Genomic DNA, 72,089 nt, shown 5'->3' with positions numbered 1-72,089 from the left:
GCATCAACGGATAAAGCCTCAACGGATAAGGCATCAACGGATGAAAGCTTCAACGGATGCTTAGTTCATTAGCAGTTGATAGTGACAATTCACAAGCTGACAGAGGCACATGGGTTGACAGAGACACACTGGAATGTGGAAGCCTCTAGGAGGAATCAAGAAAATGCAGCATTTCCATTCTGATGCAAACAAGGAAGTATTCAAAGATTTACATTTTATCCTAGATTGCATTGGATAGAGAAATGAAGAAGAAACATGTGAAGAATATTTTCAATTGTATTTTACAGTTTGTCTTCACTTGTAAACTTGGTGATATATAAACCAAGTAGCAGCTAGTAATTAGATATGAATTTTCCTTGAGCTGTTTAGAAATATCAAAAGAGAAAATCATCTAGTTTGTACTAGGAAGCAGCTGTGATTTAATTCTTTGAATCACAGATTTTCTGAAATAACACATCTCTGGTGGAACAACAAATCCACCAGAAAAGTTTTTAAGTTCTTTATGTTCATTACATTTGTGTTTGAATATATATCTGTCTGCATCAGCTTCAAGCAATTCACACACATTTGATCACTCAAACACTTAGCCTTAGAAACTGCTCAAAACTTGAAAAAGTTTTGAGATTTACATTCAACCCCCCTTCTGTAAATCTCATTGTTAGTCCACTGGGAATAACAATAGGTATCAGAGCAAGCTCTTAACATACAAAGAGTTTAAAGATCTATTCTGCTAACATCATGAGTGCACAGAAGAATCCTCCTGCTAACATCATGAGTAGGAAGGATATTGGTGTAAAGATCCCAGTCCTGGAAAAAGATAATTATCATCACTGGAAAGTGAAGATGCATTTACATCTTCTTTCTCAAGATGAAAGCTACATCAACTGTATTGAAAATGGTCCTCACATCTCTCACAAAGTAGCCACAGCTGCTACTGCAACAGTTGCTATTGGACAGTCCATTCCCAAGCCAAAAGCAGAATGGACTATTGAAGACTTGGAAGAAATCCGCAAGGATAAGAGAGCTATGAACATTTTGTTTAATGGCTTAGATCAAGATATGTTTGACAATGTCATCAATAGCCAAACTGCAAAGGAAGTTTGGGATACTGTACAAATCATCTGTGAAGGTACTGAGCAGGTTAGAGAGAACAAGATGCAGCTTCTTATTCAATAGTATGAATATTTTCACTTTGAAGAAGGTGAATCATTAAATGATACCTTCAACAGGTTTCAGAAACTGTTGAATGGATTGAAGCTGTATGGTAGAGTGTACCAAGTCAAGGATTCCAACTTAAAATTTCTTAGGTCTCTGCCAAAGGAATGGAAGCCCATGACTGTCTCTTTGAGAAATTCTCAAGATTATAAGAACTTCACACTTGAAAGACTATATGGAATTCTAAAGACTTATGAACTTGAAATGGAGCAGGATGAGCTGTTGGAAAAGGGAAAGAGAAAAGGAGGAACAGTTGCTCTTGTAGCTGACAGTGAGAAGATGGAAGCCAGGAATGAGGAGAAGACAATGCCAAGTCTCAAAATTGGCACAATCAAATCAAAATCAAGCAAGGGTAAAGAGCAAGTTGCTGAGGATGAAGACAATTCCAGTCAGGATGAATTTGATGATATTGAAGAACATTTGGCCTTTCTGTCCAGGAGGTTTGCAAAAATGAAGTTCAGGAAAAACACAAAGTTCACTAAGCCAAACAAAAACATGGTGGACAAATCAAAGTTCAAATGTTACAACTGTGGCATTAGTGGACACTTTGCAAGTGAGTGTAGGAAGCCAAATTCTGAGAAAAAGAAATTTGAGCAAGTTGATTACAAAAAGAAGTATTTTGATTTGCTCAAACAAAAGGAAAGAGCATTTCTCACTCAAGATGATTGGGCAGCAGATGGGGTAAATGAAGATGATGATGTGGAATATGTCAATCTAGCCCTGATGGCTAATTCTGATGAAAATGAAACTAGTTCATCAAGCAACCAGGTAATTACTACTGATCTCTCTCAGCTTTCTAAACATGAATGCAATGAAGCCATAAATGATATGACCAATAAATTATATCATTTACGTGTTTCCCTTAAATCACTAGCAAAAGAAAACACTAGGATCAAGGAGAATAATGTGTTTTTAAGTGATAGGAATGCTGTGTTAGAGGATCAGGTAATTGAGCTTGAAAAGATAAAACTTAAATGCTTGACTGTTGAGAGTGAACTAGCAGAAGCTGTTAAGAAAGTAGAAATTCTTTCTATACAGTTAGAAAGTGAGCAAGAGGTAATCAAGGCCTGGAAAACATCTAGGGATGTTAGTGTTCAGATTGCAAAGGTTCAGGGAATTGAATCATTCTGTGAGGATGCCTGGAAGAAAAACAAAAAGGAGTTAGAATTAATTGATGGATTGTCAACGGATGTGGAATCAACGGATGATGAAAGTTATCCGTTGAAGGAAGAAAAGGAGCATCCGTTGAAGGCTCATCAATTAAAACAGGCAAGTTCTTTTAAAAATAAAAGTCTCAATAAAAAGAATGATTCAACTCTCAAGAACTTTGTCAAAGAAGGAGCTAGCACATCCAGAGATGTCAGTAAGGTGAATATAGGACATATGACTTTATATCAGCTAAAAGATAGGCTTAAGTTGGTTGAGGATAAGAAGGAAACTAAAAGAAAATCTAAAAGAAATGGGAAGGTAGGGATTAATAAACATAACAATTACACACCTGATAGGTATGCTCCTAGAAAAAGCTGTGTGCATTGTAAAAGTGTTAATCACCTATCTGATAATTGCAAATCTGTTAAAAATGCTCCCATGCCTTCAAATCCCTCCATGCCTAACATGTCTATGTCACTTCTGCATGCTATGCCTGTTATGTCTCACCAGAATCCCCATGCACATTTTGCAAACATGCCATATATTAACAATCCTTATTTTACTACATTTAGTATGCCTCAAATGCCATACAATATGCCTATGTGGAATAACATGTTTACACAACCTATGCCTTATCCGATTCAATCAAATGTGTTAAATAATTCTGTGACTAACCCTACACTTCAACCAACCACATCTGAGACCAAGGTTGACCCAAAGTTACCTAAGTCAAAAGATGCAGGAGGAATGAAGTCTAGGAAAAAGACTAACAAGGCTGGACCCAAGGAAACTTGGGTACGAAAATCAACTTGATTGATTTTGTTGTGTGCAGGGACAAAGAAGGAATCTATGGTACTTGGACAGTGGTTGTTCAAGACACATGACAGGAGATTTCACCCTGCTCACAGAGTTTAAGGAGAGAGCTGGCCCTAGCATAACCTTTGGAGATGACAGCAAAGGATTCACTATGAGATATGGCTTGATTTCAAAAGAAAATGTCATCATTGATGAAGTTGCATTGGTTGATGGTCTCAAACACAATTTATTGAGCATCAGTCAACTATGTGACAGAGGGAATACTGTTTCCTTCAATTCTGAAGCCTGTATTGTCACAAGTAAAAAGGACAATAAAGTGGTTCTAACTGGAGTTAGAAAAGGGAATGTGTACTTAGCTGATTTCAACTCTACAAATGCAGAATCCATTACTTGTCTTCTTAGCAAAGCAAGTCCAGTTGAAAGTTGGCTATGGCACAAGAAGCTGTCCCATTTGAATTTCAAGACAATGAATGATCTAGTCAAAAAGGACTTAGTTAGAGGAATGCCTCTAGTGGAATTCACAAGGGATGGACTGTGTGATGCTTGTCAGAAAGGAAAGCAAAAGAAAGTATCATTCAGTAAGAAGCTTGAATCTGCAATTGATGAACCACTACAACTTCTACACATGGATCTTTTTGGACCAGTCAATGTATTGTCAATTTCAAGGAAAAGATACTGCCTAGTGATTGTACATGATTTCTCAAAGTTTTCATGGGTTTATTTTCTTGGATCAAAGGATGAAGCTAGTGAAATCATCATCAATCATATCAAGCAAGTCAACAATCATCCTGATTTCAAAGTAAGGAATATTAGGAGTGACAATGGAACTGAGTTCAAGAATTCAACCATGAAGTTGTTCTGTGAAGAAAATGGGATCATGCATGAGTTCTCAGCTCCAAGAACTCCACAACAAAATGGTGTGGTGGAAAGGAAGAACAGATCACTAATTGAAGCTGCAAGGACAATGCTTGAAGAGTCAAAACTCCCAACTTATTTTTGGGCTGAGGCTGTTAACTGTGCATGTTACACTCAGAATATTTCTCTAATCAATCAGGCAAAATGCATGACTCCCTATCAATTATTCAAGAGAAGAAAACCAACTTTAAACTTTCTACATGTCTTTGGTTGCAAATGCTACATCTTAAGGAATTAATCTGATCACAAAGGTAAGTTTGATGCAAAGGCTGATGAAGGAATATTTGTTGGTTATTCTGCTGGAAAATCATATAGGGTCTACAATCTAAGAACCAACATTGTCATGGAATCTGTACATGTTGTGTTTGATGATAAAAAGATTGATGGACTAACAGATGAGGGACATCATGAAGGACTCAAATTTGACAACATTGAGATATACTGTGATGATAGTGAAGATGAGAATGATAAAGAAGGCATTTCAAGAAGAATTCAGAATCTGCCTTTGGATAATGCACAGAATGCTGCATCCATTGAAAGTCATAATTTAGCTTCCGTTGAAAGAAGCAATGCAGCATCTGTCAAAAGACAAAGTGCATCATCCGTTGAAGTTCATAATGAAGCATCTGTTGATCACTGTCTGTCAACGGATAATCAATTCACTTCATCAGTTGATAGAGCTCCCAATTCCTTTCAAAGGATCAGCAAATCAGGGGGAGTTTCAACAAATCAACATTCTATCTCACATCATGACAATACTGAGGCAACCTCATCTAGGGCTAATCTACCACCTCAAAGGAAATGGACCAAGAATCACCCTTTTGAACTGATCATTGGTGATGCTACATCAAAAGTACAAACTAGAAGGGCTACTCAAGATGAATGTCTGTATAGTAGCTTTCTATCACAGGAGGAACCTAAGAGAGTGGAAGAAGCTCTATTGGATCCAGATTGGATTTTAGCAATGCAAGAGGAGCTAAACCAATTTGAGAGGAACAAAGTATGGAAGCTGGTACCCAAGCCAAAGAACAAGAGTTCTATTGACACAAAATGGGTATTCAGAAACAAGATGGATGAAAATGGCATTGTCATAAGGAATAAAGCCAGATTGGTTGCTAAAGGCTATTCTCAACAAGAGGGAATAGATTTTGATGAAACATTTGCTCCAGTTGCCAGACTTGAAGCCATCAGAATCTTTCTAGCCTATGCAGCTAATGCCAATTTCAAAGTCTATCAAATGGATGTCAAGAGTGCATTTGTAAATGGGGAATTGGAGGAAGAAGTTTATGTAAGCCAACCTCCAGGTTTTGAAGATCCAAATTTTCCAGACTATGTGTATTATCTGTTGAAAGCACTCTATGGACTAAAGCAAGCACCTAGAGCCTGGTATGAGACTTTGTCAAAGTTCCTTCTAGATAATCACTTCACAAGAGGTACTGTTGACAAAACTCTCTTCTTTAGAAATGTTAATGGCTCTAAGATACTTGTACAAATTTATGTAGATGATATTATATTTGGATCTACAGATGATAAGCTTTGTAAAAAGTTTGCTAAATTAATGCAAAGTAAATATGAAATGAGCATGATGGGAGAGCTAACTTACTTTCTTGGTTTACAAGTTAAACAAGTTAGTGGTGGAATTTTCATTAGTCAAACTAAATATATTTATGATCTTTTAAAGAAGTTTGACTTAATAGATTGTTCACCTGCAAAAACTCCCATGGCCACTGCCACGAAGCTTGAATTAAACAAGGCTGAAAAGTCTGTGGATATTACAAGTTATAGAGGCATGGTTGGCTCACTTTTATATTTAACTGCTAGTAGACCTGATATAATGTTTTCTACATGTCTCTGTGCTAGATTTCAAGCTGACCCTAAAGAATCTCACTTAGTGGCTATTAAAAGAATTTTCAGATATCTCAAGGGGACTCCAAATCTAGGAATCTGGTACCCTAGAGAGTCTGGTTTTGATCTAATTGGCTACTCAGATGCAGATTATGCAGGTTGCAAAATAGACAGGAAAAGCACAACAGGCACTTGTCAATTTCTAGGGAACAAGCTTGTATCATGGTTCAGCAAGAAGCAGAATTCTGTTTCCACATCAACAGCTGAAGCTGAGTACATTGCTGCTGGTAGTTGCTGTGCACAGATACTATGGATGAGGAATCAACTATTTGACTATGGTCTGACTGTTGACAAAATTCCAATATTCTGTGACAACACAAGTGTCATTGCCATTACTGAAAATCCAGTGCAGCACTCAAGAACCAAGCACATTGATATCAAGCACCACTTCATTAGGGAACATGTGATGAAAGGTACAGTGGAACTTCATTTTGTTCCAAGTGAAAAGCAGATTGCAGACATATTTACCAAGCCACTTGATGAATCAACATTCACAAGATTAGTAAGTGAGTTAGGTATGCTTAATTATTCATAATCTATGTCATCTATATAATCTGTCTTGAAGCCTGAAATGAAATTTGCTGCAAGAACAAAGTTGGCTTTAATTAAGACTTATCCTATCAACGGATATTCTCTATCCATTGAAAGCCAAAATTGTTCTATCAACGGATGTTCATTATTCGTTGAAAGACAAATACATTTCTGGTAATTTTATCCTTCAACGGATAAAATGGTGTTGTTCATCAACGGATAACTATTTCCCTTATCCGTTGAAGTGTCACGTCAGTTACTATAAGTGAGTCTCAGCCGTTGATTCTTTTACTCAACCGTTGATACAGATATACAGTGTTGTATGTAATTGTATTTAAGGTAGTTTTCAGAATTTCTACAGTTTTATTTATTCTTGAACGGCTGTAACTTACTTAAAATTATCATTCAATCATTTTATTTACGTTTTAATTCAAGAAAGTATAAAAGCCCAATTGAACTCTTATTCTCACTTTACGCTTTTTTGCAATTCTTATTCTCTTTCTCTCTAAATTCTCAAGTTTTTCTTTGCAACCTCTACTCACAACAATGGCAGCAGTAGTCAAACTTATGTCTCAAACAGGATTTGTTTATGAAAAGAATAATTTCATAGCCTTGGTTGAAAAGAATGAAGCCCATTCTAATTATCACAAGATGATGGACTTCATCAAAAACTGCAAACTAAGCTATGCAATGCTGGAAGCCCCAACCATCTACTGTGAGGTGATTGAGGAGATTTGGACAACTGCAGAGTTCAACTCCACAGATATGACTATTGCCTTCTCTCTCAAAGGTAAGGACTATTGCATTAATTGTGATGATATACAATCTTTCTTTAAGTTGCCTGAGAATAATGCCATTACACCACACACTAATAAAGATGTCTCTGCTATGCTAGATTCCATAGGCTATGCTTTTGATTCTGCTAGTTTAGGTAGTATTAGAAGGACAGGCCTTAAATAAGAATGGAGTTTTCTTGGAGATGCCTTTATTAAGGTTTTCTCTGGGAAGATTAGCAATTTTGATGCTATCACTTCATCTCTTGTTAATATGCTCTATATGCTAGTTTCTGATAGGTACTTTAATTTTAGCAACTGTGTTATGCTAGAATTAGGTTCCAGATTAGGTAACAAAGCTAATAGACCACATAACATCTACTATGCTAGATTCTTTATGTTATTGGCTAACCATGTTGCTGAAGGTTTGGTTATATCCAATGAGAATAATAAACTCAAATGCTGGGCACAAGAGAAAAGGGTCCTTGCAGACCTTTTGAGAATGAACCTCAACAGCCAGGTGCCATTGGTATACTTGCCAATCATGAATGCACCACAGGTAAGTGAGGTAAATACTTCTATAACTCCTACTATTTCCAACCCCAATGTTTCTTTGCCTTCTAGTGTGGCTATAGAACCTGTGTCTTTGTCCAAACAGGCTCCTACCAAAGCCACCAAATCTAAAGTGTCCAAAGTCAAGTCAAAGAAACCTACCTCTGTTGTTTCTCAAAAGACAACAGTTGTAACAACTACCATAAACCCTGAAGGGAGTGAACAGGTTATGAGTGGTGAGGGGAGGGGTGAACATCAAAAAGCCCCCCAGGATAAGGTGGGAGAGGTGAGTGGTACCCAAACCAGCCAAGCCACAGTCTCTCAAAAGACTGTGGTGGTTCAAAAGGAGTCCAGCACATCCCTAGTTGCATCCTCCCAAAAGGATGTAACTATTGAACATAGTCCCCAACCAGGGACACAGAACAAAAGAGGGAGGGACACTGAAGCCACACATTCACCATTTAAAGCCTTTTCAAGGAAGAAGAATTCCAAAACCCTAGTTTCCACACAAGGGACACACACAACACAAATACATACACCAGTATCTGTGCCTTCTCAAATTCAGCTTGATGTGATTCCAGCAAATGTGGAATCACAGCCCCATTCTCTCAATATAGAAAACACCATTCATCAAACTCTCCAACACCATCTCTGGATGTGGATATGATATTCACATCAATTCCTGATTCTCCCTTATTAAAACTCAGGGAGGAGCCCCACTCAAAACCTGGTGATCATCATCTTTTAGATGATTTGTTGGATCATCAGCCAATTATTTCAGATGTAGTTGCAGAATCTGTGTCACCTCACTTAAAATCAATCCAAACAGATTCAACAATTATGTCACTTTCTATATCTACATCTTTTCCTTCTTCAACGGATATCTCTCATCCGTTGACAAGTGGTTGTTCTTCAACGGATAAGCTTAACAGCAGTTATCCGTTGATGCCATCAGTTTCCACTTCAACGGATATTCCCTATCTGTTGATGGTCTCTACACACTTAACAGAAACAATTCCAACTGTAGAGGACATGGCAACTGTACAATCACTTTTAGGTTTGAGGGAAGGGAGTGATCTTTTGAGTGAGAGGCTGGGTTGCTCCCAGGCAAAAGGAGAGGTTGAGAGTCACCAAATGCATGCTATTTCTTCCAGCATGGCAAAAGTGAGTGAGAGGAGTGCCACCTTAGAAGGTGAAGGTGAGGGTGTGAGGGTGTGTGTGAGCCAGGGGGAGCCTCTGATGCAAGAACAGAGAGAAATTGAGAGAAAGGCAGGTACAGAAGCTATAAGGGTGGATCCAACCATTGCTAGTGAGTTAATGAAAGTGGATGATGCAGCCAAGGGAAGACAATTTCAGCAACATTACAAAGCTGTCATTGATAACATTTCCTTAGATGCTGACACTTTTACTCACCCTGTTTCAGCCTATCAATTATTGGCTGCACAGGACAATGTGGAGGCAGAACAGACATTACACATTGTACACACTTCAGAATCTCTTCTCAGAGACAAAGCTGCTGTCAACAGGCTGCCTTCTCAAGCTGGTGAGCCATCTGAAGAATTTGGAGTAAATTCTAATGATGATGACTCTAATTCTTTGACTGAGAGCATGAACTTAGGGGGAGTAGCAGGCCCAAGTTCTGTTCCTGATCTTCCTGCATGGGCATGGGCAAAACCATCAACACCAGGAGAGTTTGGTGTCACTTTGGTCAGACAAGTCATGATAATTCAGCAGGCCCTTCAGGAGACTCAGGATGCTGGTACCAAGGCAATTCTTCAAGCTCATCTGGAATCTCTGCATCTCTTGCAGTTGCAGCATTACCAGCAAAATCTAAGTGTGGATGAGCTCAAGCTGAACATTGCTGACCTGAAATCCTACAATGCTGAGAAATTGGATTCAGTTATACCCTATAGTACTATGCAAGATTTGTTGGGGAGACTGAAGAAATCATCTGATGCTGACAAGAGGCTGGCCAGACTGGAAGATAGGGTTCAAATCATTGAAGACTCTATGGTCACCATTCTTCAGAATCAACAAACTCAAACAAATCTACTCATGCAGCTGGCACAAGCACAAGGCTTGACCCCTACCCTTGATGATAACAAAAAGGGGGAGAATAAAGGGGAAGGGGAAGGAGAGCCATCTACAACAGTTCAGATTTCTCAAGTGCTAGTTCCTGTCATCACAACTTCTCCAACTATTCAAGTCAAAGGAAAGCTAGATGGAATTGATCTAATCCAGATAGCAGCAGCTGAATTGCAAGTCAAAGAGCAAAGGAAGAAGATTGATGAAAAGATGCAACTAATATTTGGTTCTACAACTTCTCAATCACAATCTGTGAAGCATAGCACAAAAGTGGAATCAATTATTATGGAACTCAAGCCAGTAGGGAGGCATAAGGATGGAGAAACTTCTTCCAAAGATCTTTAACCTATGGTTCTCAAGCCCAACAACAGATCCAATAAGGACTCTATAAAGAATCCTCTAAAAGAGGTGGATTTTCCTCTTCCAAAAGCTGATGAGGACAAGCTTTTAGGTAGAAGTATTGCATATCTCAAAGAGACCATGGATGAGGCTGTAAGGAGAAACATGGCTATTATCTTCAGAGAGGGAAAAAGCATATGTGTGATGCAAGGACATCCCAAATTCTCAATAGCCAAGAGGGAAGAAACTAAAAGGTTGAAGGAAGAAGCCAAACAGCTAAAGGCTGACAAAAGAGCACAAGCAAAGCTTGAAAAATAGCTAAAGTCAAGTCAGGCTGAAGAATAGAAAGAAATTGAAGACAAAGGTGAAGATGAAGCTATGGGGGACATGGTTGATACTGAGATGGAGGAAAGAAGTAAGGAAAAATGGCAGAAAGGGAAAAGAAAGAAGGTCAATGCAAAGAGAAAGAAGGTAGATAAGACTGAAGAAACCCAATCAATATCCAAACCACTACCCTCTATTCCTGAACCAATTGTACCTGACCCCTTCATGAACATTCATGGTGAAACAATCATTTCCAAGGAGGAACCAATTGATTGGGACACCATCAAATTGCCCACCTTCCTAACCTCTTCTCCACCATCAAAGAAGCAGAAAAGAAGAATCAAATCAACACCCTCTAAAGCCTCAATCAAATTCACACAGAAGCCTAAGCCTAAACCCCAAACCTCTAAAGATGATTATGTTCACATCTGTGACATAAAAGAATTTTCAGACATTGAACTCTATCTGGATGAGCTGGAGGAAGTAAGGGGAATAGCTGCCTACAGACAGCTACCAGAAAGACTAGTGTTCAAATACAAAGGAGCTGGGGAAAGAACATGGCCTCTTCACATAATTCTGAATGAAGGCTACTCTACCTTGATTAGAGTCTACTCAGCCATACAAAAGGATTTTGGCTTTACCAGGACTGCCAAGAATGAGATTCTCAACAAGATTGCCAACATAAGGAAAACTTGGAGGGAGCCCAATGCTTTGCCTAGAACTTTACTCATTCAAGAAAGAGGAATTACAATTCACAAATCACCTCATTGGTTGATGGAGTTCAGAGACAACAAAGGAGTCAGAAGATTTTTCAGAATTGAAGATCAGCTAAAGATTGCCAGTAATGAAACTCTCAAGGATATGCAATCTAAGTTAGATATCAATGAAGAAGATGAAGCTGAATTCTACAGACAACTTCAACTTCAAATAGAGGAGAATGACAGGAGGCTAGGAAAGAAAACCAGGGATCAAAGGAAAAGAAAGTAATTTGCTCAGGCTAAAGGAGCACCCTTGGAAACAATGTAATTCTTCAATTCCATCTCAGCATATACATTTTTGTAGCACTTTTGAATTTCTGCTTTGTTACAGTTTATATATTTGTTAAGTGTTTTGTTATCATAAAGCTAAACCCAAATTTATGCCTACAGTTCTAGTAGACATAAATAGGGGGAGATTGTTAGGAATATGTGTATTAGTTTGATGATAAGTTAAGCAAAACACTTAAGTAGAAATCTAGTGTTTGTAGTCTCAACGGATAAGACCATCTTGGCTATCCGTTGAAGGAGTAGCTTTACTTAGCAATAAGTTTAGTATTGTAGCACATTTCACTCTCTGGTTTCAAGCTGTAATTCTTAGATGTTGTTAGGAAATAATCAGTCATGTTGACTACTAATGGATGTACAAATAGGAGGGCTAATTGTAAATATTTCATGCCTTGTAATTTTGTGTAAGTGAAGAAGTGTCAACGGATATTGAAGACCTTCAACGGATAAGAAACAAAGCTTCAACGGATGTCACTAATGCTTCAACGGATAATATCCATCAACGGATAAGTGCTTCAACGGATAAAGACTTCAACTGATAATGCATCAACGGATAAAGCTTCAACGGATAAAGCCTCAACGGATAAGGCATCAACGGATGAAAGCTTCAACGGATGCTTAGTTCATTAGCAGTTGATAGTGACAATTCACAAGCTGACAGAGGCACATGGGTTGACAGAGACACATTGGAATGTGGAAGCCTCTAGGAGGAATCAAGAAAATGCAGCATTTCCATTCTGATGCAAACAAGGAAGTATTCAAAGATTTACAGTTTATCCTAGATTGCATTGGTTAGAGAAATGAAGAAGAAACATGTGAAGAATCTTTTCAATTGTATTTTACAGTTTGTCTTCACTTGTAAACTTGGTGATATATAAACCAAGTAGCAGCTAGTAATTAGATATGAATTTTCCTTGAGCTGTTTAGAAATATCAAAAGAGAAAATCATCTAGTTTGTACTAGGAAGCAGCTGTAATTTAATTCTTTGAATCACAGATTTTCTGAAATAACACATCTCTGGTGGAACAACAAACCCACCAGAAAAGTTTTTAAGTTCTTTGTGTTCATTACATTTGTGTTTGAATATATATCTGTCTGCATCAGCTTCAAGCAATTCACACACATTTGATCACTCAAACACTTAGCCTTAGAAACTGCTCAAAACTTGAAAAAGTTTTGAGATTTACATTCAACCCCCCTTCTGTAAATCTCATTGTTAGTCCACTGAGAATAACAGAAGCTGATCTCAATAAAAAGGTTGAGGCCATGTAATCTAGATTATCTGATGTAGAGAAGTCAATGGCCAAGATACTTGCTAATCAAGAAACTCAGACTGCTCTGCTCCAACAGTTGGTGGCTGCTCAACTCCCTTCCACTCTCCAACTTGATGCTAACAAAAAGGGGGAGAAAGGCTCATCTAGTGAGGGGGAGAAACAGCTCAACATCCAAGTCAACAAAGTAATTGTGACAACAATTGCTTTCACAAAGCCACTAGCCATGGACAGCATTGACATCATAAATCTGGCAGCAGCAAAACTGGAATCAAATGACAAACTGCTAAATATTGATGTAGCAGCAGCTGAGAAGGAACTAAAAGAAAAATGGAGGAAAATAGATGCATAAATTCAACAGAAATTTGGACCAATTCAGAAACCAGACAAAGTCTTTAATCATCACTCTCAAGTCAAACAGATTTCTATGAATGAAATGAGTTTAAATTATCTGGAAAAAGGTAAAACATCTTGCATCAAATCTCCAAAATCAAATCTGGTCATGAAGCCCAAAAGAAACTACTCAAGGTTTTCAGACAAAAATCCTATGGATATTGTGTATGAGACACATAGGCCAGATGAGAAGAAGCTATTGGCTAGGTCAATTGCATTTTTCAAAGATCCAACTGATTCGGCACTTAAAAGAAGAATTGCCAAAATCTACAAAAATGGTAAAGAAATTTGTGTGGTGGCTGGACACCCTCTGTTTGTAGAAGCTAAGAAGGAAGAAAAAGAAAGAATCAGGCAAGAGAAGAAGCAAGCTACCTAAGATGCTAAAAAGCTCAAACAAAAAAAGGAGCAAACTGCAATCTTAGCCAAACTTCAAGCTAAGAAGACTACAACTGAGATTTCTGCACAACCATCTGTCGTTGCTGAACCTCAAGATCAGAAAATGTAACAGGAACCCGAACAGATAAAGAAACCAAGGTACAAGCAAAGAATCAAGAGAAAATTGGACTTCAGTGATGAGGAAATGGAAGACTATATTCCCAAAAAGTCTGCAACTTCAACTCAGACATCAAAACCCTTAGTGGTATTTGAAGAATTCAAGGTGGTGGATCCAACTAGGAATATTCATGGTGAGCCCATAATTCCAAAGGATGAGCCAGTAGATTAGGATAATCTGCCAATTCCTGAGCTGAATTTTCCTATCTTCAACAAGCCAAAGAAGACAAAGACTAGAGCAATCAAGAAAGTGAAGCATGTGGCTCTTATATCCAAGACCCTAACTAAATCTCAATCTACAGTCAACAAGGGAGATCTGTTATACATTTTTGATATCAAGGAGTTCTCTGATATAAACCTCTACTTAGATGAATTGGAAGAAGTAAGAGGGATTGATGCTCATAAACATCTCCCTGAAAGGCTGGTATTCAAATACAAGGGAGGAAAATAGATTATATGGCCACTTCACAGGATTCTTCAAGAAAGCCAATCTGTTCTGATCAAAGTCTTTTCATCCTTCAAGAAGAACTTTGGGTTCAATTTAACTGCAAGGAAACTGGTTTTAAAGAGGATAGAAGAGCTAAGGAGTAATAAAGCCAAAGATGCACTTCCAAAAACTCTAACAATTCCCTTCACAGGAAAGAGAGTGCATTTGAGGCCTTATTGGCTGATGGAATTCAGGGATGATAAGGGAGTTAGAAGATTTTTCAGATTGGAGGACTAGTTGAGTATTTCTAGCAATGAGACTCTACTGAAAATGCAAGAAATATTGGATTTATCTGAAGCTGATGAACTTGAATTCCACAGACAACTCCAAAATCAGATAGAAGAGAACAACAGGAGGCTTGGGAAGAAATCCAGACAATCAAGGAAATAGATTTATCTGCTCAGACTAGAGGAACACCTTGATAATGATTGTGAACAACTCCTTCTACACTTTGCTTTGTTCAATTTTTAATAAGTATTGTAGCACTTATAAGTTTTATCTACTACCTTTCAATTTGTATCTTTAGGATATTTTGTTATCATCAAGTTTCTCTTAATTTATGGCTACAATTCCAGTAGACATAAATTGGGGGAGATTGTTAGGAATATGTTGTGAAATTGATGATAAATTAAACAAAACACCTTAGTAGATTTAACTTAGTGAATTTTGTAGCACTCGATGGATAATCAAATATAGTCCTGATGGATAATTTATTATAGTCCCGACGGATGACAATTTGACATCCACCGGGTTAGTAGCTTATGAAATAATAAGTATTGTAGCACATTTATGCAAACAACTTTGCGTAGATTCTGTAGGAGTATTTGAGTCATGTTAACTACTAGTGGATATACAGAATAGGTTGATTATTTGTAAATATGAGATGTCTTGTAATTCTGCATAAGTGAAATGGAGTCGAGTGACAAATAGCTACCCGACGGATGATCAACAAAGCTACCCGACGGATGATCAACAAAGCTACCCGACGGATGACAAACATGTACCACACGGATGATCAAATTCAAATATCTGTTGACAGTGATAACACAATCACATGCGTTGGGTGTTTGCAAAAGGAATGTGGCAGCCTGTTAAGCAGAAATTTGAAAACAAGGAAGCATTACCATTTCCATGCAATTATGAAAATATTCAAAGATGATGGAATAGAGTAGTGAAGTAGCATGAAGTTAGACTAGATATGTTTATTTTATTATCTTGTCTTATTGTCATGTAAACTTGGTGATATATAAACCAAGTGTAGCTAGTAGAACATTCAACTAAGCAAACACATTTCAAAGAGAGATATAAAAAGTTGTACTTGTCAAGAATCTCTCTGTAGTTTGTTTATTCTATTTGTAAAGCAGTTGTGGAAAGTTTTAAAAGCTTATGTTTTTAGTACTTTGTGTTTTGATTTATATAATTCTTTCATTTCACACTCTGCAAATCAAACACTTATATATATGCAGTTAGAACAATTTTAAAATCTGAAAAAGTAGCCAGAATTACATTCAACCCCCCATTCTGTAATTCTTCTTGTATTGTTAGGGAATAACAAAATTCAATATTCATAATAAAACAATATAATAAGTCAGTAAATATTTTAATTAAACAAGTAGTAAAATTCCTCGCCCAGGCGTTTCGCGTACATTTGCCCAAATCGTCCGTCGACCCGACCCGATCCGAGTCATGGCGTGGCGGCGGTGTTCGTGTGTGTGTTTGTGTGTGAGGCACACAATAACACCATGCACACCCATATGTATTAGCAGTTGTATATTACTCTTGCACATGGTACTATATAAAGCACTTCACCCTTCTTTACTTTATCAATATGGGACAAAACCACAAACCCATTTCAAGCTACTACACCTCAATTTCTATATGAATTAAACTAAGAAAATGATTTAGATCAAAATATGAAAGTTTAAGTCTTCATTATAAGGAACAACCTCTAACAATTAGTTTTAGGAAATTACATCAAGAACATGTATAAAACACGCCTCAAACTTTCCATTTTCTAACATGTCCCAACTCACGATCAATATTAAAATTTGATAACTTCTCTATTGGGATAATTAATAAATTTTTTCAAAAATTTGCACCATTAAATATTAGATCCGATTTTCGCATAAAATGATATCATTGATCATATATAAAATGTTTATATAATTTACGCATATATAAAATATTTTTTGATAAACCTTACAAATAAATGTTGATAATAATTTATTATATTTTTTGTGTCTAACAAATTTTAGACTGTTCATGATCATATATATTGTCTTTTATTAGTCATTGTGATCCCTGTATTTTAAAAAATATTCATAGAAAGAAATAAAATTATTGAATTTATAAATAATTTGTGATGTAAAACTGTTAGCGTACATGATTTAAGTGTATACTCATTATTATAGAAAAAACTGTGTACATTGTATATATTGTAATGTATAAATATATTTTAATTATTTTAAAATAGAAAAATAAATATAAATCTATTATATGTGATAATCTCTCTAAAATATGATAATTTTTCTTGTTTCCAAGAATATCACTTTAGAAGGGTTTTACTGTATTAAGTAGTATAGTTGATGTGCCCGAGGATGATCTCGGGAGAGTTGCATGAGGTTAAAAAAAATAAGTGTAGCATCAGGGTATTTTTATAAATACAGGGGGTTGTGTTTGTATTTCCAAATTTGCCATTAATTTTTTTATATGAAGAAGGGACTTAACCTCAGATTTCCCTGAGAACATTCTCAGACCCAGTTTTCTCTAGCTCTAATTAGTAATGACTGGTTTATGTATATTTGAACATCGATTAGATAATGTACTTAATAATAAGTAGTATATCTCAAATAAATTAATGATTAAATTATGTTTTTAGAAGAGTAAAACTTTTCTTGATCTTTTGAACAATTAAAATTAAAATCCAATAATGTTAAATTTCAAGACGCAAAATATTACTATTAGATATTACCCAATACTTTCCTTCTAATTCTAATTCTCAAGTGGGGGCAAAGGAATGAGGAGGTCGATGAGATCCAAAATTACATTTTTGAAAAGACGAATCAATGTTTTTCAGATAAATGTTCTTCGAATGCTGCAAAGTCAATCGACTATAACAAACAAAATGCAGCAATAGAGGCAGGAGTAGTGCAGATGGAACAGTCGCCTTCAGTTAAATATCATTCATCATTGTCATTCATCATAAGCTATGTATTTCGATCGATACTTATTTTATTATATATTAATCAAATTTTCTACACTATTCTAATTCCAGAATAGTTCAATTTTTTATATATCAAACTGCTTAGTATGATTATACAAGTTTTCCTACGCTATTCTAATTTCATAATAGTTAAATATTTTATAAATCAAGATGATTGCTTCTGATTATGTAAGTTTCCATACACTATTCTAATTTCAGAATAGTGAAATGTTTATATTGATTATGCAAGTACTCTTCTACTATTCTATATTCAGCATAGTTAAGTGTTTTTACTTATCCAAATATTGGATTTATAAATATTTAATACTTTAAGAAAAATGATTTCGTTTTAAAATGATTTCTGCCCAAGTGAACTAAATTATTAAGAATGTCGATTGATTCAGAAGCTTTCATAAATTGGTTTTAAGATTGGATGGTTACTGGTTACAGCGTAAGTGGCCGATATACCGGTCCCGCATGAGCTATTATATGAAAGTGTAATATATTGCAATGCAAATATATGCCTTTTGGGATGTTCTATAATTACGGTATGGCTGCGGGATACCAGTGCTATTTTGGGACTGATCATTAGGAATAGTATAATGTATAATTTCTTTTAATCTAAATTGTTATTGATAATCTAAATTGCCATATCATTTTTAATAATCATATAATAAATGATTTATCACGTATTTTCGTTTTGGATAAAATGTGAGATTCAGTTATGATTCAGTTTATGATTGATGTTGATATTTAATTTGTTGTTAATATCAAAAGTGGTATTGTTATATATGATTGATGTCGACTTTACTTTAGTATGAGATGTTGTGAACATCAAATTTAGTATTAATATCTAATTTGACGTTGCCATCAAAATGAGTATTAATATCAAGAGTGCGGTTTAGAATAAATTTATGATTCAATTTTTAATTCTTGTTTCATATCGAATTGGTTGTGATATGCATGTTAGTATACGTCGCAAAGTAATTTGGAAAAGATAATTTTTTTTCGTCAACTAATTTCCAATATGAATAGTTGACCAGATTCTTATTGAGATTTAAAATGTGTTTAAAGCCTCAGTTCTTCAATTCCTAAAGAGTTTTAATGAAAAAGTGTTGCAAATTATCAAAACCACTTTAAGGTTATTAAAGTGAAGTTTTAGATTTTATTTAAGAAACTTGCAAATGTTTTGAGGTTTTATAATTATGTTTTTAATATACTTGCTAAGCATTTTTTCGCTCATACTTGCTAATTTTAAATTTTACTCTTTAGTGAAAGATAAACTGGTGAGGTTTAGCTGCGTAATTCAAAAAGATGGTTGGTCCCAGATTTGTATAACTAGAGTAAGTTTTATCATATAAAGTTGTTATATATATATATATTAGTTATGTTATCGTATAGTTGGTCTAATATACTTTTTTTTGAAGTTAGGATTGAGTATTGAATTTTAGAATTGTTGAAAAGATGTTATAAAAGAAAGTGAATTTTTTTTTTGGAAATTTGAAGTTCTTATTTTTTTAGAACCGTAACCTAAAATGATCTTAGTATAGTTTGAGGTCAAACATGCTTTATATCATTGCTTGTACTTGTTTATTAATTAAATAAGTTATATTTTATTGAGATTTTATAGTGATGACCAAATCCTTGACTCAGACTAGAGGGCGTTACGATTTTTCTTTGCGCGTGAATAGTTGTTTTAAAAAAGAAAAATGATAGAGTTATCAAAATGATTCCCAAAATTTGTTCTCAGATGATTAGTTGATATTATTTTATTGATTATTTCATAAAAAATGTCATAACCCCTTCTGCATAAATATAAGTGCACAAATAAAAATATGTCACATATTATTTAAGAAAAATTTTAAAATTATTTTCGGGTACCTAACATCCCTCTTTACAAAGAGCTAGTGGCATCCCTTTATTTTATTACATCAACACAACACAACAAAACACAAAACCCTTCACTCACGCGTAACACATTTTTCCAGAATAACATTTTCTCCAAATTAAATAATAATATCGATAAATAAAATAAATATACTCCCCCAACTAACTACACACCTCCAAAATTTTGGCATATATATAACACATACACACACCCAAACCAACATTTGTATCTCACACACATTCTTGTATCTCTGCAACTAATTCTCCGATTTTCTTCCATATCTACCGCTCCTAAATTAAAATAAATTATAAAGATCACATCTTTAAGTATTTTATTCGCAACCCACCAGTGATTTCATTTCATATATCTTATTGTAATTAATAATATTGATATTCGAATTGGGTATTTCGAAATAATTGAAAAGGATGAGGATGAGAGATGAGATAGTAGATTATCAAGGTGTGGAGGAAGAACAAGGAGATGAAACGGTGTCGTTTTATCCACCTAAGAAAGGGGGTGTGGTTGTTGTTGTTGGGTATGCTCTTACTTCTAAGAAGATTAAGAGCTTTCTTCAACCCAAGTTTCAGGATTTAGCTAGGTACCCCCCCTTTCCCTTTTATTTAGACACATGTATATGTATGTGTGTATGTTTGTGTGTATGTTTGTGTGGATTTGATTTTTTTTAATATTTTTTGGTGGAATTTGTGTCTGTTTTGTTACTGTGTTTAGATCTTTTATTTGAGAGAGGGAGAGAGGAGAGAGATAGGGAGAGAGATAGAGAGGGAGATAGAGAGAGAGAGAGAGAGAGAGAGAGATAGGGAGAGAGATAGAGGGAGAGAGAGAGAGAGATTAAGCTTATACTTGTATTTATGCCTAGCTGGAGCTGGAAATTTTGTTGTATGTATGGGGATTAGAAGCTTTTAATTGAATTTTCTTGAAAAAAAATCGAAGCTTGTTATTGAATTCTCCTGAAGAAAAGAAGACGCTTGTTATTGAGTAGTATTATAAATATTTAAAATTTAATTTTAAGGTTGTAAAAAGTACTATAATGGATCTTTGGAATACAGTGTGTGTTTTGTAAATTGTCTACAACTTGACATTTGCTAACTGTATGTGTGCCTAGCTGGATCTGTGTATGTCTTTGCTGTGGTTTAGTTTTTTAGAATCTTGGTTATTGAATATTCTACAGCTTATGTACTTCATTTTTATGTTTTGTGAACTATTGGTCATACAGCGGTACAGTGGCAATAGTTTATTTTGTTGGTGTTTAATTACTACGTATTATTGAAGATGTCATCTTTATGCAAAGTGGAAACTTTTGATGTTATATGACGTCTTGGACGTGCTTCTGACACATGGGTCAATTGTGTCTACTGTGATTCTTTGCTTTGGAATGAACAATTTTAAACTAATTTATGGAATTTGAACGTTTACTTTCTGAATCTCATTGTGTTCTACTGTTCTTTTGCATTTCAGTTATGATTTTTTTTTTGTATTCCTGTGATTGAATAGCTGTCTGAGCTTAGGTCATTTCTTTTGGCAAAAAAAGAAGAAGCTTAGGCCGTTTTTAATTTTTCTTTAAACAATCCAATTTTTCAGATAAGGTTTGCTTAGAGTTTAGATGCTAAATAAGTGTCTGTTTCTTGTTTTCAGGAAAAAGGGTATAGTATTTGTTGCAATCGACCAAAGCAGGCCTTTGTCTGAACAAGGTCCTTTCGATATTGTTCTGCATAAGGTTGGTCATTGGTGTATACTGCTACTAATACAATTAGTGCCTTCACTGTTGTGATTTTGCACTAATCCATTTTACCATTATATATTGTCCTATTCATCCTATCTTCTGTTTGCAATGGGTACTTTTACTTTTTACTTACAGTTACGCCTAACATTGTAATCTCACCATGTTTTGCTGCAGCTATCAGGAAAGGAATGGCGGAAAGTACTTGAGGTTGGTTCTTAAATTTCCATTCTCTTGTTCTTTATTATATTAGTTAAGACCATTAATATCGATTATTACGTGATTGCATATTATAGTGCAATTGTGATGTAATTAATTATTTTGTGATGGAAGATATAAAAAAGATGACTGGACATAGAGTGTCCTGTTGCCTAAGACTTATACTATGTGAAATAACTTGCAGAATTCTTGCTCTTTCGTGTCATGAATCATTGCCTGATAATTGAGGTCCTCAAGGTTTGAGCAAGTCATCTTTCCTCAACTGTGGTCAGTATAGCTGAAATCTACAGGTTTTCTGTAGCCTTTCCCACCCAAAATAAACTTCTGAATTTTGTAGGGTGGATGTAATTTCTGGGTCTGATTGCTGATCCCTGTTATCATGATAAGTTGAGACATAAGACTGATTCATGTCTGTTTTTTCTGTGACTTGGTAATTTCATTTTAAAGTCTTAAACTTTGCAGCTTGTTCTTCATATTCTGATTATATTTCTTTGATCAATTCTGTCAGAATGACTTGTAAGAATTTCTATAATTTTCTGAAAGCTTAAAGAATAGTATGCTGTTGGGAGCAGTCCCAATTTTTCAATTCATGTTTTTAATACCCGTTATTTTTCATCGTTGTATCAGTGAGAAAGCACTTGTATGCGGCATGCATGAAATGCGAGTACATAAGCATTAGCATAATTGCACAGGGGCAAACGGTGGTTTGGAAAAAAAACCTTTATTTGTTTAGCGCTTAATTTGGATATTTGGATATCTTAATGGTTTTTAATTTATATTTTTAGAGTTCAGGTATTATGACAGAAATAAATCTGAATTTTCATTTTGTCTGCACACGTTGTCTTGGTCAATTTTTTTTTCAGTGGCTGGCAAAGCTTATCTGTTCTTTTTCTGAAATTTCATTTAATTGTTTTTCTGGTTCTGTTCAGCGGGTGGTAATTTCCATTTTTTCATAGACATAGTCCTTTTGTTGGTCACTGGCTGCTTTTTTTGGCAGGCTCCAAGCATTTGTGCTATGACTTGATTTGTAAAGAAGAAAACAAAGATTACTAGAATACGTAGAAAATAACAATTCTTTTTGTAACAAGCTTGTTCATTGAGTCCTGTTAGAACTTCGGTACAGTTTTTTAGCCTCGTATCCCATGTTTAGTTTATCTGTGAATCAATATTCATTACTCCTTTAATTGAGATTCTGGCTACTCTGAACAGCTGAAAATAAATATTTGTGCTCACTAATCTTGTCACGTTATTAACACTGCTTAGTGTTTAGACGCTTCTTTCTTACCGTATATATATACTTGTTATTTTGAAGGATTATCGACAAATGCACCCAGAAGTCACAGTCCTTGATCCTCCGGATGCCATACAACATGTGTACAATAGGCAATCTATGCTTCAGGATGTTGCCAATCTTGACTTGTCTGACACTTATGGTAATTCTTCTGTGGTTCAACTAGCTCTGTGAATTTTACTTAGTAGCTTCAAGCTTAAGTGCTTAAGTGCTTAACTGCTATCTGGAGGTCCTGCTTAGATATGGTCAGAATATTTCATTTTCATAATTTAAATGTTTATGATATTACTATATTTGCTCATAGAAAGAGGATGATGCATGATAGTGCAGGCACAGTTGGCGTTCCAAGACAATTGGTAATTAAGAAAGACCCATCATCCATTCCTGATGCAGTTAGTAAAGCTGGGCTCAAGTTGCCACTCGGTATGTTTGTGTTTTTCTACGTGTTAGCATAGCATTTTTCTGTAGTGTTTTTTCTTTCTATTTACCTTTTTTTTAGTAATTCTATCAGATGAGCAAAAGACGATTAGGTGGTCCTCGTGTTCTTTTTCTTGTTTATCTTGGATGGGATGTACATTAGTCCCCTTCACGTTGCCTATAAGTACCCTTCTTAGACAGTTTAGCTTGGATAAGAGTATGCTTAAGGACACTTTCTTGTGTCAAACTTGCAGTAAAATTAACACACATATTTTTTGAGGGCGACCCATGTGCTACTTTTCAAGATGTAGGAGACAAACAAACACTCGCAGTTCATGTTGCCAGGTCTCTTGATAGTTTTCCTTGATGCTCCATAGTTGAAATTAAATATTCTACGTTAATGTCTTTGTGGTCAACTATCACGTAAGGGGAAAGCCAATGGTGTTGTATATTTTGTTCTATACCTATATTATAGAACAAAAACTAAGTTTTATCACTCCAACGGGGTTCTATATCTTGTGCTAAAATAGCACAATGCTATAATTTGTGCTAAATATAGAACAAAAGATAGGTGGAACTATAGTTGACACGTCATCCCACCTCATCAGAAAGTAAAAATTAGCTAAAAAAATTAATGTTGTATTCAAAATAGTGGGGTACTTGGGGAGTTGGTGAAATTTGGAACAAAATATAGAACCAACCATTGGAGCCATAATACTTTTGTAGCACCAAAAACTACGCTTTGGTGCTAAATTATAGCAATAGGTACACTTACTTTTACACCACCATTGAACATGCTCTAACAATTAAAAATTTTGTTGCATGTCTCAGTTGCAAAGCCTCTGGTTGCGAAATCACATGAGTTATCATTGGCTTATGATTGCTACTCACTCGAGATGCTAGAACCTCCCCTTGTTCTTCAGGAATTTGTGAATCACGGTATGGTAGTATGCTACTGTGTGCAGCTGTAGACTGTAGTTATTGATGTGCATAATGCTTTGGCTGTACTGCAAAGGCTAAATGTAAAACCTCTTGTGCTTGTAGGTGGTGTCCTCTTTAAGGTTTATGTTGTTGGGGATGCAATCAAGGTTGTCAGACGCTTCTCTTTGCCTGATGTAAGCAAACGTGAGTTGTCAAAAAGTGCTGGTGTATATCGATTTCCAAGGGTGTCTTGTGCTGCCGCATCTGCTGATGATGCAGATCTGGAGCCTTGTGTGGCTGGTAAGGCGATCCTCTCTGTAACTCATTTGTTCAGTCTCCCACCGAAATACAATCACTGTTGCAGTGGTATATTTTTGTGATTCTGTAATTCATCTTTGCTAACTAGAACCGGTCTTGATTATAGTAACCCCTATAAGCTGCAGTTTACCCATTATATATGAACGTGATTGTCCTTGAGCCAAATACATTGTTAGTGTTGCATATGAGGTCTTGAGATCTGTACATGGTAATAGATTTAGTATTGTCTGGGCATTCTTCTTAATTATTCTATATATACAACAATATGCAGAGCTTCCTCCGCGGCCTCTCCTTGAGAAACTTTCGCGGGAACTTCGTCGGCGCCTGGTAGTCATTTATCTCTCCTGCTTGTTTCAAGAAACATATTTTCTGACAATTGTTCTTTAAGCTTGTTTCAAATTCAAGGAACATGTTTCTTCCCTTAACTTTAATCACGATTTCAAAATTTTGTCATTCAATGTTTTTTTTATTATTATTTTTTTATTTTTCAGGGTCTTCATCTATTTAACATGGACATTATCAGGGAACATGGAACATTGGATCGTTATTATGTCATTGACATAAATTACTTTCCTGGTAAGCAACACATATTTTAAATAATCACTTTGTTACTGTCAGGGACGAAGGGAGCCAGACGGGGCATGGGTGGTCGGTGATCCCACTACTTGGACATAAGAGAGTATACATATGTTAATTAGCTAGTTTAATAAGAAAAAACACTATCAACAGATATGGACCAAGGCAAAAGTAATTGTTCCCTTCTATCATTTAATCCAAATAAGTGTTCTTAACTTCTTATAACACTTGATGCAAATGAGTGACAGTTGGTTGTAAACTTGACCCTAAAATGCAAATGAGTGTTCTTATAATATTGTTTATGTATCTTACACAGGATACGGGAAAATGCCTGGATATGAGCAAATATTCACAAACTTTCTTCTCAGCCTGGTGCAAAGCAACAAGTACGAGAAACATTGTTAGTGCATGCTGATAGTTCTGTGGTAGGCACGCTAATATCTGAAAGTACAAGTCCATGCAAAAGTAGAAAAGAGAAACGCACTGGACTTTTAGCAACGAGTTTCTTGTTGCTTTAGTTCAGGGTAATGTTTGAAATTGATGGACAATTGAAAGTTTAGCAGGCAGATGCAAGTTGGCCTAGCGTTCTGTTTCTTTTCTGGTGTTAGGATCACAATTCCTTTGTTTTGATTACTAATCTTCAACTTTGTTTTCGTTTTGGTTTAGTTTCAAGTTTTTAATTTGTGGCTGTTCTGGGCAATGTCTCAGGCTCTTGTAAATGAATATTTGTTTATAAGGTTTAGGTGTCACCGAACAAGTTATAACTTGGTACGTCGAGTGTGTGCCACCTTGTATATCCTGGGTAGTTGTGAACCTTGTAAAATCTTGGCTAATTTATAATGCAACCCTTTTCTCGATGTCCTTGTAGCTTTTAGTTTCCAGTGGATGGTGTTTCCTTGTTCAAATATAAACGTTGTTTTTTGCTCAGTTATAGCGTGTACTCCTCATCCTGCAAACAGCGTATTGGCTTAGACTATCTGCAACCCAACATTAAATTTGCATTTTTATGCCATTTTTGTGTAAAAATTCTCTGCAACCCAATTCTAAAAGTTGCACCATTTTGGTATCACACCAAAATATCACCAAATTTGGTGGCACTAAATTTTTAGAGTTTTTGTATATTTTATATTGCCCTTTGACTCCGTTACTAAAACAAATTTGTTTCATTTGTATCCTAACATTTTATTACTTTTAATTTTATTTTTGTAGTTTAGTAATAAAATAATTTATATAAATACGTGGAAAATTTAGTGTTGGGTTGGAGTTGAATTTGAAGATAGTGTAGTTTTTACACTAATTTGATGTAAAAATTATACCAAAATAGTGTAATGAGTTGGATATGCTCTTAATTGTCGTGTTGGGTTGGAGTTGAATTTGAAGCTAGTGTAGTTTTTACACCATTTTACATTACGTCAAAGTAGTGTAATGGGTTGGAGATGCTTTTAGTTGTTATGATGCTTTCTATTGATATTCCCTTCGTGTGGGGCCGTGAGACTTACACTGTTCCAGAAATTTTTTTTGAAAGAAAAGAAAAGAAATGTAAAGAATATATAAATTTCTTTGGCTTGTTCCTGAACAATTTTTATGAAAGAAAGCTGCAGATTTGGAAGAAATTTTCTTTATTTTTGTTTCCAAAATCTTCTTCCCATTTTTGAAAATATTAGGAGAAAAAGGAAAATTAGTTATTTTTTATTTTTTTTTTACCTTATATTCGGGAATATAGCCTTGGAGTTTGAGCTGCTCGTAGTTTGTTGTATAAGCAGGATTTAAGACGTTTCCAGTTTTCCAGTTAGAACAGCTAGAGTTGCTATTGATTTGATTTTCATGAAATTTAGGCATCTAGACCTTGTCCGGCGCCTAGCATTAAAAGCTTTTCGAGTCCTTTAAAAAAAAAAACTTTTAAGACTTGCATGTCAAGTGAAATATTTTATGTTATAAATTATAATATGGGATACGCATTGTCATTTTTACTTTTCCGTCGAAGTGAAATATTTTGTTTCATCAACACAGCAAAAAATATAAAAAATAAAGCTAAGATAGGAGCAATTGAGAACGTATTCTCAGAAACACAATAACACAAATTAAACCCAGCTGGGGGGGGGGGAGAAACAAAGTTCCATGTTATTTCATAAAAAGAAAAAAGAAACAAGCATCAAGAGCTGGAAACAAAAATTTTCTTTCTTTATCTCTAGTAAAACCAATTCGAATCAGGGGGGCTCATTAAGGCTGCGATATCAAATTCATTTTGGTCCGAGTCCTTGATCGGTCCTGCCCTTGCTGCTTCAACTTGGTGTGTGTGGTTATCGTGCACGATTGCTCCTTCCTCTACCGCATTTTGTGAATGGTGATGGTGAACAGCTACTTGAGCTTGCGCTCTAGCCAATTCCTTGTTTGCATTATTTATTTCTTCATGCAACTGCGTTATGATTCCTACGCAACCATACACTGGATTCTCTATTCTACATTGTGCCTCATAATACAATGTTTCCGCAGCTTCTCCTCTTAAATGAACCGGCAGTTACTGCATCAACCCAAAATGTGTCCATTAACTTCAAGTATAACATTAACCAAAAAAAATAAAAAAAAAATCGTTTTGTGGTGCACAATACTTGTGTAAAATGATCGTATCATTGAGATCGAGACTCTCAACGATAACAAATAGACACATAATCATTGTGCTATGCAATATTGCCCGTAAAATCAAGACCATTACGATAGATTAACGATAAGATACCTGAAGCATCTTAGCAATGTTGCTAGCACCAAAGATTCTATGAACAGAAGAAAATATATGAGGATCATTTGGAGGAAAATAAGGAGAAAAATACAATCTTTGGGACATCTCCTCCTTAGATACTTGCAAGCTGCACAACGACCCGTATTCATATTGATTAGAGATTTTATTGAATATATTTAATAGATTACTAAGATCTACTAGCAAAGATTTCTTCTGTACCAGAATGAGGAAGAAGATTATGAGAATCTTGATTATATATACTAATTGATCACTACTAAAAATTTTAAGAACAACGGTTAGATCTTCCTTGTTTGAATTGCGTAAATAATTATGGCAAGTTACCAGTACTACTAGTGGATTTGCAATTGGGAGACTGATTGATAGTAGTAATTTACATAATCTTAAGATTGATTTGTCTCCAGGTTTATATCTGTATGTTTCCAAGTTTGTTGCTATAGCATCTGATCCATGCTTTCGTTAAAGCATTTTAGGCCCTTCCAAAACAAATTAAATTTCAAACATAATATATCTTATGAGTCAGTAATTTTTTTCATTATTTAAATCAACAGCTTCTTCTACTCCTTCCGATCATTATATAAATCATTTTAGTTTTTTTTTAAATACCAAACACACTCACACATTCTCATTATCTTTCAAATTTTGAGCCCTCTGGAGAGGTAATACAACACTTGTATGTAGGGGAGAGTATAGGCCGGTTCGGCTCGGATTCGATTTCGGTTTAAAAAATACCGGTTCGGTTGTAATCGGTTCGGTTCCGATTACAAAACCGATTAAATATGAAATTAAATAATATTTAATTATAATTTAACACAAATAATTTGAAGAGCGTATTTTATGTTTTAACAAAGAAATCGAGTTAGTTTTTTACAAAATAAGACATAAATAAAAAATCCTTCGACTGGCCTACGTAGATTACAAAATGTCTTCTGCATTATAAAGAGATCAAGGCAGCAAGCAAGTATTAAGATAACAAAATCAGCAAAGTAACAGGGCAACAAAAGATTAACAAAATCAAGATAATGCTGCAAGACAATTTCAACAATTAAGGAAATATATGTCTAACATGATGACACCAAAAAAGTGATTTAAAAAAAAGAAAAATTTTAAAATGGACAATTAATTTGAGTAAAAATTTATGCAATAGATTATTATATGTGTGTATTTTTACTTATTAGTTTAGCTTGCTGATCATATGTCAAAGTTAGCCGATGAGTTTAGGTGTCAAAATGCCATGAACACACCTAATGTTAACTAGCGTGACAAGTTTGTGTATTATTTCAATTCTGCCTAATATACCCTACTTGATCAAACCTGCTTCCCTTATACTAGAAACAAGAGATACTATGACAATAATTTTTAAAAGAATAATGTCACGGGTTAACTGTGTATTTAACTTTTAAAAGAATATTATATATATTATATATATAAAATATAATATTTATTTATTAATATTAGTATCAGGTTCGGTTTGGTTTTTATCGGTTTAGTTAGAAGATATAACTGAAACCAAGTCATTTAAATCGGTTCGGTTTTTTATTTTTCGGTTCCGGATCGATTTTTTTCGGTTCAGTTTTCTCCAGTTTTCTTCGATTTCGGTTTTAAATTATTTTTTTGCTCAGCCCTACTTGTATGCACTTGAGGTGATGACCACACATTATAGTAATTATTATTTTGAATTTCTTTCTGAATAAAAAATAAATATTACTTCCTTCGTCCCGACCAATTCTTCACGTTTGGTTTCGGTACGGAGATTAAGAAATATGTATAAAGTAGTGAAAAAAAATGAAAAGTAGGTGAAATGGTGAGACCGTTGATTTTTAATGTATAAAAGAGAGATAGTATAATAAAAATAGTTTTAGAAAAAGGGAAATGTGAAAATAGTGGGATCTATTAACTATTTTGATTAGTTTTAAAATATAAAAAAAATTGGATGAGACATTTCAACAGAAAAACGGTAAAGAAATGGTGGGGTAGAAGAAGTAATACTTTTTTTTCAAAAATATAAAAATTTGTTATGCATTCAAAGCATTTCAAATGTAAGTGTAAAAAAAGGTTAAACGCCTTGCATAATGGATTAGAGTACTTAACCCTGTATTTAAATTAGCAAAGAAAAAGTTAATAAAATTTATTGTTAAGATATACTCTATGATGGTATGAGAATTAGGAGTGAGCTCGCTAGCTCAGAGAGGGAAGATGGAAATATCGAGGAAGGGGAGAGTGATAGATGAGGAAAGAAACTTGTAAAATACGGCAGCAGGGGGGAGAGTAGGTGTGTTATACTGACCACCACCTTGCCTGCAGTTAGATTTATCATACGTCATGCCCCTGGTAGTCTACTCAAATCTCATTTCCCCTACCTTTGTCGAGCAACCTTAAGGGCAAATCAAGGGTGATTCAAATTTGGGGCAGATTATCTCAAATTCCATTTCAATAGTGATCTAAATGGTGATCTAAGTGATCCAAATTTGGATCATTACTGTTCACTGAAATATAAAATAATGGTTTTGTTATCTGTAGTTCATGAGATTTTAGTTTGATTTTTGATTATTTAATTATATAATTAATAATATAATATAATTAATAGTTAACAAAATTTATTTTTAAAATAATGAGAAAATATAATTTTATTAAAATTTAAAAATAAAAAATAAAGAGGCACATATTTCACTTAGAGATTCATTAATTGAGCATTTGTGCGATGAATATACTAATTCGAAAAATTAGTGTGTGTCAATGATATTTTGTATGTTAAATATTGCAATAAATGTGTTTTTCGTGAATTAAGTGCTCAATTTTAATATTTTTATGTGTATTAATTTTTTTTGATTTAATTAATTTATGAAATGTTATATGATTTGTTAATAATGATTAAATGATAAATTTAAGATAAAATTGCTTAATATGATATTTATATATTATTATATGTAAAAAGTAATTTGGATTAAATATTTGGAACATACTGTTGGAGTTGGTCATAAATTTGGATCAGTATTTGGGTGAGTTAAAACTGTTGGAGATGACCTAAGGCCTTGTTTGGATCGAGTTAAGGAGGGAGAGGTTGGATTGGGTTAAGTTGGGTTAAGTTGGGTTAGGCTAGTTTAGGTTAAATTCTTATCTCATTTGGATGTAGGTGTGTAGTGAGTAGGGGAGATAGTTGGACACATGTAAGGTTTTCAATATTCTCATGGCTCTTTTAAGTAACCGTCTTTCTAATGTGTGCCCAGCACACATTAGTTACTAACTCCAATAAAAATGAACTATTTTTATTGGTGGAATTAATGTGAATGCAGGGGGCCATTAACATTTATTATTCAACCACCAATAAAAAGAGCCCATTTTTATTGAATACAAAGAACAAAATGGACAATTGGCATGTTTGGTTTGAGTTTGGAGTTAAGTTGGTTTTTTCATGTATAAATTATAAAATATATATTGAAAAACTAGTCAATATTTTTAAATTTATCTAAAAAATTTAACTAAATTTTAAAATATTTTTAAAAAATCAAAAAAAATCAAAAAGAAGAATATTAAAAAACTTTAATAAAGAGAGAGTGAGAAAGAGAGAGGATGAATAAAAAAAAGTAAGTTGTTGGGGTGTTGAACAAATTTAATTTTTGTATTGCAAATAAACCCTTTCAATTTTGGATGAACCCTCATAAAACATATGCTTTGACAATTTTTTCCAAACATGGTTCTCTAACCGGCCCAACCTACTCACTTCAACCCCATCCAAATACGCGTAATAAATGTAATAAAGTTCAAGATCTTTAATCTAAATTGTTAATTGTTGCGAAATGATTTTTGTTTAAACTACAGTATACTCTACTATACTGGGACAAGCAAAAGGAACGATTATGTTTAAGCTTCCGTTTAGTATTATTATTACAGATAGTTATAAAGTTTTTTGCTAAAAAACTGTCAGAAAGGTATTTGATAAATTCTAAAAGATATTATCGGAAAAACGCTTTTGATCTTAAAATTACTGTTAGCAAAAACATGTGCCCGTGCTTTGTAAGAAGTACCTATCAATTAAGGGCGGATTATTAGTTTCCTTAATGGTTAAATATTTCGGAAATCAAAAATATTTGATTGAACTATTAATTTATGATTTATCGATAATTTATTGAAAATCGGTCAAATCAAACATATATTTTTGAATTTCTTTTAAAAAATTTGTTTACAAATTTTAAAAAATACTATACCGATTTCTATAATCACGATTTCATTGCATCCCTCTCCCTGCCACTGTAGGGTCACGGCTCATGTCTCTGCCCATCATGATAATGGTAGCTTGACTAAATTTTACCAGGTCGTACATGTATACTCCTGCTAAATTCAATTATACTCCTACTTCCTTCCTATTCGGTTGTTAAAAAAAAATGATAAAATAGTGTAAAAAAGTTAAAAAAAAATGAGTAAAATAGTGAGACCATTAATATTATATATATAAAATATAGTTTAGAGAAATAGTGAATATAGTTAATTTGTGGGAGGGACAATGAAGTACTAATTATGGTACATGTCACGAGACTCCCTGAATATAAAATAATGTTTTTTTTTGACAAAAATAATTATTTTTTGACAAAAATAATGTTTTGTGTCAAAAGAAATGTCATTTATCAATTAAATATAATAAAATTTAATAAATAATTATTATACTAACATACTGTGAATTTGAATATAAAATTAAAATTAGTTGATAGTAACAACCAATTAGCATCATAATACTCATTTAAATTAGTAACTTTTTAGATATTAAAATATATGTAAATATTTTAAAATTATATTTGTTATTTTTGGATATTCCTAATATTAAAATAATTATTAAAAAATAAAAAAAATTAGTAAAAAAGCATGCCAAATCATGAAAAAACATGTCTAGCTAGCTTATTCTTATAATAAAGATATTAGTATAAAAAAGGTGTGAAGCCTCCTTTCTGTTGTGTCCCCCCTCCATTGCTGTTTTTCTCAACACATTAATTTTTTATTTTTTTAAAAGACCAACACTTTGCAAATGACAGTTGAAACTCGAGAAAGGATATACGTGAAAGTTTGAGTTACGAGATATCAACAGCTGATTTTTTTGTCCCTCCAAACTCCATTCAAGAACACCAGAAAATAAAAAATGTGGAACAAATAGTACAATATGATCTATGGGTTATAGAAAGAATTCCCACATTGACATTTCCAACACATGGGCTTGTAGTCTGATAAATCATCACCTCTGGAATAAGCAGCATACAATTTATGGCTTCTTTTTACTAATGGTGCAATTGGAACCTGAACTGCCTTGCAATGCCCACAGTTTCTACATTTTCTTTCACATCTTGGTGGCCTTGATCCTATCATTTTTCTTGTCACCAGTACCTCATTCTCTCTAATCTGTATATTAAACATACATGAGTACATATATATTTGTTACCAAACAAAAATCATCTGTAATCAAAACAAGAAACAGAAGTAGAAGTTTGTAGTACCTGAGACAAGTCAATGCGGTTATGAATCACTCTACCTGAAATATTGCATCCAAATCAGAACACACAACTTAAAGTTAAAGAAAACACAAGTTGGAACACAAAATCTAAGTACAAAACACTAACCTTGAGCCATGAAATTGAGAAGGGCCAAGCTTGAAACTGATAGAAAGATAAAGAATTTCATTAAATTTCCATTTCTGTGGCAACTGAGAATACAAACCATTTTTTTGAAGAGAATACTAGAAAGAGTAGCTACAAAAGGTTGAACTTTGAAAAGTAATGATTTGGACTAAAACAACAAAAAGTAGATGTACATAAAGGGGTTTAAAAACTTGACAATATTGTTCTCAGGTTCATATATGAGAAATGTTGGAATTTAATGAGAATTGAAATTGAGAAGGGAAATTATAAGTAGTAAGAAAAAGTGTGCACTGAAAAGGGAATGACTTGTGCCTTGTTTCAAGAGCTAGCCTTAAAAGAATCCCAATTTGTAATATCCAAAGAGTGATCTTCAAGTCTTCAACCAATATCTTTAGACTGTTGTACAATAGTAACAACTCTAATAAAGGACTCAAGTAGTAAACCAAACAATACTCCAAGCAAAACAACACAAATAGTACAAAAACACACACACTACCACTACCCAGTGTGTGTGATTTTATAGCTTACTCCCTCCGTCCCATTGGGATATATTTTACAATTTCGAGACTTCTATAAAATATAATTTCATAATATTTTTTTAAATTTCTTTTTGAATAAAAGTTTAAACATAAAACTTTAATTCAAAAAAAAAAATTTAAAAATATATTATGAAAATATACTTTAAACGAGTATTGAAAAGCGTAACAAAAAGTGATGTATAGAATTTAATGGGATAGAGGGAGTACAATTTTTTTTAAAAAAAGAACCGGTTATGTTGTAGTAAAATATATGTACGATTATTTATGAATGGTCAAATCAAACATTCAAGTTAAATAAAGGAATAAGGTTTCTGCCTACTTATAGGTATACAGAAAAACATGTAACTCAAGGCATCCAATATAAAAAATTGAATGAGGCATAAATTTGTACAACTTTTACTAAATTTCCCAAGAGCAAAAATGTAGTCTCATAAAAAAAGAGTGCAGTTAAATTTTTGTTTCGGAAATTAAGAGTTAGACTTTGGTTGTGAAATTAATTAAAAAAAAATGGTGAAACAGACATTGGTCAAAGTAATGTAAAGATGGGGTAATCTGTTGAGCATGTTGTTGGAATCAGTAATTAAAGTTGTGATCATAATGATGCAATCAATGAATAGATCTACATGAGAGGTGGCTGGCTGTGTGCGTGTGCACAAATAGTGCTCCCCTGGGTAAAGCTAAAGCACAAGGAAAAAGATGCCAAAATTCCAGTAATGTAGCAACAAAGGTGACAAATAATGGATTGACAAGTGAATCACATGAGAGTGGGCTTATCGCTTTCCATCAAATTGAAATCTTTTTGTGACAAATAAACAACATTTTGTTTTTTATTCGAGGGAGGGCTGTAAACCAAGCCAACCAATCACAAACGATTCGATGTCTGGCTCGAACAAATTAAGTCCGAGCTCTGCATGGTTCATATACAAGCCGAGTTTAAACGAGGTTTCAAGATAAAATTATTGCATATTTACCTAATGCGCATTGTTCAAAAGTCCAAATCAATAGCAACATTTACCCGCGAAACCTAGTATATAGAATTTTTCATGCATTTATCAGTGTGTGCATGTTCTAAAATTAGATTGGATGTAGGCCTTCTTCCTCTTTACTTCTCATTTCTCAATAAAGGAATAATGGACCACCAAGATGTTATTCGCTGGCCTGTCTAAATATAATCATATGTCTCAATCAAACCTACACCAAATTGGTCCCACTTTCCATCTTTTGGTGTATAACAGAGGATCTAAAATGAAAACTAACTTGCTACCTGCCTTGAGATTGTTCTGAGAGCAATGAATCCTCTTGGCAAACTGCACGTTTCATGTATTGTAACTGTCAACGTACTTATAAACATAACCATAGTGATCACTTCAAAATTCACCTGTTATTGACATACAATTTCTTGTAAACTTATCAGATGGTGTCCAAATGTGAATTTTGAACAACAAAAATGGTCCTCACACCTCTATATTTTTAACAACCATGCAACATGGTGAAAATTAGCATACATATGAATTTTTGAGCAGTAGTGGAAATCTGCACAATCAAAATTTTCAGCTCTTACAACATAAAATTGTCGAGCATGTGTTGTATTACATCCGCTCCATCGGAATTAATAAATGGTGTTTTAACCTGCACATAATAATAAGGACACTCTCAGATCCTCAGACCGGTAGAAATAGCACATCTGTACAGTGTTTGAAATGCAAGGTGTTATCGTACACTGTAATTAGTGTATCACCTCAATTTAAATATGCAACCTCGTGTCTAATGTATAAATCAGCGATCGAAATTGGCTAAATTTACAAATTCTGATAAAGTGATACAAATTTAACAAAAATACTTGCCTGGATTGTACTGTGCGCCATAAGTCGTTGCCTACTTCCTTTGAAACTAACATCCACCCTTTCCCAGCTTAGTTTAGTCAGACCTCTAATCATTGTCTCTAAATTTGTAATAGCACGCACGAAAGTAGACAGTTAGTCAGGAAAATTTATATCAATAAAAGTAAATTTTATGTAGCACTCCAAGGCTTGAACCAAAGAAAATAGATGAGCTTATGACTCTCAACTCATCTGGATTAGGGTAAAGATTATTCATTGTGGCTGACTAAGTACATTGACAGGTATGAAACATTAGCTGGCAGCATAAAAAAATTAGCTGCTGAGATTGAACCATAAAGCTAACTCTCTTTTTCTAATACCAATTAGCGGAAGATCTTGAACATAATATAGTATAACAAAAGTATTTCCGATTACTGAAGGGTTTAATAGGATCCAACGTCTTTTCTCTCGCATGTATCTATATCACTTTTATAATTATATGCTAGTTCGACCAAAAAGTAATATCTAAAGCTAGCAACTTGTAGAAAATGTGTTTCTTATCTATTCATGGTTTACTATCTAAAGCTAGCAACTTGTAGAAAATGTGTTTCTTATCTATTCATGGTTTACTATCTAAAGCTAGCAACTTCTAGAAAATGTGTTTCTTATCTATTCATGGTTTACTAACGTGTACCCCTTGCACCGTGCACAGTGCTAATCACGTTTTTAGTGTCCCTCAATATGTTCTGTATTCCCTATAAATAATTTTTTACCATACTTTCATATAGAATTTGGAGCAGGGAACCTGTTACTCTTTTCCTTCCCTAAATTGAATAAAATATTTTTGAATAAAACTCTAACAGATGTCATTTAAGATTACTTACTGGCTACTGCATGATGGAAGCTGTTCACAAAAACAGCTTACAATCATGATTCAAGATAGAAGCTGTTCACAAAAACAGCTTACAATCATGATTCATGAGTGCCAATAATAAGAAGAATTATGTATGTAACCTTGAGGTTCTTAAGGGCTAATACTATAGTAATCAGTTCATAAAAGGAAAGTATCAGACCTTCCATGTCATCAGTCATGTCATCATCGTGCTCGGCTTTGTAAAAATAGTCAGTTCTAGCTGGCTCCTCATTTATAACATGAGGATATTGATTATTTCTTGGAAATTTCTGATTCTGAAGCCAAAAATAAGTGAGATGATTTGGAGAACCAGCCCAATTTGATTTTAGTATACTTTTAATTTTAAACTGTTCAATTCTTACCTTCGGAAGTTCAGTACGACGCCTAAGAGATGATGTACTCCATCCTACAATATCTACAAACAATTTTAAGTGAAAAAAAAGTGTACCAAAAATAGTATATATCGTTAGTTTGCTTGCTGTAAACATTATATCAAACATACAAAAACAACTAATAAGCATAGTGAATGTTAAATTATGGTATCGAATTTGAAAGAACTTCACATTATTGTATTTCATACTCATCTTAAGCTACCAATTCTTTAGGACTAAGACTTGACTAGATCATATATCCAGGATCTCTACAATGTTAATGTATTGCCATTAAATATCTATCTGTCAGGCTGCAGCTATTAGACTTCGCATTTTATGTTGAATATGTGCACTGTTTGACCATGAAAAGAAAGTAATTCAGAATTAACAAAATAATGATAATTCCTGCAAACGGAATATGCCCACTTAAAAAGCTAGAGCAGATAAATGTGCACATCCTGCTTAAGATACCGGTGTGGAATGTTGATGTTCCGTTGCCATTTATAATTCATTTTTAGGACTTCTCCATGGTATATCACGTTGTCCCCATGTCCATACTGCCACTTACTTTTAGCATGTGAAGATGAGTTCAAATATTTTCAACTTTGATCCTAGTAATGTATGCTAAGAGTAATTTAGTCAGAAGTCAAATGATGCATAAAAGGATACGGTCAAAACGTGCATTTGCATAGGTCACCCGCCGCTTGAAGGACTGCAAAGCAGATCTGGACAGACAAGAAAAAAGATAACGTGCAGCTTAAAAACATTGTCAGAACAAAAATCTTGCGGAAGAATTATATCATTATTATTTCACAAGTGCTCACATAAATTTAAGTTCTTCACAGTCATCCACCATCCGAAGCAGAAGGGGAGGTTTCCCATCATCTGTATCAGTTAGAAACAGGTGCTTCCCGGTTCTTCCGAGAAGCCAAGATATATTTGTTGCTGCTTTCTCAATGGCAAGAATTCCACAAAACAAAGGTATCTGCATTTGTATTAATAGTAGAACTAAAAATTTATGACTGGCCATATAGTTTTGTAAAACTGGAAAGCACGCAGCAGCTTATAATAGTGAAGTTTATAATTCTGCCTCAACAACAGTCTTATGTCCTACATATAGATGCAAGGAGCAAGGACCACAAAGTTATGCGCTCTAGCAATCTATTAAAAGTTATTGCTAGAATGTTGGTAAAGGAAACTAGTGCACAGGTATTCAGATAAGAGACATACTAGCCAATGGGATAGATGCATACTCTGATTTAACAAATGAAACTTTGCTCTCTATTAAGATGTCACAAGATATGTGTAGATATATAAGTAGTTTGGTCGAAAAATACACACATACAACTACAGAAAAGAACTTTGGTAGAATATAAGACTATCCATAAATACTTGTATATGTACAAGTAGTACAAGTTGGTTCTCATAGCACACAACATAGACATTGTTTACTCCACTAGCATGACTCCAAGACTATTTTTTGAACAAATAGACTAAACCAGTTTCAATTTGTATGTGTGATTAATAAGCTCAGACCTTTTACTGATTAGTTGATCAACATTGACCAGTGTGTTGGCCGTCAGTATCACACAGCAGTCGTGACATCTTTTATTTTCTGCATTTCACAATTTCTAGTTTAAGGCTTTCACTTCAATATTTGTATAAAACAATCATATAAATCAGATTGGGAGTAATGTTTCCGCAAAATCGCTCAATAGATTCTTAGGAACAAATCTTACCTAGCTTATATCAACCATATAAAGATTATTGGATTACTAGATGTGTTTTTGGTCTCACTCATCATATCTAAAAGTACTCTCTACTAAATAAATAAGTTAGCAACAAAAACATCCGTACTGCTTCCTAGAGTTCATTTAGAAAGGTTTCAGGGCATAGAACAAAAAGGTAAGCCTAAAGAGCACAAAATAATCACCTGTCGATGCCCTCTACAGCCGAGGTGTGGAGTTGCGGATGTTATGAAGTTTATGGGCTCCAATCCAGCCATTGTTCCTTTGACCATCTCTTCCCTGTATGGAGAGTCTCCTTTTACTTCACATGTTTCCTCTGTAAACTCTTCTGTATAAAGCTTAGCTATAGCATATCTGGATACTAGGCCACCAAGTGAGTGACTTATGAAAGATATTTTCTGAAGACCTGGATGGCGTTTCACAACAGATAAGACCTGAACGTAACAGTATCAGTATTGTAGTTTTGTGATTTGGAGAAGTGATTGAAATAAATGATTGGTTATACAAAAAAACTAAATGAGAGCAACACAGTTATCACACAAGGTGAAAATTTCATACTTCAATATAGATGTCATTATATACCTCTTCAGCTAATCTGCTTCCCATCACATCAACACCATCAAAGGTCAACATTGAATGATTAGATTCACTGCCTGCATAGAGAATTTTTAAAAGTAAAAAAATGTTTTTAACTTGATCTAGTGTGCTTGAAACATTAAAGCTTACGGTTACAAAAGGATACGAGCTGTATGTTAAATTTAAGAGTAAGTCTAACAATGTCCTAACATATGCCTTATAAATATAATAAATAATGGTGTTCTAGTACTTTAGGACATTAATTTGATATATCAATTCCAACAATTTGCCTTATACTTATGCCTTATTATTAAAATAATAATATATTTGAATTAAAATTGGAGGGAAGAGCAAAGATGAGAGGATAGAGATGTGTAAAAAAAGAGGGAAACAAATTTTTTATTTGAAGAAACGAAATAGGGCATGTATTGTGATGCCCTAAAGATAAGGCACTTGAAAGATGTCCTAGCATTTTAAGACATGTTTAGGACACTGTTGGAGCTCTGATTAGTATCAATTACCCTAAATTTTGATTTAAGACATGTTTTAAGGCATCTCTTGGACTTGCTCTACATCTCCAACTAGAGGGAAGGATTGTGTGTGCGTGCCACACTTAAATATATAGATAAAAAAACATCACAAAAACCAAGTAGGCAGATTAGTTTGAGCTTCCAAAGGCTGACAAGTGGGAACTGAAACACATGTCATGTATTAGGATAAAATTCTTATTGCCACTACCAAGGGGCTCCTCCTTTGGTTGTATCGGCCTCACTCCCTTTCCATGAGGTTGAGGTTCAAGTCTTGTAAAGGTAAAGCGGAGATGTGAGTGTTCTCAATTAATTCAAGAAAAAAACTAACTATACCTCATGCTATACTGTATTGCTCAGAATATCTAACTGCCAAGCTATTCTAATCAGTAGTCTTGTGCAGTACCTGGGAGCTCTGACACAGTTAATCCGTGGAACAAAAACAGTGTCACTATGAAATAGCTCGGAGATGGAATACAAAAACTGTTCATGTTGCAAAAAAAGAGAGTTCGTTGTTTTTTGTTGCTACTTTCGTTTTCTAATGATTGATACTATAAGCTAAGAATTATTAGTGTTTCACAGTCGAATCTGCAGAATGAATACAAATATCTCTATATAAACAACCTTTTACTATTGCTCACTACAATTTTTCATTCCTGAAATCAGAACTCGTAAAAGGGTTTTCATTTTTGAACTGAAGACTCCGATTCCTGAAAAGGGTATTTATTTCTAGATATCATTTTTGTTGTTACATCTGAAGCACATCTTTTTAAAGGGAGGTTCTTTTCTTTCAGAAGGCATTCACATCCCCCCACTCTGACCTCTGAATTCCACAAGAACAACAGTAGAACAGCAGTGTAAAAATCAAGCATAAGACATGAACATAAAAGGGTAATCAAGAATAAAAATATTGGTTACTATAGTACGGAAGTTTCTATTGTGTGTCCTACAGCACGTCCATGACTAAAATTAAACATAAGACATGAACATAAAAAAAAGTAATTCAAATTTAAACTTACAATGAACAACAACATCATGAGGGTACCTCTTCAGAAACTGCTTTGCAGCAAATCTCCAATTTTGAGCACTACAAACATGAAAAAACACTATTTAAACAATAATTAAATAAAAATAGTGCTACCTGGGCACAGGGGAAACGTTTGATGCAAGCCTGGAAGTAACGAACTAGGAGATTTTGTACGCAATTTGGGTTTGCGGGTGGTTGGGGGGAGGAGATGAAATGGGATCAAAATTTGTCTTTCCTGAAATTACAATTTCCCAAGACCCATTAATGTGTCTATGGTTAATCTAATCATCGTAGATTGTGGATGCCTCATAAAACTGGTTTTTTAATCCTTGCGTTGATCTCAAAAGTGAGATTATGGAAACAACTTGATTTTTTACAAGCAACTAAACATTAGAGTTAAAATATGCCACAAGAAATTACTAGGCAGCTTCCATGTGCACATGGACCGTTTCTAACAGATACTACTTATTGTTTGTTGTTCTGGGAATTTGGTTTTATACTTATTCTACGTACTACTTGTACCAGTACTCCAATAGCATAAGAGTATATCAGTATTGAGTAGCATTTTCCTCTACAAGTAAACACACCCTTTCAGCAATTCATAACAAGAGCAACATTTATACATTCCTAAAGAAGAAAATGCAAACTTATCCAAAATCATAATCACCACAATAGTTACTTTGTTACTAAAATGAACAAAAAATTGTATTTTCCTCTTAACAGTAATGATTAAATTCATATATTCTTCCAAACAGCCTAAAATTGAACTTAAGAAGCCACAGAAAGAGTCACTTGAAGATGTTACCACTCCCACTCAAGTATGTTACATGTCTCATTTAAATTGTTCACCGATAAAATTTAACTTTTCATTCAATCACATTAAACAAACAGACAAATGCAAAAATACAAATCATTTTCATATCAACTAAAAAAATTAACACTATTAATTAAACATAAAGAGTACTAGTTAAGGGTGGAGTAGTATAAATAATTAGTATGAAAATGAAAGTAAAAAAGGTGGAACAGACCTGCCAATGATACCATTAACAGTAACAACAAGGTGAGTGGGATTACGAAAATCAGAAGCTGATTCCATATTCAAGCTTCCATTCACATGACTCTCCCCAATAGTTGAATCACCATTATCATTTCTCCTTCTTCTAAAACACCCTAACATTAAGTTCTTTCTTCTTCTCCTCTTCTTCTTCTTGTCCATGTTATTATTATTATCATCAACTTGAGATGATGATGAGGATCTGTTGATCTCTTCTGAACTCCTCCCCAACTCCATACTTTATGATACTGATGAATTTAGAAGCCAGTGATATACATGTATATAACTCTATATATACTTGCAGATGCATGTATGTGTTGTCAATCATATCAGCAGTGTCTTCAAAATTCACATTGTACTGGGATTGTTTCGTTTCCAAATCTACTGGCGTTGCGTAATGCACAATTCCAAATCATTTCTAGACTTTTTTTGACTTTATTTAGCAGACAACTTTTTCATACTTTCTTAGATTTTGACCACCATAAAATGATTGCAACTCTTCTATTATTATACGTAGTCTTCACGGTAATTGTGACCAAGATATTTTGGAATTTATAGTTATAATACTATGCCGTTTAAGATAACAAAAAATATACGTAGTAAAACGTCTTCCATATATTATATTTTGTGCTCTGTACAAACAAAGTAATAGTAAACCAAGTCCTGGGACATTGATGCTGAAATTGTACATGATTGATGGTGCTTGATTTAACAAGCATAGGGCTCACCTTATCAGGCAGACTAAAGTAAAATAAAATAACCGTTAAAAATACTCATGTTTATCTGCAACAGAGAAACTATAATTTCTATCTTAGTACCATTTATAATGTGTATCACTGGTATTTGCAATGGGTAACATACCCTTCACATGTAAAATAATAGAACCCATTCAGCAAATTGAAAAAGGATAAAAATAATGATACAACTCAGTTTCTCAATCAACTTTTTGACCTTCTCTGAAATTTCGAGCTGCTAATATATGCTATATAATATTTTTATTATTGAATAGTTTCATTATTATAAAAGTTTACTTCTTAGAATATTTTCTCTATTAATTTTTTATTTGGTTGTTAGCTACATAAATCTCTCTTTTATTGTAAACCAGAATAACTCTTATTATATAATAAAACCTACCTTTTTACCTACTTTTTTTTCGCCTCTTTATACTGTCGGTGCGGAGTCTTACATCCGAGCTAGAATTTATCATGGTACAAGATAACTTGATAATAAGTTATATTGGGTTTAGTTTTACATGTTAGGGTTTTAAAACATGTGCTTAATTAATTATTTTTCTCGTTTTTTCTTCAAATCTTTTCTTGAACAGGGCCGAAATTAAAAATAACATTAAATTATTATTTGTATAAAATTAAATTTCAGAATAATTCATACAAAACACAAATTAAAATAATAAATAAATACTATTAAATTATATAGTTAAAAGAAATTGAAGTCAAGTGTAATCATAAAATTTCACCTATAGTTCTTTACTTTTACTAATATGGCTTATAAATTTAGTTCTATTAATGCACATAATTATTTTACTTGTTATATTAATTCAACATGTTAGCTTTTATTAATACGGTTATTTAAAAGTAAATCGACGTTTATATGAACACCAAGAAGTAGAAATTAATGTGAAAATAAAGTATATAAAAGTATAGAAGTCAATTCGTGTTATTTGAGATTAATTATATAAAATTTTAAAATAATTATATAATTTTTCTAGTGAGTACCAAGTTTTAGTTATTTTGTGTTCTAATAAAATATGGTTTCTCTTAATAGTATAGATAGTTGATAACGCATGCGAAACATATTAAAATATCGAATTAGTATTTGTAGTAGAAAAACCATATCGAAATTAATATATTAATACAAACTATTAAATTGGTACCTATAAAGAATAATTACGTAGTTAAAAGAAATCGAATGAGATATGAAATTTTCTATAATAATTCTACTTCAGCTTTGTTTTACTTGTTATAGAAATCTAACATATTAATTTTATTTTTGTGAAACGAATTGTATAATTATCTTATGAATGAAATATTTGTTATTTTAAATAATTTATTATTAATTACTATTATTTGATAATTTTTTTATAATTAACTTTTTCAATATAGTTTATTTAATATTATTTAATTATTGATAAACAAATATTTTTCAAATTAAAGTAAATATACGCTTGGATGAACATTAACTAATAGATAACAAAGTTTAGAGAGATTAATAGTCAATTTGTGTTAGGTGAGTACCAAAATTTGGTAATTTTGTACTTCTGGACTTTTATGCTGCAATAAAATATGGTTTCGCTTCTTAATAAAGAGTATAAATTAAAATTATATTTTCAACCAAATATTTGTTATTTTAGATAAATATTAATTAATATTATTTTATAATCATTTTAGAATTAACATTTTCAATATACTTTGTTTAATATTACTTAATTATTGATAAAAAATATTTTTTAAATTAAAAATAAAAATAAATTTGGATAAACACTAACTAATAAAAACAAAGTTCAGATAGAATAAAAGTCAATTTTTGTTAGGTAAGTAATAAGTACCAAAATTTGGCACTTTGATACTTTTGTGCACCAATAAAACATGATTTCGCTTATCAGTAAAGAATATAGATTACTGTTTTTTTCTTAAAATTGATTGAATTTCTCGGGGATACATATTTTGATTTTGATTTTGATTGAGTTATTTTTGCTCGTTTCGTTTGGTTTTGATTGGCACTTACACACATGCTCTTCTTTCTCTCTGTCTTTGATAAAATTATTTTCTTTTCTCTTTCTTGCCCTAATCTACGTTTCTCTTTCTCATGTTGATGATGGAGATAACCCTAGGCACATCTGTATACTTCTCCGCCTTTTGTTTTTTTATCTGGTGCTTTAGGCACATTGTCCCTACAAGGGTTTTTTTAGTTTATTTGGTGCTCTAGGCACACTATCCCTTCACGAGATTTGATAAGATTTGGATACAGTTTGAATTGGGATACAATTTTTATTTGGTACTTTAGACACATTGGTTTAGTTTATTCGGTGCTCTAGGCACACTGACACTTCGCGAGATTTGATTAGATTTGGATACAGTTTGAATCGGGATACAATTTTTATTTAGTTGAGGATTGGATATAATTTGTACTTGGGGTTCGGTTATTTGGCGTTTGTTTGAATGAGTTATATAGTTGTTTTGGTTGTTGGATAACGTGGACGGTTATTCTCTTCGTGATTGGATTTCTTGTTAACTCTGATTTTGGGTTAGGTACACTCGAATTGTTCTATTTTCTCTTGTGTTGGTTCTTGTTTGGACGATTTCTCTTATTTGATTGCTCTGTTTTCTTTTGTGTTGCTGCATGTTTGGATCATTTCTCTTATGTTGTTGCGCTATGAATTTTGTTGGAAGCTTTTGGTTTTTTGGATTTGCGACTATGTACATACTCTTGTTTTCTCACTTGCATCTTTAAATCGTTTGGTTATGTGACCCCGTTTCTTTTTTGATAAACTCTCGATTAAGGATTGTGAGTTTGAGGGGATGTTAACATATATAATATTCTTATTATTGGATAGTTTCATTATTGTAATAGTTTACTTGTTAGGATATTTTTCCTTATTATTGTTTGGTTATTAGCTGTATAAGCCTTTCTTCTATTATAATCGAGAACAAGTCGTATTATAATAAAACCCTACTTTTATCCTTTCTATCTATATTTTATCACCAGAAAGAGTTCACATATCAAATTACCATTACCAAACATACAAAAATATAAATGTAAAATAAGCAAATTCCCTAGTACATATTTTTTTAGTGTTTGTTTCTTTTGTACCGAATAGTAAATAATTGATGTACTAAATTCCTAAGCACAAATTAAGTTAGCATAAATTTCTAACGAGACAAATAAATTATTTTAAATCATACATATATTTTCACTATTATGGCCACCACCTCCTACATTAGACATAGCAAAATGGGTCAACATTTGAAGAACCAAAATTCATGAAGACGATATCCGAATTATATAATTCGATAAATATTCAAAGATTAATTTGAACCGATTTGAAAGTTGGCTGAACCAAAAATTTAACCGAAATGATCGAAATACTTCATCCGATTATAACTTGGAACATATTAAAACCAAAAAATATATTATCTGAACCAAATATAACCCGAAGTATGCAATCCGATATAAATCCGAATTAGAAAAATGATAGAATTGAGTTTAATTTAGTTATTATAGTTTAATTTGTCGTAATTTATTATTCATATAATATACATTAACTGTTTTGAAAATTTCAGATTTATTAGATACAATTAAAGTTAATACAATTTTACGTTTATGATAACATAATTTGTTATGGATAAAAACATGGATGTATTTATTGCTCTTATTTAATGTTAGGGTTTAATGAGTTTTAGGTTTTAATGGTTGTTCCTGTATTTCGTGACTTAGATCCACCCTCACAAGATATCTACGTACCTTGGTGCATTATAAGGATCAAACCAAAACGTAGTTCTTGGTGATGATTGCCCTCAGGGCCATGATGTAGTGACTTTTATGTCCTTCAAGGACTAATTCTAAAACATAGTTTCAGGTGATGGCCTCGTGGCTTACAATGCATTCTCGGATTTGTGATGCTTAGAGTTATGCTCCAGATTGTGGTTTTGAAATTGAGGGGTAAGACCCTTTATAAAGGTGTTAAGATTCTAGGAATTAAAGTAGAATTGGGAGAATTAGTGAGCAAGTCTCCATCTTTGATTGAATTTTTGAGTTCTATAAAGTAGAAATCTGATTCCTTATTGATTGGGCTGCTTGGAGACTAATTCTTGCAGAAGTAATTCTTAATTAAAACACATTTATTGAGATATTTAATTAGCCCCTTTATTAATTACAAAATTACTCCCTTTATTTATTAATACTTGATACTTTGACTTTCAACACATATTTTTAGGTGATTTGACTGTATATCTAAAATCCATACTTTTAATTTTTTTGTGTGAATAAAAGTATATAATCAAAATTTTAATTTACAAAAAAAATTAAAAAAAAAATTAATTTTAGCTATCCGGAAAGCACCTAAACATTGTGCCTCTTTAATGAAAAATATTTTTATTCGGAATAAGAAAACTTCATATATAAAGGAAAACCTACAGGATAAAGAGAACCAGATATGCGTCCATTAATTTTGAACGCAAATGATACACTTGAGATACACTAACCCATTTTGAACTGAAACCCATCTTCAGCATTACTTTCATTTAAAATAACCATTCCACTCTATTATAGGCCTTCATCATATCTAATTTAAGTGTAACAATACCATCCGTGCCTTTTCCCCTTCTTTTTATGGCGTGAAAAATTTCAAAAGCTACCAAAGCGTTAACAATGATTAACCTCTTAGGGATAAAAATACTTTGGTTTATAGACATTACTGAACTTAGGAAATATTTTAGCTTATTGGCCAATGTCTTGAAGATAATCTTATATAACATATTTGTATAAACTGATTGGTCTAAAATCACTCATTAATTTTGGCTCTTTGCACTTGGGAATCATAACCACACAAGTTTTATTTACTTCTTCGAGATTACAACCTCCTTTCCACCAGTTACCAACAACAGAGATTATATCCGTCCCAACAATACTCCAGAGCTTCTGGAAAAATTTTAATTTAAAAAAAAAATAAAAAAATATTAATTTTAGCTATCCGGAAAGCACCTAAACATTGTGCCTCTTTAATGAAAAAATATTTTTATTCGGGATAAGAAAACTTCATATATAAAAGAAAACCTACAGGATAAAGAGAACCCGATATATGTCCATTAATTTTGAACGCAAATGATACACTTGAGATACACTGCATAATTCTCCAAACCCATTTTGAACTGAAACCCATCTTCAGCATTACTTTCATTAAAAATAACCATTCCACTCTATTATAGGCCTTCATCATATCTAATTTAAGTGCAACAATACCATCTGTGCCTTTTCCCCTTCTTTTTATGGCGTGAAAAATTTCAAAAGCTACCAAAGCGTTATCAGTGATTAACCTCTTAGGGATAAAAGCACTTTGGTTTATAGACATTACTGAACTTAGGAAATGTTTTAGCTTATTGGCCAATGTCTTGAAAATAATCTTATATAGCATATTTGCATAAACTGATTGGTCTAAAGTCACTCATTAATTTTGGCTCTTTGCACTTTGGAATCATAACCACACAAGTTTTGTTTACTTCTTCGAGATTACAACCTCCTTTCCACCAGTTACCAACAACAGAGATTATATCCGTCCCAAAAATACTCCAGAGCTTCTGGAAAAAAGAGCGTACATCCCATCGAGGCCAGAAGCCTTATTCGGGTGCATCTGAAATACTGCATCCTTAACCTCGTCCGCAGTGATTTCAGTGTCCAACAAAAAAAATATATTACTCTTTCTTCAATACCTGCCAATGCAAGTTCACAATCTCTTGATCCTTCAGAAGCAAATAGTTCTTCAAAGTAGTGAACCACAAAAACATTTATTTCTTCATTTCCACTCCTCCGCACCCCGTTTTTGTCATTTAATCCACTTATGAAATTTCTTTCGCTTCTCTGACTAGCTTTACGATGAAAATATTTCATATTTTTATCTCCATCACAAAGTTCATTTGTCCTGGCCCTTGCATACCAATAAGACTCCTCCATCCTATGAAGCTCATCAAGCTCCTTTGCTAGAATTTTACATTATTCTAATTTAACTGCATCAAGCCCCTAATTTTGAACTTTTTTCAGCTCCATTACAGTCTTTTTAATTCGCTTTTTCACATTACCAAAAGTATCCGATGCCCATAAAATTAACCGTTATGCACATTGGTAATTTAGTTGGCAATTTCAGACCTGCACCATCCTGCCAAGTATTAGATACTAGTTGACCATATTCTTTTCTTGAGAGCCAAAACTCTTCAAATTTAAATATTTAATCCCCCTTTCTGCTACTAGTACTCTTTGAGCAATATATGGGAAAATTGTAACACCCCCAAATTCGGGGTCGGGGATCCGGGTTGTCACGAGTTCCATTTCCCTTAATAACACTCAATCTTTATAAACAACCAACTACAGCGTACTGTGACCCCACAATATACACACACACCACAAGTTATAATCTCAGAGATGAATACCAAAAATAACATAAGTCATTTTATTCCACAATTATAAAATATTTCACCTCAAAAGGGTTTCTGAATAATTTACATATTCTTTGCCATTATTACAATTCATAATATACATAAGTCTGGTTTATCAATAGTTGAAAGCCTAGCCTATTTGTAGTTCCTACCTCAGCTACAGCGGCATCAACGCCTACAGGAAACTGCGGAACGTTTCCTATCCGCTCGCAAATTGGGAGCTTGGTCCTGTTCATCTTGTCTATCTGTTGTTGTGTGATGAAAGAAGAAAGCAAGGGTGAGCAACAAGCCCACCGAAATAATATGTATAATAATTAACAATATATGAGCATTCTCATAGTACTCATGAAAGTCTTGGTCAAGAAGAAATGAACCAAGTTTTTTATTTTAATGTGACGAAGTCGCAAAATATTCAGTATACATATATACTTCTCAAATCTTTGAAATCCTCTAACATGTATAATACACACAGAGTTTCCGTTTATAACTGTATAAAATATCATTGCAAGGTGATCTCATATATCTAACCTTGTCTCAACGTTTTTCTGAAAATCTTTGTCATGCATAAGATAATCATTTACTAGATATAAGTTGAAAAGATGAAGTTACAAGATACTCCCATATACTTATATCTTTTTCGAATACTACTTGAACTACCACCGTTCAAGTTATAATTAGTTTCAAAAGTTCATCACACAGATGAGACTACAAGATAAGACTTGAATAGATTCAATCTTTGAAATATTATTGAATGAAATAAAGTTACGAGATACTTCATTAAGTCCCGATATAGATATATCCATATATATCTCTCACACATTTCCTGAAAACCTCTATCATGTAAAGTATGAACAGAGTTGCAATATCCAATGAATTTGGAAAGAAAAGAATTTTGGCATAAACCCGATATCATGTTGATCAGGCAAAGATACCAATAAGTAACCTTTTCTACTGTAGATGGATGAATTCCTCGCCGGTCATTACCCTGGCCGCATTAGGACCTCGCGCTAGACCGTTACCCGGCCACTCACGCGTGGATGGACTGTCACCCAGCCTCTTACACCTTCATAGACCGTACCCCGGCCTGTCACTTATGCCGACTCAATTAGATGGACTTACTTCCCGAATGTTGGGCAAGTAATCAAATTATTTTCTCAAAACAGCAACCTCGTTGCGAATATAAAATACACCACAGAGCCGGATCCCCAAGATTTTTGAGCGAATATTCAAGTCTCCTTCGAAAGGAAGATCTTAAATCTGAAAACGAGTTTTGGGATCCGCTCTAACTTTTAAAATCATTTTGAAGACTCGAAAACATTTTTAAGAATGTTTGGAGTAAAGCTGATTTAATTAAATAAATCAGTCCCGATATATTAGAAAATATCTGAATATTATTATTTAATAATATTCCCATAAGGATAATCCTTATAAAAATAATTGAAGTAGAAGTTTTAAAACTTATACTTGAAATGAATAATAAATAACCAAAGATATACTTATACGAAAGTACGATCTTTGTTTGAATAATCGAAAATAAGTTTGATTATCGAAACATTATTCTTTAACAAAATAAAGAGTATTATTTAATAAAATAAGCGGAGTCATAAGTGCTCGAATGAATATTCTAAATAATATTCATTAAATAAAATAAACGAAGTCATAAGTCCTCGAATGAATATTCAACTAATAATATTCATTAAATAAAATAAACGGAGTCATAAGTCCTCGAATGAATATTCAACTAATATTCATTAAATGAAATAAACGGAGTCATAAGTCCTCGAATGAATATTCAACTAATATTCATTAAATGAAATAAACGGAGTCATAAGTCCTCGAATGAATATTCAACTAATATTCATTAAATGAAATAAACGGAGTCATAAGTCCTCGAATGAATATTCAACTAATATTTCATTATTTAAAATAAAGTTATCGAATAAATCTTATTCGATTAATATTTTTGAAAACTATATCTATATATATATATAAATATATATATATATATATATAATATACTCGGGAACATCGACTCCCGGTTTAGAAAATATCCACCTTTGGGTCCCCTATACTAAGGGTATACGCAACTACTGCTTATCTCTAGCATATGTATTATGCAGTTTATAAGCAATGAATCAACAATTAGATATCAAGATTATGAAACAGGCATGCATATAAATATCATATCACATGCTCCAATATATCGCAAGACTTTGCTGATAATAATCATGCACTTATCACAAGATAATGCATATATATATATACATCACAACAACAGTATAACGGGTAGAAAACTTGCCTGAGTGTTCCCGGATAGACTTAAGCTTAGAGTGGGTCCGATAACCTATGAACAATAACATAAGTCGGAATTAAACCCCGGTCGCTTAAGAAACTAGACTTTAACCAATTAGACTCTAACGCTCGCTTTTGCGCTTAACGATTCACTTAAGTCGCTCGAGTACCCTCGGCTCCACCATTTTTAATAAATTAACCATTAAGAATTTTAAGGCGATTCTTTCGGGAGTCCCCTACCAACTGCCTAACCCACTTTACATAATTGTTTAATACTCCAATTAGTCATTTAAGGGCCTTAACCAAGGTTTTAAAGTAAGGCGAGGGGTAATAATTCGTTCGCGAAACGCCGTTACTTAAAACGGTCGTTTCTCCTAAACCGTATATCGGATTCAAGCGAACTACATATCAAAACGAAGTTCGTAACATGAACTATCTAAACATGGCAAAGGTTAGAATCTTTCAGTGAGTTCACAGGTCCTAAAGTTAAGAACAGAACAGTTAAGGAAAATCGAGTATTATGACGTTTATGTTTACGCGATTTCCAATTTAATTAACAATCTAAATTATCATCAATTCACTCACAACCACCAATACAACAATATTCAACCATCATACTACAAACTCAGTCCCCAACTCCAAGTTTTACCAATTTATCCAACCAATCAAAGACCCAATATTCAAAACCAATACAAATCCACCAAAACTACTTATAATCAAAGATCAAGCCTTAATACTAACAATGCTTCAATAAAACTTAATGGAATCATAAAATCAAAGGTAGGGTTTGAAGTTGATACCTTTATTGGTAGGTGTTAAGTTTCTAGGAAGCCTTAGGGATCCTTAATCTAACCTCCCACAAGCTTGATCTTTCCAAAGAAATCAAGAACACAAAGTTAGGCTTTGAAGTTTCTAAAAGTCAGATTGAAAGAACTGTCAAAACGAGGATCTTAACATACTTATTTGGATGAGACTTGTGAACAAGAGTTGTAGGCCATCTCAATACCTTTCCAAAGAGCTATAGAACATACTATTTGAGTGAGTATTGAAGGAGATATGGTAGTTTGAAGTTGCTGCTCTGGTTTTGGCCGAAAGCTTGCTTCTTTAAAATGAAAAGTCAAGTTTGTGTTATGATTTTTTTGTTTTGTTTCTTTGTTTATGGCTTGGCTAATTTTGAGGATTTACCATGGTAAAAAATGAATGTCTCACAATCAACCAACAACACACTTCTTTTTGTCATGCTTAGGTCATCATTCTTATGTCATCCAATTGCCACATGTCTCTTCCTTGTGGTTTGATGATGTCACAATCCTTGGCATCTTGTACAAGCTTGTCTCTTGGTCGCTTATTTGTTTTACGGTTCGCTTAACTTTCGTTCTCGTTCGTCGTTTGAGGGATCATATCCGGGATCTTATTACTTGGGTTCCCCTAAACCTTTCTCAATATTTTATATTCCTTTTTATGACCCCCTCTTAAAATCCTTGAATTTAAATTCTTTTTATCCCGTCACCTTATACTCAATTCTTTCGGTATATGGTGGATTTTCGGGAAAAATCAAAGTGTTCGGATTTGGATTCTGACGATCTTTACATATACTTATTTACTTTACGGAGTACTAATACGATCTTAGAATTTCCATAACAGTACTCCTATATAGCGTGGTCTGATAATTTTCCTTAATCATCATCATCAGCAAAAGTTACTATTCATCCGTGTTTCAAAATTTTCCAAAAATTGGGGTTATTACAAAAATGAATAACTTCAGAATTTGGAAATGGATCATACCATTTGTCAATTGCCAAAAATTGATCTAATCTTTCTCTTATTAACGTAGTATTCGAGTTTCCTTTTTGCCACGTAAATTTGCTTCCCTTGTATCCCATATCGCGAAGACTACACGTATCAACCGCTTCTCTGAAGGCATCTAAATATCTTTTCCCTCGAGTGATACCACCTTCTTTTTTTGTACTTGACAAAATTTCGTTAAAATCTCCAAACACAACCAAATGAATATTATAATTACCCTATCTACTCACCATCAACTGCCATATAAGATATTTATTAGCTACTTCAGGTCATCCATATATCCCCACACCCTTCCATAATACCCTTCAAGTACCGTCACAAATATCCTTCAAAATGATGATTTGAATATGAGATAGTATTGGAATTTATTGCATCTCCCCACCAAAATCCAATTCCATCTGAATGTCCTGAACTGCTAATACACACTCTATTATTAAAGCCACATTTATTTTGAATTTTTTTTAAACGTCCGGAATCAACAAAAGTCCCCATCAGAAATACAAAATATGGCCTATCTCTCCAACACCAATTACAGAGTGTATTAACTGTCTTAGAGTTGTCAAGCCCCCGACAGTTCCAACTTAGTATTTTCATTGTTCTTCACAGAGGTTGGTTAGTATTTTTATTGTTCTTTGTGGGGTTGGATTAAACCAACCTCCTCTACTTTTTCCAAATTTGGAGCATGATTTTTAACTTCAACGTCTTTCAAACGCTTACTTGAAATAAAAGGGGTAGATAAAGAAATATCTCCACCCACTTTTACCGTTTTCCTCTTACCATTGTCATTTTTTCCACACATCTTCAACTTATCCCACATACGGTTCGGAGGCTGAGCCCCACCCCAATAGTAAGGGTGCAGCTTAGGTCAACTAACACAATATTTACCTACCTTCCTCTAGTATATTTATTTCCCATATTAACTCTTCTAATTCTTTTTGTTTTTTTGAAACTGCATCACTTGAGATTGAAGGTACATTAGATGACACATACCCATTTTACCTCCACTGTGTTGAGTTGTGCTTTCAAAAGAACCTTATCTAAATCATTTCTTAATTGCGGCACCTGTTTGCCTACCTCTAAAACTTCTATCGTTATGAATTTGTTATTTATAAGGGCCATTTTTGAAGTTGGAGATGACTCGTTCTCAACTAACTCCTTTTGTCTCACTACCTTATTCTCTTTTACAGTTGCATCTTCTTTTAATGAAGAAACATACCCCTTATATTTTGTAACAAAAAGTTCTTTACTTGACGACTTCAAAAACCTCATTTCTTCCTCTTCTTTCGTTTTTTCTTTACGTGGAGACGCCCTTAAGCATGCACTTCATCTTAACTTACGTTCACCTTCCTCGTCCTCAATAGATGTACAATCTTTTCACTGTGACCAATCACCCTATATAAAAAATAGAAAAAATGAAGTTTTTTCATACTTAAAACTAATACGCGCTTCCATTCCAGCTTTGTTTCTTATCCATTTGAAACACCTAAGTGGTTTGTTAACATTCAACAACAATTTAACCCTTCAGCATTTAGCCAAACCAAGTTCATATTTTTTGATATCTAAAATATATCCCATACTTGCAGTAATTGCTTTAACATCCTCATCTAATTGGAAATTAAATGGAAGGTCAATTAACCGTACCCAGAAAGGTGAGTGAGATAGAGAAACCTGATCGGGTTGCTCATCTCCAGAGATTTATCCGAGAATTAATAAGTTGCTGAAAACACCATAGTCGTCCCTCTAAGACTTTTTCTTTGTCTTGCCAATGGGAAGAACCGGAAAGAAAATAGATTTGATCCAATGACCCTAATTACCACTTTTCCCTTTAGAGACCATGATTGGGTCATAGTACGTTTAAATGCATTAACATTGAAAGGACGATTAGTCAATAAACGCCCCACAAGCCTTAAAGCAATTTTATCATTTGACTCTATACCATTAATACCTCTTAAATCCTCTAGATCATCCTCCTCATCTTCTTTTATGTGTAACTTAGAACATCATTCGATAAAATCATCAGCCACATCGGCCGGAGATATAGCCACCGTAGTGGCAGCGCAGCCCGCCTTGCAAGAGAGATTTATCGGTCTTTCGGGGGAGAGGAAACCCTATCTTTAAGGGAGATTGCAGAAGTGGTTCTTATTTGAACACATTTTGTTAGGTCACACACACTGTAGAAGGGGGTTGAATATAGTGTACAGCACAATCAAATCGATTTCTAATAACACAAGTAACAGAAAACAAACTTTATTCAATACAATAAACTCTGTTACAATATGGAACTGTCCTCTCTCAGTGATGAACAAATATCACGAGAGCTTCTAGGGTTATAATTGATAATATTCTCGATAATGATAACACATATAGTGTAAACCCTATGTCTGTGTTTATATACTACACAGTTACAAGATAATCGCTAATTGATATGGAATATAATTCTGCTTCCTAAAATATATCAATCAGATATCTTTCCTTCCAAGTATTCCATTCTTCACAGAATTCCTTCTTCATGCATATCTCTTCTTACGTTTGTCTCGATCTTCTTTCCTTACAATCAGCCGCCTTCCTTATCTGAAAGTTTCCTCTAAGTCCTGATATTATCTCCTGATAAATATCTCCCGAACCTTAAGTACTGATAACTTAAGTTCTGAATTCAGTATAAGTGCTGATTTCAGTTAAGTACTGATTTGTCCTGTTTAAGTAAGATCTGAAAACTAAACAATAATCATACTAGACATGAAATTATCAAATATATCTAACAATCTCCCCCAACTTGTAAATTAGCATGATATACAAGTTTAACAGATATTCGATGATGTCAAAAACATTAAGTACAAATGCATGAGAATTTGACGAGATAACTACAACTTACAGTCCTTAAAGCTTTACTAACTTTAACTTCTGATAACAACTTCAGTCTGTATACATATCAGAATTTGAGCAGTTGTAGATCTTGACTTGGCTTCACTTTCTGATCTCTCTGAGGTCAGGAGTTGTTCTGATATAGTTCTTTAACAAACATCTCTCAGCGTATCTGAGTTCATCAATCATCCTCCTTTTAGCATCTTTGAGTTCTGCAGTATCTTCACCAATTTGGAAGTTAGTAGCCCTGAGATCATTTATTCTAGCTTTCCTTATGTCCTGATCCAGTCTAATCAAATATGCCTTGTCAGACTCAAGATTGAATTCTACAGCCTTATAACCCAGAAAGGTAGTTATAATCTTAGCTGAGTTAGGATTCATCTTAACAATATCACCCTTGTGATCTCTGTACTTTGGAAGATATGTGCTGTCAGACTTTACAGAATAAAGTTTTTTCTGTTTTTGAATTTGAGTCTTCAAATAGTTTGCAGCACTTTCTGTTATTCTGTCATTCACTTGAAGTAAGAATACGACATGTTCTAGTTCTTCAAAATACTTCAGTGGTATAACATTTTCCCTTATATGGTAAACCCTACCATCTGTCATGAAATATAACAGGATGTGTTCTTTCAAGTAGGTATGGTAGACCATCTGTACAGATTCTAGTTGATTCAATCTTTCAGGAGTTGCTCCAACACCTGGTTCACTTAAGGAAGTTGGATCATTGGTTGTGTTCTGCACTCTTCTTTCATCAGCACTACCGAATCCAGTTTTATCTCTTGCTTCCTTTCCAGTAACCACTCTTGCTTCAAAACCACTTGCTGCAGTCTTCAAAGGTTGAGTCTGTTTGGCTTTAGTGAATCCTGGTAGGAGTAACCTTGAGGATTTAACATGAGCAATGTCCGAGGTTTCCTTTGATTTATCTTCTGATATCAAGTCAACTTGAGCTATGTCAGAGGTTACTTGCTTCATGGTTATATCAGAACTAAATATATCTTGACTCTGAACAACTTGAGCCATGTCAGAGGTTGTCTTAGAAATCTTCTTTGAAGTCAGAGTAAGATCAGCATCTTCAATAGAAATTTCTTCATCCATAGGAGGCACATAAACCTTTATAGGTTCACCAACTTTTTCTTTGCCCTTGGACCTTGGATCTATCTGCAATTGTGATTTGACCTTAATTGCCACATGATTTGTCCTTTCTTTTATCACAATGCCTTTAGCCGTAGGAAGTTTCTTTTTACCCACAGAAGCTTCAAATTTAGAGTTGACTTTTTCTGACTTAAGTCTAGCTTCTTCTTCCATTAGACTCTCAAAGTCCATTCCTGGATTTTCTTTCAGAAATAACTGTCTTGAAATTTCTTCATCAAGATCCAAAAGTTCATCAGAAGTTATTCTTCTCCCAGTATCAGAACTTGTTGTATTACATGTAGTTCCAGCTCTTCTTGATGAGAGACCTCTACCTTGATCATGACCTCCACCCATTCCAGAGTTTCCCTGGTCATCTTTTTCATCATCCTTCCCCTTCAGTGTCTTAACAGTTTTGCATTTGGACTTAATTACTTTCTCCCCCGTTTTGGCATCAGCAGGTAAAAGAAGAGAGACAAGCAGTTCCACTGAGGATTGGATTTCATCGAGTTGAGATTGCTGAGAAGCTTGATTTTTCAAAATTTCATCAATCTGAGATTGTTGCTTCTCTTGGGTTTTCTCAATGTAAGCAACTCTGTCAAAGGCAGGTTGGAAAAAAATTTTCTTTTCAATTTTCATAGTCATTTCTTGCTTGAGTAATGCTTCTTGAATTTTATGCACCTCGGCATAAGTGGTTGAGTGTTGACCTTGAAGATGTCTAGTACTCAATGCAGTAACTCGTAGTTGTGTCTTGAAATCATCATTAATTAGCATCTCATCAGCTTTTGCCAAGTGCTCAGCAAGAATTTTTTCAGATGGAACAAAGGTGACTGTGTTCCACTCCTTAGTCCACTCCTGTCCTCTAGGAGTTTCACTCCAACGTACTGGTGCTTCCCCTGTAATAAACTTCTTGACTATCTCAGCTTTATGAATAGTTTGTTGAGGTGCATGTCCTGATGGACCAGCTGCATTATCATCTTTATTTGTAGCAGCATCACCAGTATCATCAGCATTTGCAGCATCAGAACTTACAGAGTCAACATCCTCTGATAAAAGAACAGTATGAGAGGCTATTGAGGCTTCAACATCATCCTCTAAGTGCTGATCTGCTTCCAAGTTCTGATCAACAACCATATTCTGATGCTCACCTATAGTTTGATCTTCAATGTCTAGATGCAGAGAAGGTGTTGTAGACAATTCTGGAGTTTCATTAACATCAGGAATTGGTGTTGGTGAGGGATTAATTGGAGCTGGTGGAGCTTCTAAGTAGAGAACCTCAGGCACAATTAGGTTGTGGATTTCAATCTCAGTACTTGTGCCTGGGTCGACAGTAGATACTGGTTCATTCACAGGAGGCACAGGTGGTGTAGATACTTTATCTTGAGTAGTTTCCTGAGTTGGTGACAATGGAGGTGTAGATGCAGTAGCTTCAGCAAATTGTGACTCTTTTGAGATCAGAGATTCCTGATCTCCTTCCTTAGTTGCCGCTTCCTCATCCTCTGAAACTGACTCAGCCATGTACCTTTGTGCTCTCTGTTTCTTATATCTCTTTGAAGATGGAGATTCCTTATGAGTTTCAGCTGAATACATCCTTCTAAGCCTTTTGAGAAGCTTAGAGCCCCCAATTCCAGTATCCTTCTGAGAAGAGACCTTCTCAGTTTCTTTGACAACAGGTTCTGACACAGGAACCTATTCCTCACTGTCTGACTCATCTCTCAGAATAATCCTCCTTCTCTTCTGTGGTGTCTGAGGTACAGTTTTTGTCCTCTTGGGCTTTGAAGATGAAGGCCTCACAGTATGTGTTGATGATGAAGGTTGAGATATCTGTGAAGGTTTGATATATGTTCTGATAGAGGGTTGAGTAGGGTGAGGTGTATATGTGGTATGTTCTGTTGGTTGTTGTGGTGTCTGGGATGTGTTGGTGGGTTGAACATCAGGGTAAACAGATCTGTAGGTTTGAGGATCAGCATTTACCAGGATCTGTTTGACAGACTGAGGTATCTGTAAGGATCTAACTACCTTTTTCTTAAGGTCAGCATTTACCAGATCATTAAAAGCCCGTTTTGCAAGTTTAAAGGGTGGAATTAAAGAACTGGCTAGTTGAGGGTCATCAGCACAACAAAAAGTATATATAAGCTGACCGAATCTAGCAACGTATACTACATTCCTATCCTCTGTCATCCTATCCCTTATAAAGCCTAGCACAGCACATGCAAAATCAAAATGAGTTTGGTGAATAATAGCATACCCGATGTGTTGACTCATAATTGGAATGACATCAAAGTTGGAACACTTATTGGCGAATGCCTTAGTGATGCAGTCGAAGAAAAAGGTCCATTCCTTTCTGATATGTGCTCGTTTCAACTGTCCAAGCTTGGCCAAACTCTTCTCATACCCCAGATTGGCCATGAGCTGCTGTAGAATAGGTTCCTCTGGTGTTGAGAAAATGCAGCCTTCTGGTAAGTGTAGAGCTTTACGAACTGGTCCAGGAGTTACCATATGCTCAACATCATTTACTTCAAAAATAATGCTTGGAGTACCAGTAGCACCACCATTATCAAAATGCCCAGTCCGCCAGAACATCAGAACTTGTTGGCTGGAAATGACTTGAGGCCGTGTCAACGCATACCCAATCTCACTGTGTGCTAGAAGATCTTGCACAAAGTGTAAATCAGATGGAGCTTCAGCATGGTTTAAGATTGCAGCATAATTGTTGGGTACAAACTTGGCTCCATCTATAATCAAATCCTTAGGTGCCATGAGAAAAATTGAGAAATAAGGTTGCCTGTAAGGTGTTTGATAAAATGTCTGTATGAAAAAAAAACGTCAGGAGATGAGAGAGAATAGAAGTAAAGAAAGAGAGATAAAGTGTGAACGTAAATAAAAGATTTTACAATCTTCTCTCTCTTTTTCTTATACACGGTAGAGAAAGTAACCGTTGGACACCTATCAGACATGCAGCAGTAAAGGATAATTAATGGGCACGGGAATATAGTAATCATTACTTATCACATGCAGTATTTCAAGGAAAAACTGTTCCACTTACCAAGTAATCCCATTAATTAAGGTAGTTCAGTTTTAATTTAAAATTTAAAACTGTTCCCACTTAATAAATTATTTTTACTGCGAGACCAATATTCTGTAAAAATGTGACCAATGATAAAATGACCATAAAGAAACCAAGTAGCAAATATTGACACGTCAGAATCAGAACTTGATTTGTATCAGAGTTAAAACGGTCATCAGATTATGGGTAAATCAGGATTTATAAATGCATCAGAATATCAAACGACTTAGAGACAAAATCTTGCATAAATATAAAATTTTATTAATATATTGAGCAAATACATTCCATGAAATTTAAATTACATCAGAAAAATACAAGATTGTCCTAAGCTACAATTCTTAACATCAACAGCTTTGGTCCTAAGCTTTAAAAGCCAGAGAAAGCTGACAGTGAAGAGAACCGGGAAGCAGAAACTATTTCTTCTTCCTACTCTCAACAAAAAGAACAGCGAGATGAATGATTCGCTCCTACAGTCGGAGACGACGAAGATGTAGATCTCTTCGGACTGTCAACAGATCACATTTAATGATCTCTGGAAATTGAATCCAGAGATTGTGAGGGATGTTGTCGATAGGGTATGGAGTTGGAATTCCATTGAGAAAGACAGGTACTGTCTCAGTACCATAATTGTAAAACCAGCCAAACACAGCCATATGGGGTGATAAGAATAAGACGAGAGGTAGTTTGTGAGAAAATGAGAGATGTGTTGGCTGGAATGAAGTGTTGGTTTATATAGCCAATGGAATATCAGAAGACGCAAGGAAAAGTTAATGATTGTAGGTAGAAATAATTCTACCTCGTCTCCCTAGACCGATGAGAAGAAAAATAACCATTGGAAGTGTAAAACAGGATTTAATGCGCACATGAAACAAGTAACAATTACTGTGCATGGACGTGTGCCACTAACCCTAATTGTATTGACTGTTAATATCTCACCTAAACATATTCTGATTTTAAATAAGACTGTTGTAGATAGTAACCACAAATAAGTCAAGTAAATAATCAGAATGAAATTTCAGAACTGAGACTCATATCAGAACTTAACAGTCATCAGAACATGATTTCGTAACTCGAAAAGTAAATGCCTATTTATGCAATTCTTCACACAAATTCTAATTTCATTTCTTCAGAACTTAATGATCAGAACTTCCATCATAACTTGTCCTCAGAATTTATGCAATCTGACACATAAACTGTTCATCTAAAACATCATTTATCACCACAGTAATTTTCATCATTCATATGGAGTGTTTGTGTGTGCAGTGAGCTAAATATCAGATAAAGATTAAAGTCTGATTCACTTCAGTATATCTTAAAAAATAAGGCATAACTAAGAATTTTGCTCAAAATCTGTCATAATTCTGAAGTTTACTTTAGAATGAGTTCATGCATGAGTCTACCTCAACTGTTTTGTGCTCATTTTATGCATCTTTTGAAATTCCATTTTACAGTAGCTTCTCAGTGTAAGTGAGTCACGACTGCTTATCAGAATTTATGCTATTATCAGAGTATTTCTCCAGTAATCATAGAGTGTGAAAAATCACCAAGAAAAATATTTATTTTTACTTTTCTGTTGCATATTACTTAATACCAGCAATGCACTTGGGTCTTCCCTTCCACAGTTTTTATTCTAGATCTCAAAGGAGTACCTGATTTTTATTTCTTTTTCTTTTCCTTTTCTTTTGATAAGTGAGGCTTATCAGCACTTAGTACATTCATCAGATTTACTAACATCAGAACTTAACAGATGAGAAGCATTATTCTAGTTTTTGACTTAGTAATAAGATAGACAAAGTAAACTGAACTAAGCTCAATATCAGAATATGCTTGTGTTAATAGATTTCCACATAAATAATTACTTCTAACATGGGATTTGTTAGTATATTAAAGACTACTAGGTTAGCATCTAACATATTTATCCTCATTGGATTGAATAATCACAGAAACATTCATATCACTATCAGAGTTTAGAAATTCACATCAGACAAGAAATAGTACTTAAGCAATTTTCAATTAGGCACAGAATACACAAAGATAGTAATATCTGTAAATACTGATCATAAAGTCTGATGCATCAGAACAAAAGCTAAGCAGATTTAGAGAAAGAACCTGAAACCATTCCAAGTTCATTTACCAATCTTGTAAAAGTAGCTTCACACAGTGGTTTGGTGAAGATATCTTCTAGTTGTTGATCTGTTGGAACAAAGTGCAATTCCACTGTACCTTCATCCACATGTTTCCTTATGAAGTGGTACCTTATGCTGATGTGCTTTATCATTGAGTGTTGGACTGGATTACCTGTCATAGCAATAGCACTTTGGTTATCACAATAAATATGGATTTTAAAATATGTTAACCCATAATCCAGTAACTGATTCTTCATCCAAAGAATCTGTGCACAACAACTTCCTGCAGCAATGTACTCTGCTTCTGCAGTTGATGTGGAAATTGACTTTTGTTTCTTGCTAAACCAAGAAACCAATCTGCCTCCAAGAAATTGGCAGCTTCCACTTGTGCTTTTCCTGTCAATTTTGCAACCTGCAAAATCTGCATATGAATAACCTATTAGTTTAAAGTCTGATTCTCTGGGATACCATAATCCCAGATCAGCTGTTCCCTTAAGATACTTGAAAATTCTTTTCACAGCTGTTAAATGAGGTTCTCTTGGATCTGCTTGAAATCTTGCACAAAGACAGGTAGCATACATGATATCAGGTCTACTAGCAGTTAGATAGAGTAGAGAGCCAATCATACCTCTGTAATCAGTAATATCTACTGATTTACCAGTATCCTTATCCAGTTTTATTGCAGTGGCCATGGGAGTGGATGCACTTGAACAATCTTGCATTCCAAATTTCTTCAGCAAATTTCTGGTGTACTTGGTTTGAAAAATAAAAGTGCCTTCTTCATTTTGCTTGACTTGAAGGCCCAGAAAATAGCTAAGTTCCCCCATCATACTCATTTGATATCTTGACTGCATCAGTTTGGCAAACTTCTTGTAAAGTCTGTCATTTGTAGAACCAAAGATGATATCATCGACATATATCTGAACCAAAAGTAAGTCCTTTCCATGGTTGAGATAGAACAGTGTTTTGTCTATTGTTCCTCTGTTAAATCCACTTTCCATAAGAAACTGAGCTAAAATCTCATACCATGTTCTTGGAGCTTGCTTCAGGCCATAAAGTGCTTTATCAAGCCTGTGACATGATTTGGATATTGGGGATCTACAAAGCCTGGAGGTTGTTCAACATATACTTCCTCTTCCAATTCTCCATTGAGAAAAGCACTTTTCACATCCATTTGAAAGACAGTAAACTTTTTGTGAGCAGCATAAGCCAAAAATATCCTTATGGCTTCCAATCTAGCAACTGGTGCAAATGTTTCATCATAATCAATTCCCTCCTGTTTAGAATATCCTTTTTCAACCAACCTTGCTTTATTCCTTGTAATTATGCCATCAATATCAGTTTTGTTTCTGAATACCCACTTTGTACCTACAACAGATCTGTTCTTTGGTCTTGGCACTAGGGTCCAGACTTTGTTTCTCTCAAACTCATTTAACTCTTCCTGCATTGCTTGCACCCAATCAGCATCTTGAAGAGCTTCTTCCACTTTTTTTGGTTCAGTCTGAGAAAGAAAAGAATTATAGAGACATTCACTTGAAGTAGCTGTTCTAGTTCTGACACCTGCATCAGGATTTCCAATAATTAAGTCAGGTGTATGTGATTTAGTCCACTTCCTTGCAGATGGAAGGCTTTCTCTAGAACTGGATGCTCCCCCATGATCCATGCTATCTTCATCAATATTTTCTGATGCTCCCCCATGATCCATGCTATCTTCATCAACATTTTCTGATGCTCCCCCTGAAACTATGCTCTCTGAGTTGGATCCTTCAGAATTTAAGTTTTCAGAACTATCAGAACTTGGCTTATCAGAACTTGATGATTAGAATTCGAAGAGCCAGTTGTATGTTCTGATGCTTCTTGAGATGTGGTTGTATCTTCAGTATGCTCCCCCTGCACTGGTGCATCTTCCTTTGACGTAGTCACCACAGTTTCAATAACATCAGAGTTTAATCCATCAGAGTTTGCAGTATCAGGATTTAAACTATCAGGAATTTCAGTATCAGAATTTAAGTTTTCATTTTCAAATCTCAGTTGATCATGATCATTGAAAACTTCAAGTCCAGTAATCTTCTTATCATCAAAGGAGACATTGATAGATTCCATGACAACCCTTGTTCTTAAATTTTAGACTCTGAAGGCTTTTGTGGAAAGTGGATATCCAACAAAAATTCCTTCATCAGCTTTTAAATCAAATTTGGATAGCTGTTCAGGATGAGTCTTAAGAACAAAACACTTGCATCCAAATACATGAAAATACTTCAGATTTGGCTTCTTTTTCTTCACCATCTCATATGGTATATTTCCTTGCTTGTTAATGAGTGTTGCATTCTGAGTGAAACAAGCAGTCTGCACAGCTTCAGCCCAAAAATAGGTTGGAAGCTTTGCTTCATCAAGCATAGTTCGTGCAGCTTCAATGAGAGTTCTATTTTTCCTTTCAACAACTCCATTTTGCTGTGGAGTTCCAGGAGCAGAAAATTCCTGCTTGATTCCATGGTCTTTGCAGGACTCTTCCATTGTCCAATTCTTGAACTCAGTGCCATTTATCACTTCTTATTATTTTCACAGAATCTTTGACCAATTTATCCAGTTGCTTGACATGATCAATCAAGATAGATGCAGTTTCACTTTTTGTGTGCAAGAAATACACCCATGTGTATCTGGTGAACTCATCCACTATGACCATAGCATATTTCTTCTTTGCAATGGACATGACATTCACTGGACCAAATAGATCAACATGTAGTAGGTGATATGGCTCAAGAATTGATGATTCAGTCTTGCTCTTGAATGAAGATTTTCTTTGTTTGGCCTTCTGACAAGAATCACAAAGGCCATCCGGAGCAAATACTGACTTTGGCAGTCCTCTCACAAGATCTTTCTTGACTAGTTCATTTATATTGTTGAAGTTTAAATGAGAGAGTTTCTTGTGCCAGTTCCAGCTTTCTTCAATTGATGCTCTACTCATCAGACAGATTGCAGAACCATCAGTACTTTTTGAAAGCTTGGCTTCATAAATGTTACCATGCCTGTATCCTTTCATAACAACTTTGCCTGTAGATTTTCTTACAATTTCACAGTGTTCTTCAAAGAAATCTACATGATAGCCTCTGTCACAGATTTGACTAACACTCAGCAGATTATGTTTAAGTCCTGAGACCAGAGCTACTTCCTTAATGATGACATTCCCAAGATTGATATTGCCATATCCCAATGTTTTACCAATGTTGCCATCTCCATAAGAAACACTTGGGCCAACCTTCTTCACAAAGTCTGATAGCAGGGCTTTATTTCCAGTCATATGTCCTGAACATCCACTGTCCAGAACTAGGATGTTTTTCCTGTGCCCTGCAATCACAAAGACCACTAATGATTAGTTTTAAGGACCCAAACTTGCTTGGATCCTGTGGCCTTATTAATTTTGTTAACATTTGCAGCGGATTTAGCATCAGAGTTTATGTTAACATTTTTTTTATCAACATTTATACTATCAGACTTTGTATCAGAACTTACACTAGAAGGAACAATGCTAACTTTCTTTAAAGAAGGTTTTATTTGATAATAGTCATAGTACAAACTATGATATTCCTTACAAGTATAAATGGAATGCCATAAACTACCACAATGAAAACAAGGATTTTGTGGCCTATATCTAACAGACTGACTCTTAACTCCTGACTTTGAAGGTAAGGAGTTTATGTTTTTATTCTTCCTGCAAAAAGAAGCCAGATGGTTAGAACTTCCACAGTTATGACATATTTTTCTAGGAGCATTAGGAACAGGCTTATAATCATTGCTTTTATTCACACCTTCCTTTCCATTCCTATTTTTCCTAGGTGACTTTTCCTTGTTTATATTCTTTACATCTTTCAGGTTATGCTTAAGCTGCTTCTTTGTCATTAAGCCTACGTTCACTTCAGTTGTCTTTTCCTGTTTTAGTTTATCAGAAGTTAACTCCTCTTTAACTTCTGATTTCTCAGTATCAGACTTTACAACAACAAACTTAACATGTTTTATGTGATATCCCGTATTTTCAGAATTATTATTATTAATATTTGAATATGTTTATGTGACTTTCTGATTTAGAAGGAATAAAATGGTGGATATTTTATTCCTATTTGATGAGTTTGTGTTATTAAATGGTAATGTGCTAATTGTTGAGTGTTAAATCGATCCTTGTTAATTTCTAAAAATATTCAATTAAATGTATTATTTTCAAAAGTTTATTTGAAAACCGATCATTTTATTGATATCGGTAAATTGAGTTCGTTTAGTAATATTAGGGATTGGATGGATATTATGTCTGCTATGTGTTATATGTAATATTAACTGTGTGGGACTTAGTTGTGATTGAGGATTATTTGTATTATTAATTACTGAGTCGTATCATTTTATTTTTGTCTTTAAAAGTGATTTTATTGAAAATTTAATTTCATAAATATTTAAATTATCTTTAAAATTATTTTTATGACTTTATAATTACAATAATTATTTTTGGGATTTTATAAAATTTGAAAATCAATATTTCATCAATTTTTTAGCCCTATATGATTTTTAGATTTCATTTATTTGTAAAGTCCGTATTTAATTTCAAATTTCTTCAAAAATTACGAAACTCGTATTTATTTAAGTTTGGAATACTCTGAGAATTTTAAAATTATTGTAGGAATTTTTAGGATTAATTTTACCCGCGCATTGAATCGTTTAATTGCTAAAAGCGGGTATAAATTGTGTTTCAAAAATTGTTTTAAAATTAGGAAATTTATGTTTTTATAAACTTCGGGATATTTGTAATATTTTAAGACTATTTTCGTGATTTTATGAATTTGTTTTAAGTTCAGCTCGGTTCGTTAATTGTTAAATGCAGGTACGAGTTGCGTTTCAAAAATACTTTAAAAATTATGAAAATTTTATTTTATTTGTTTTTAAATATTCTGAGAATTTTAAAATTATTTCGGTAATTTTTCGAGTTAAGCTTAACAGCAAATTGATTAGCTAAAAAAAATATGGAACAAAACCTGGAAATCAGGAGAGGCAATATACGTGCCCAATTTCTGTGAATTACACATAAACGTGGCAAGTGTTCAGGAATTTTGTGTGTTACGTGTTGAGTTAAAAAATAAAAAAAAATCAAAAAAAAGCCACCCCGCCCGCATTAACCCCTTGCCCCCTTTCCTTTAGTTTTATTGTTTTACACAGATGGCTCTCACTTCCCCCGCCTCTCTTCTGTCTCTCTCTCTCTTATATATTTTATATACTTTTAATTTTCAAAAATTCATATCTTCTCAACCGTTCATCCAAATTTCAATTGTTATATATATAAACGATCAGCGCTTCGATACCTACGCATAGGTATATATATTGCAAGGTTCTGAGAAGAAAAATTGCGGGGCATATTTCCGTTATATTTCCGTTTTAATTTATTTTCGGGGCGTAGAAAAAGAGTTTGGAGGCGGTGATTACTCCACATGGCATCTCAGCGTGTATATGTCTATGGCTATTAATTTCGGATTTTTCTGGAGATATTTTCCGGACATCAGATATTCTCTTCGGGGTGATCAAAATTTATTTTGGGTAACGATTCCGAAATTCCGCTTTCGTACTTGTGTATATTATAGCATGCTAGTGTTTATATATTTATTTCATAATTTTTAGAAATTATTGGAGAAGTCACTTTTGGTCCGAGTTTTGGTTCAGGTGGCCGTGTTATTCATTTCTGGAGTGTTTATACGCGTAAATATAAATTATTGTGTTCATTGTTGTTGGTTGTGTCGATATGATATCGGCTGGCAGTCCGAGAAATAGAGGAGGTGTTGTCCGATTTCCAAGAAAATATTATTTTTTAGTTCTGAAGATTATTATTTTTATTATTATTCGAAAATAAATTCAAATTATTTAGTTAATGAATTTTAATTGATTATTTAATTAGATTTAATCATTTATTTTTGATTTAAAAATTCCGAAAAATAGTTTCGAGCCTTAAAATATTATTTTAAATTATTTTCCAGGCTCGATAATTATTATAAAATTATTTAGGGTGTTCGAACCCTATTATTTGAATATTAAATGATTCGGAGATCGTTTTTATTCCGAAAAATATTCAAAAATTCATAATAAATCAATCGTTCGTCCGTTTAATACGAAACGAACGCGTACAGACTCAGGAAAATATTCTGCTTCTATTAAAAATACTTTCCAGACCCAAATCCTTTTGTTTCGAAAGGTCGCTTGTTTTACGAATCCTTCTGAGTCGATTTTTGATCAATAAATTATATTTTTGACCCGATTTCAGTTTTAAACGTATCGAATCGAACCTTTTGACGATCCGAGAAATGTGTTATATAAATTATGTGATACGTGGTTTATATGAGTTATGTGCTTATGTACTATGTGAATTATGAGTGTATGTGGATCAAGAGTCCTGTGTTTGTCTATTATATTTATGTGTGAGCTATCGTATGGGCAGACGATAGGCTTTTGACGCGTAGTTCGTCGAGTGGTTATCGATTAGACAATTAAAGTCCTATATTTTAATTATAGATGCGGATCATTCGAGTTGATCAAGACAAGATGTTGGATAAAGAGTGAGATGGAATGGTATTGGGTAGCTGGCTTCTAGCAATTGCAGGAGCAGCATATCAGTCAAGTGTTGAAAAGAAGGACGAAGATGTTTTGAGACAGAATGTCAGAATAGATGCATCTTTGCGAGTGTGACTAACTACTAAATCTTAAAGGCAAGTATCCCTATCATCACTTATTGTTCAAGTGATATTTATTTTGAAGCTTATTATGCAAGTATTGCTTTCCCTATTCAGTTCAAGATAGATAAATGTTTTACATATCGCTGAATTAAATGATTCTGTTTATGCAAGTACTCTTCTGCTATTCTGTGATCAGAATAGCTAAGTGATTTTACTTATCCAATTATCGGATTTATAAATATTTTGGATTTTGAGAAAAGTGATTGATTGCGAATATTCCTACCCAAGAATTGGGGGAATAAAATTATTTCGGGTGTCGAATATTATGACCCCTTTTTCAATAAAATGTTTTAAGATTGATGGTTACTGGTTGCGTAAGAGGCCGAGGCACCGGTCCAGCGTGAGCTATTATACGGAAGTGTAATATCTTACAAGGCTTGTTATGCCTTTTCTGGCGCCCTATAGGTACCGTATGTCTTCGGGATACGGGTAGTACCTATATTTACGGTATGGCTGCGGGATACCGGTGTTATTTCGTGACTGATCATCAGAAACAACATAATGCATAATTGGTTCCAATCTAAATAGATATCTAAAATTCTTTATTGTTTTGATAACCATAGCATAAATGATTTATCAATTGTTTCTGTTTTGGAATAATGATGAAATGCAGTTTTGATTCAGATTCTGATTTATGCTGATACTTACGTTGTTGTTAAATATCAAAGGTGGTATTAGTATAGATGATTGATGTTGACTTCAGTATGGGTGTTGTGAGCATCAAAGTTCGTATTGATATCTAATTTGATATGACAACAAAATAAGTATTAATTTCAAGAGTTCGGTTTAGAGTAAAATTTATGATTCAATCCATAATCATTGTTTCATGTCGGTGTTGTTTACGATATTTCCGTAAACACAGTTTTACAAGTTTTATTCTCGTCAAGATTCAAAGTATTGCTGAAACATTTCACTCAAAAATATCAAGATGGTTTTGAATACAATTAAGGAATCAATTCTGGGGTTCCTCAACTAAAATTTTATGATTCAACAATTATGATTTTAAATGTTCTGCTCTAATGCAGATGTCGGTTTTATATCAAAACGACCCTATATATGTCATAATGATCTTGCTGAGCATTTTTTTCGCTCATACTTGCCTGTTTTTAAATTTAACCTCCAGTGAGGATTAGCTTGCTCTTTAGCCGCGTAATTCGAGGAAGCAAGAAGAAGCTCTTGGAAGGTGGTTGGTCCAGGGTTTGCGAATTAGTGTAAGATCTTTTGTGTAAAGTTGTTTATATTATATTATATTATAATTATGTATTTTATTTGGGCCTAGTATACTTCATTTCGAAGTTATACTAGTGGGTTTAGTTTTGAGTTGGAATTTATTGAAAAGAGTTTTAAAAGAAAATGAAAAAAATTATTGATGGAATTTGGAATTCTTGTTTCTAGAACTGTAACCTTAAAAGATCTTGGAGTAGTTTGGGGTCATTTATGATTATTATCTTCCGCTGGCATTTATTTATTGATTTAACAGGTTTATTTGGATTGAAGTTTTATAGTGACGACCAAATCCTCTGACCCCGGATTTGGGGATGTTACATTTTAACTTTGGCTTTTGTTTAACAACTATGGGCTTAATTTCTACAGTTCCTTTATCATTCTTATCATCTCCATAACCTAAGCCCTCTTTCCAGTTTCCACTACTTAACAAATTCTGAGTTGTTCTGCCAGAGTTAGTCCAAGTCCTGATAATCTCTCTTTCCTTTTCTAACTCAGTTTTTAGAGATTCATTCATTTTAAGTACTTCATCCCTAACATAGAAAGCATCATCTCTATCTTTCTGAGTTTGATGGAACATGACTAACTCTTTTTCTAAATAATCATTCCTCTTTTTACAAGCAAGATTTTCAGAAGTTAATATTTCACATGTTAAAGTTTGATCTCTATAACTAATTAAATGGTTTTAAGATATCTTCTCAACTCATTAATATCATCAATATAAAAGGCATAAGTAGTTTGTGGTACCTTTAACTCACCAGCTTCAGGACTGCTATCAGCATTTGCCATATCAGCATTTGCCATCAAGGCATAGTTCTCCTCACTTCCAGAAACTGAAGTGTATGTCCAGCTTTTCTTCTTTGTTACAAGAGCCTTGCCTTTTTCACTCTTTACTTTCTTGCAATCAGGAGATATGTGGCCTTTTTCACCATAGTTGTAGCATTTGACATTTGTGTAATCTCCTCTGTCAGACTTCCCTCCTTTGCCTTCAGATTTTCTGAAATTCTTCTTATCAGAACTTGCACCTTTCCTGGAAAACCTCTTTCCCTTCCTGAACTTCCTGTATGCAATCCTTGTGATTTCTTTCACCATAAGAGCACACAGCTTCATCATCTCTTCATCAACATCCATCTCAGGCAAACTTTCAGTTTCTGAGTCATCATCATTATCAGAACTTGATGACTCAGTATCAGACTTTGTGATGAGCGCTTTTCCCTTGCCTTTCCTTGAGGTAGCTGCCTTGGGGGATTCTTCTTCAGCCTTAAGAGCAACTGTCCTTGACTTTCCTCCTTTCCTCTTGCTTCTTTGTTCCATCTCAAGTTCATGAGTCTTGAGCATCCCATAAATTTCATTGTTATTCCCAAGGAACTAACAATGAGATTTACAGAAGGGGGTTGAATGTAAATCTCAAAACTTTTTCAAGTTTTGAGCAGTTTCAAAGGCTATATGTTTTGATGAACAAGTGTGTGTGAATTGCTTTGAGCTGGTGCAGACAGATATATATTCAAACAAAAATGTAAAGAACACAAAAGACTTAAAAACTTTTCTGGTGGATTTGTTGTTCCGCCAGAGATGTGTTATTTCAGAAAATCTGTGATTCAAGAAATTGATCACAGCTGCTTCCTAGTACAAACTAGATGATTTTCTCTCAATATTTTTCTAAACAGCTCTGGAAAATTCACACTCTAATTACTAGCTGCAACTTGGTTTATATATCACCAAGTTTATAAGTGAAGACAAAAGTACAATTAAAAAGATTCTTCACATGTTTCTTCTTCATTTCTCTATCCAA

At 34.0% G+C, this 72,089-nt stretch overlaps 3 protein-coding genes across 7 annotated transcripts; 1 reads left to right on the top strand and 2 right to left on the bottom strand.

Moving 5' to 3' along the window:
• Window positions 1–19,653: 19,653 nt before the first annotated feature.
• Window positions 19,654–25,777, top strand: LOC141720887 (inositol-tetrakisphosphate 1-kinase 3-like). 5 transcript variants are annotated; one of them, XM_074523562.1, is made up of 11 exons: window positions 21,095–21,175; window positions 21,356–21,388; window positions 21,582–21,634; window positions 21,735–21,827; window positions 22,710–22,830; window positions 23,019–23,111; window positions 23,937–24,044; window positions 24,150–24,326; window positions 24,616–24,671; window positions 24,836–24,920; window positions 25,237–25,777. In XM_074523562.1, exons 5-11 carry the CDS (start codon window positions 22,722–22,724, stop codon window positions 25,323–25,325), a joined length of 717 nt encoding a protein of 238 aa, XP_074379663.1. In that variant the 5' UTR covers window positions 21,095–21,175; window positions 21,356–21,388; window positions 21,582–21,634; window positions 21,735–21,827; window positions 22,710–22,721; the 3' UTR covers window positions 25,326–25,777. The 5 variants fall into 5 exon arrangements, with proteins under 5 accessions (XP_074379661.1, XP_074379662.1, XP_074379663.1 ...); XM_074523560.1 differs by lacking the exons at window positions 21,582–21,634; window positions 21,735–21,827 and adding an exon at window positions 19,654–20,038 and having other exon boundaries at window positions 21,094–21,175; XM_074523561.1 differs by lacking the exon at window positions 21,735–21,827 and having other exon boundaries at window positions 21,094–21,175.
• Window positions 25,778–32,693: 6,916 nt separating this feature from the next.
• LOC141717117 (EPIDERMAL PATTERNING FACTOR-like protein 2) lies at window positions 32,694–33,687 on the bottom strand. Its single transcript, XM_074519229.1, has 3 exons — window positions 33,279–33,687; window positions 33,156–33,190; window positions 32,694–33,060 (listed from the first exon to the last, which is right to left on the bottom strand). Exons 1-3 carry the CDS (start codon window positions 33,376–33,378, stop codon window positions 32,830–32,832), a joined length of 366 nt encoding a protein of 121 aa, XP_074375330.1. The 5' UTR covers window positions 33,379–33,687; the 3' UTR covers window positions 32,694–32,829.
• Window positions 33,688–35,194: 1,507 nt separating this feature from the next.
• On the bottom strand, window positions 35,195–42,345 carry LOC141720886 (putative lipase ROG1). The gene is made up of 10 exons (XM_074523558.1): window positions 41,846–42,345; window positions 40,810–40,877; window positions 39,270–39,340; window positions 38,873–39,121; window positions 37,764–37,924; window positions 37,609–37,664; window positions 36,931–36,983; window positions 36,729–36,843; window positions 35,680–35,777; window positions 35,195–35,464 (listed from the first exon to the last, which is right to left on the bottom strand). The coding sequence occupies exons 1-10, from the start codon at window positions 42,106–42,108 to the stop codon at window positions 35,393–35,395; spliced, it is 1,206 nt and encodes a 401-aa protein (XP_074379659.1). The 5' UTR covers window positions 42,109–42,345; the 3' UTR covers window positions 35,195–35,392.
• Between the last annotated feature and the right edge of the window lie 29,744 nt (window positions 42,346–72,089).

Source organism: Apium graveolens, chromosome 4 (assembly GCF_009905375.1).
Source record: "Apium graveolens cultivar Ventura chromosome 4, ASM990537v1, whole genome shotgun sequence".
Taxonomy (NCBI): domain Eukaryota; kingdom Viridiplantae; phylum Streptophyta; class Magnoliopsida; order Apiales; family Apiaceae; genus Apium; species Apium graveolens.
This window is presented reverse-complemented; position numbering and strand designations above follow the sequence as displayed.

Excerpts from the sequence above, each read along its gene's own strand:
- LOC141720887 (XM_074523560.1), top strand. The coding sequence starts at position 19,866 with ATGAGGATGAGAGATGAGATAGTAGATTATCAAGGTGTGGAGGAAGAA. Across the intron at positions 22,831-23,018 it reads TGACTTGTCTGACACTTATG|GCACAGTTGGCGTTCCAAGA; the intron begins GTAATTCTTCTG and ends ATGATAGTGCAG. Across the intron at positions 23,112-23,936 it reads TGGGCTCAAGTTGCCACTCG|TTGCAAAGCCTCTGGTTGCG; the intron begins GTATGTTTGTGT and ends TGCATGTCTCAG.
- LOC141717117 (XM_074519229.1), bottom strand. The coding sequence starts at position 33,378 with ATGGTTTGTATTCTCAGTTGCCACAGAAATGGAAATTTAATGAAATTC. Across the intron at positions 33,191-33,278 it reads TCTCAATTTCATGGCTCAAG|GTAGAGTGATTCATAACCGC; the intron begins GTTAGTGTTTTG and ends GCAATATTTCAG. Across the intron at positions 33,061-33,155 it reads ACCGCATTGACTTGTCTCAG|ATTAGAGAGAATGAGGTACT; the intron begins GTACTACAAACT and ends TTTAATATACAG.
- LOC141720886 (XM_074523558.1), bottom strand. The coding sequence starts at position 42,108 with ATGGAGTTGGGGAGGAGTTCAGAAGAGATCAACAGATCCTCATCATCA. Across the intron at positions 40,878-41,845 it reads GTTAATGGTATCATTGGCAG|TGCTCAAAATTGGAGATTTG; the intron begins GTCTGTTCCACC and ends TCATGTTTGTAG. Across the intron at positions 37,665-37,763 it reads TGTGAAGAACTTAAATTTAT|ATCTGCTTTGCAGTCCTTCA; the intron begins GTGAGCACTTGT and ends TTGTCTGTCCAG.